Raw genomic sequence first — 72,089 nt, 5'->3', positions numbered from 1 at the left:
GGGTGAAAGCAGAACTAGCCTCAAAATAAGGGGAAGTAGATTTAGGACTGAGTTTAGGAGGAACTTCTTCACCCAAAGGGTTGTGAATCTATGGATTTCCTTGCCCAGTGAAGCAGTCGAGGCTCCTTCATTATATGTTTTTAAGATAAAGATAGATAGTTTTTTGAAGAATAAAGGGATTAAGGGTTATGGTGTTCGGGCCAGAAAGTGGAGCTGAGTCCACAAAAGATCAGCCATGATCTCATTGAATGGCGGAGCAGGCTCGAGGGGCCAGATGGCCTACTGCTGCTCCTAGTTCTTATGTAATGCCCCTCTTGGTGCCCATGAACAACAGGGTTCATCGTAGTTCCAGCAATGTCCCATAGTTCCCACGTGTAGGTGGCCAACCTGGCCTGTGTATAGTTTAATTTAAGGGTCTGTATACCTTGCTTGATGCGGTCGAATGTCCTCTGGGCGATCATGGGCACTGCTGCTCCAGTGTCCAACTCCATCTCAATCGTGTGACCATTGACCCGTACTGTCACCTTAATGAGAGCCACACAGGGAGCTGCCACACAATGCAGTCTTCACGTCTTCGGGAGTTGTCCCCACAGGCTCATCCAAATGTAAGGTAGGTCCCAGTTTCTGTCAGAACGACGGCACCTCTGGAGCCCCCAGGACCGGCGTCAGCGACCACATGTCCGACACTCACATGGCTCCTCATCCATCGGTTCTCGAGAAAACTTCCTTTGGGGAGGAACGTCCGGCGGCTACTGGCATCGATCCGGACACCGCCCCACCCAAGGCAGGGCTTGGGTGCAGGGAGACGTTTTTGGATGGAAGGGGTTGTGCACCAAGGCGTGCAGCTCCATTCCCTGTAGCTCCTGCACTCCCCGTTCTGCACTCTCTTGGGACAATACTATCCGAATGGCCTGGTGAAAAGTCAATATTTGCTCGGCTAACAACTTTCTCTGTTTGGCCGCGTTGTTAATACTGCAAACCAAACGGTTGCGTAACATTTCTGACTAGGTCTCACCATAGTCACAGTACTCCGCAATTCTACGTAGCCTGAATGGAAACTCTGCAAGGGATTCTCCTGGGGTCCTCTCAGCGGTATTAAACGGGTAACGCTGGACTATCGTGGATGGGGTTGGGATAAAATGTTGCCCTAATAAGGTCACAAGTTCATCAAACAGCTTGGTGTCCAGTGCAGCTGCGTACGTAAAGCTAATCACCCCAAATGTATGCGGGCCGCAGGCAGTGAGCAAAATGACGACCTGCCGCTCATTTTCGGTGATGTTGTTTTCCCGGAAATAGTGACGCATCCGTTGTGTGTACTGGTTCCTCCTTCCCAGCGCAGCATCAAAGAGGTCCAAGCGCCCATAAAGAGGCACGATGTAACAGAAAAAAACTTCCAACCTGTATCCAACAAAAATCCAGGGAGGTGGCTTCAGCAGTGTAGACAGCTATTCACTTTACCCCTCGTCGCCAGTTTTGTGAATGCCACGGAGAATCCAGCACAAGTTTGTAGAATAGAAAGAAATAACTTTATTTAGAATTGCACATATATATCTATATCTACCACAGCAGCAGTACTCCCTTGCTGCTCACTCCTCTCTCGCTGGTTCCATACTGGCCAGCTCTATTTATTCAGGGGCTCTGCTAATGATTTCTCCGCCCCCCCCTCATTGGGGAAGCTCATACTCCCTAAGGATTGTGGGATTGCCATTGGTCCCCAGCCAGTGGTAAGCAGGCAGGTTATAACAATCTTGAAGATGCTTTACGCCCATGTTCAAAAATTGAAATAACAGAAATGAAAAGGGACGTGGATTAACAGGATGATTCTTACAGACGAAGCAGGGGTAGCACTAAACATACCTAAAATTGAGATGTCAACTTGGTTAAGCTACAACACAGGACTACTTCCATGTTAAACAGTCATAGCAGTATGCTAAACAGAGTAATCTGATAACCAATGATTTGCAGTCCTGCCACATGCAGGCATTAGTGATGATGGATAATTAAGCAGCTACTCAGAGAAGGAGGCTTAGCAAATAAAGAAGGGGGTTTAGCAGTCCTAACATTCTTTGGCCAAAAGTGCCAAATGGATGATCCATCTTGACCTCTTGTCCCCAGCATCACAGATGTTAGTCTTTAACCAATTCGATTCAATCCACGTGATATCAAGGAACAGTTGAAAACCACTGGATAGACCCTGACAATATCCCAGTTATAGTACGGAAGACTTGTGCTTGAGAATTAGCTGTGCCCCTAACCAAACTGTTACTGCAAAGCTAGAATACTGGCATCTACAATCTTGGGCCAACAAAAAAAAAATGCAGAAAATTACCAGGTATGTCCTGTTCAGGAAAAAGCAGGACAAATCCAAACTAACCAATTACCGCCGCATCATTCTACTCTCAAAAACATCAGTAAAGTGAAGGAACGCATCATCAACAGTGCTACTAAGCAGCACTTACTGAGCAAATGACTCATTAACTGATGCTCAACTCACAAGAGGTCATAGAATCACAGAATTTATAGTGCAGAAGGAGACCATTCAGCCCATTGAGTCTGCACTGGCCCTTGGAAAGAGCACACACCTCCACCCCATAACAGTAACCCCACCAACCTTTTTGGACACTAAGGGCAATTTAGCATGGCCAATCCACCTAACCTGCACATCTTTGGACTGCGGGAGGAAACCGGAGCACCCAGAGGAAACCCACGCACACACGGGGAGGATGTGCAGACTCTGCACAGACAGTGACCCAAGACGGAAATCGAACCTGGGACCCTGGAGCTGTGAAGCAACAGTGCTAATCACTGTGCTCCCGTGCGCCCCCCCCTCCCCCCCCTGTCCCAGGTCCTGTGGTGCAGTGGGTAGTCCCCCTGCATCTGAGCCAGAAGCCTAAAGTCCCACTCTAGGACTCGATGACCACAGAAGGCGTGTTCATAACATGGCCAAATAGATTGATAATCGACTTGTAAAACCTTCCAACATACACCATTGACTGGTAGAAAAAGCAGGAGAGACACCTGGTCAGCCATCTGCAGAAGGTAACAGCAAATCAGTGCCCTACTGCTGCAAACATAACCAAGGACCAACACTGCATGTGGTGCCAACACCCTTTCAGAACATTGTACCTGAAGAGAGAAAAATGCTTAGTTTGGATTCTGCCAAGGCCCATCTGTCTCTTATCTCATTACAACCTTGGGCCAACAAAAAGAATTGAATTGAAGAGGTGAGGTAAGAGTGGCCATTCTTGACATCAAGGCAGCATTTGACTGAGTATGACATCAAGGAGCCCTAGCAAAACTGGAGTCAATGGGAATCAGGGGTGAAAACTCTCCACTGGCTGGAGTCATACCTGGCACAAAGGAAGATGATTGAGGTTGTTGTAGGTCAGTCGTCTCAGCTCCAGGGCATCACTGCAGAAGTTCCTCAGGGTGAGAGTACTATAGTTAGCTATCGCATTTCTATTAGAAATCTAGTGCTAGGAAACAGATAGTTGACAGTAACTTTGAAATTTAAAAAAAAATATTTTTAAAAAAGACTAATTTTAATTTTAATTAATTGATGCAATGTCAGTTAGAGGGGTGCTGTGCTCTGACTGTGAGGTGTGGCAGGTCCGGGAGGCTTCCAGCGTCCCGGATGGCTTCATCTGCAGAAAGTGCACCCAACTGGAGCTCCTCACAGACCGCATGGTTCGGTTGGAGCAGCAATTGGATGCACTTAGGAGCATGCAGGTGGCGGAAAGCGTCATAGATCGCAGTTATGTAAATGTGGTCACACCCAAGGTGCAGGCAGAGAAATGGGTGACCACCAGAAAGGGCAGGCAGTCAGTGCAGGAATCCCCTGTGGTTGTCCCCCTCTCGAACAGATATACCCCTTTGGATACTGTCGGGGGGGATAACCTATCAGGGGAAAACAGCAGCAGCCAGAGCAGTGGCACCACGGCTGGCTCTGATGTTCAGAAGGGAGGGTCAAAGCGCAGAAGAGTAATAGTAATAGGGGACTCTATAGTCAGGGGCACAGATAGGCGCTTCTGTGGACGTGAAAGAGACTCCAGGATGGTATGTTGCCTCCCTGGTGCCAGGGTCCAGGATGTCTCCGAATGGGTAGAGGGCATCCTGAAGGGGGAGGGCAAACAGGCAGAGGTCGTTGTACATATTGGTACAAACGACATAGGCAGGAAGGGGCATGAGGTCCTGCAGCAGGAGTTCAGGGAGTTAGGCAGAAAGTTAAAAGACAGGACCTCGAGGGTTGTAATCTCGGGATTACTCCCTGTGCCACGTGCCAGTGAGGCTAGAAATAGGAAGATAGAGCAGCTAAACACGTGGCTAAACAGCTGGTGTAGGAGGGAGGGTTTCCATTATCTGGACCACTGGGAGCTCTTCCGGGGCAGGTGTGACCTATATAAGAAGGACGGGTTGCATCTAAACCGGAGAGGCATAAATATCCTGGCCGCGAGGTTTGCTAGTGTCACACGGGAGGGTTTAAACTAGTATGGCAGGGGACTGGGCACGGGAGCAATAGGTCAGAAGGTGAGAGCATTGAGGGAGAACTAGGGAATAGGGACAGTGTGGCTCTGAGGCAGAGCAGACAGGGAGAAGTTGCTGAACACAGCGGGTCTGGTGGCCTGAAGTGCATATGTTTTAATGCAAGTAGCATTACGGGTAAGGCAGATGAACTTAGAGCTTGGATTAGTACTTGGAACAATGATGTTGTTGCCATTACAGAGACCTGGTTGAGGGAAGGGCAGGATTGGCAGCTAAACGTTCCAGGATTTAGATGTTTCAGGCGGGATAGAGGGGGATGTAAAAGGGGAGGTGGAGTTGCGCTACTTGTTCGGGAGAATATCACAGCTGTACTGCGAGAGGACACCTCAGAGGGCAGTGAGGCTATATGGGTAGAGATCAGGAATAAGAAGGGTGCAGTCACAATGTTGGGGGTATACTACAGGCCTCCCAACAGCCAGCGGGAGATAGAGGAGCAGATAGGTAGACAGATTTTGGAAAAGAGAAACAACAGGGTTGTGGTGATGGGAGACTTCAACTTCCCCAATATTGACTGGGACTCACTTAGTGCCAGGGGCTTAGACGGGGCAGAGTTTGTAAGGAGCATCCAGGAGGGCTTCTTAAAACAATATGTAGACAGTCCAACTAGGGAAGGGGCGGTACTGGACCTGGTATTGGGGAATGAGCCCGGCCAGGTGGTAGATGTTTCAGTAGGGGAGCATTTCGGTAACAGTGACCACAATTCAGTAAGTTTTAAAGTACTGGTGGACAAGGATAAGAGTGGTCCGAGGAAGAATGTGCTAAATTGGGGGAAGGCTAATTATAACAATATTAGGCGGGAACTGAAGAACATAGATTGGGGGCGGATGTTTGAGGGCAAATCAACATCTGACATGTGGGAGGCGTTCAAGTGGCAGTTGAATGGAATACAGGACCGGCATGTTCCTGTGAGGAAGAAAGATAAATACGGCAATTTTCGGGAACCTTGGATGACGAGTGATATTGTAGGCCTCGTCAAAAAGAAAAAGGAGGCATTTGTCAGGGCTAAAAGGCTGGGAACAGACGAAGCCTGCGTGGAATATAAGGAAAGTAGGAAGGAACTTAAGCAAGGAGTCAGGAGGGCTAGAAGGGGTCACGAAAAGTCATTGGCAAATAGGGTTAAGGAAAATCCCAAGGCTTTTTACACGTACATAAAAAGCAAGAGGGTAGCCAGGGAAAGGGTTGGCCCACTGAAGGATAGGCAAGGGAATCTATGTGTGGAGCCAGAGGAAATGGGCGAGGTACTAAATGAATACTTTGCATCAGTATTCACCAAAGAGAAGGAATTGGTAGATGTTGAGTCTGGAGAAGGGGGTGTAGATAGCCTGGGTCACATTGTGATCCAAAAAGACGAGGTGTTGGGTGTCTTAAAAAATATTAAGGTAGATAAGTCCCCAGGGCCTGATGGGATCTACCCCAGAATACTGAAGGAGGCTGGAGAGGAAATTGCTGAGGCCTTGACAAAATCTTTGGATCCTCGCTGTCTTCAGGGGATATCCCGGAGGACTGGAGAATAGCCAATGTTGTTCCTCTGTTTAAGAAGGGTAGCAAGGATAATCCCGGGAACTACAGGCCGGTGAGCCTTACTTCAGTGGTAGGGAAATTACTGGAGAGAATTCTTCGAGACAGGATCTACTCCCATTTGGAAGCAAATGGACGTATTAGTGAGAGGCAGCACGGTTTTGTGAAGGGGAGGTCGTGTCTCACTAACTTGATAGAGTTTTTCGAGGAGGTCACTAAGATGATTGATGCAGGTAGGGCAGTAGATGTTGTCTATATGGACTTCAGTAAGGCCTTTGACAAGGTCCCTCATGGTAGACTAGTACAAAAGGTGAAGTCACACGGGGTCAGGGGTGAGCTGGCAAGGTGGATACAGAACTGGCTAGGCCATAGAAGGCAGAGAGTAGCAATGGAGGGATGCTTTTCTAATTGGAGGGCTGTGACCAGTGGTGCTCCACAGGGATCAGTGCTGGGACCTTTGCTCTTTGTATATATAAATGATTTGGAGGAAAATGTAACTGGTCTGATTAGTAAGTTTGCAGACGACACAAAGGTTGGTGGAATTGCGGATAGCGATGAGGACTGTCGGAGGATACAGCAGGATTTAGATTGTCTGGAGACTTGGGCGGAGAGATGGCAGATGGAGTTGAATCCGGACAAATGTGAGGTAATGCATTTTGGAAGGTCTAATGCAGGTAGGGAATATACAGTGAATGTTAGAACCCTCAAGAGTATTGAAAGTCAAAGAGATCTAGGAGTGCAGGTCCACAGGTCATTGAAAGGGACAACACAGGTGGAGAAGGTAGTCAAGAAGGCATATGGCATGCTTGCCTTCATTGGCCGGGGCATTGAGTATAAGAATTGGCAAGTCATGTTGCAGCTGTATAGAACCTTAGTTAGGCCACACTTGGAGTATAGTGTTCAATTCTGGTCGCCACACTACCAGAAGGATGTGGAGGCTTTAGAGAGGGTGCAGAAGAGATTTACCAGAATGTTGCCTGGTATGGAGGGCATTAGCTATGAGGAGCGGTTGAATAAACTCGGTTTGTTCTCACTGGAACGAAGGAGGTTGAGGGGAGACCTGATAGAGGTCTACAAAATTATGAGGGGCATAGACAGAGTGGATAGTCAGAGGCTTTTCCCCAGGGTAGAGGGGTCAATTACTAGGGGGCATAGGTTTAAGGTGAGAGGGGCAAGGTTTAGAGTAGATGTACGAGGCAAGTTTTTTACGCAGAGGGTAGTGGGTGCCTGGAACTCGCTACCGGAGGAGGTAGTGGAAGCAGGGACGATAGGGACATTTAAGGGGCATCTTGACAAATATATGAATAGGATGGAAATAGAAGGATACGGACCCAGGAAGTGTAGAAGATTGTAGTTTAGTCGGGCAGCATGGTCGGCACGGGCTTGGAGGGCCGAATGGCCTGTTCCTGTGCTGTACATTTCTTTGTTCTTTGTTCTTTGTGCCCTAAGCCCAGCCATCTTCAACCGCTTCGTCATTAACCTCCCTTCCAACATATGGGAGTTCACTGATGATTGAATAATGGTCAGCAATATTCGCAACTCCTCACTCTGTGCCCGCATGTAGCAAGACATGGACAAGATCCAGGCACAGGCTTTTGAGTGGGCAGTATCACTCAAAGTGATACTTTGCACCAAGTGAGGACTTAAGTGGTTCGGTGCAGACTTGATGGGCCTAATGGCCTCCTTCTGCGCTGTATGTTCTATGTATCTATGTATCACACAAGTGGCAGTCATTAACAATCTCCAATAAGAGAGGATCAAACCATCTACCTTGACGTTCAATGGCGTTACCTTCGCTGAATCCCCCACTATCAACATCCTGGGAATTACCATTGACAAGAAACTGAACTGGGTTAGCTATATTAATACTGTGGCTTCAAGAGCAGGTCAGAGATCAGGAATCCGGTGGCGAGTGACTCATCCCCTGACGCCCCAAAGTCTGTCCAGCATCTGCAAGGCACAAGTCAGGAGTGTGATGGAAGACAGATGAAGCTTTGGAAGAATATCGGGAATGTAGGATCAATCTGAAACGAGGAATCAAGAGGGCTAAAAGGGGTCATAAAATATCTTTAGCAAACAGGAAAATCCCAAAGCCTTTTATTCATATATAAGGAGCAAGAGGGTAACTAGAGAAAGGGTTGGCCCACGCCAAAGGAAGAAAGTTATGCGTGGAGTCAGAGAAAATGGGTGAGATTCTTAATGAGTACTTTGCATCAGTATTCACCGAGGCGAGGGACATGACGGATGTTGAGGTTAGGGATAGATGTTTGATTACTCTTGGTCAAGTCGGTATAAGGAGGGAGGATGTGTTGGGTATTCTAAAAGACATTCAGGTGGACAAGTCCCCAGGTCCGGATGGGATCTATCCCAGGTTTCTGAGGGAAGTGAGAGAGGAAATAGCTGGGGCCTTAACAGATATCTTTGCAGCACCCTTGAACACAGGTGAGGTACCGGGGGACTGGAGAATTGCTAATGTTGTCCCCTTGTTTAAGAAGGGTAGTAGGGATAATCCAGGTATTTATAGACCGGTGAGCCTGACGTCAGTGGTAGGGAAGCTGCTGGAGAAGATACTGAGGGATAGGATCTATTCCCATTTGGAAGAAAATGGGCTTATCAGTGATAGGCAACATGGTTTTGTGCAGAGAAGGTAATGTCTTCCCAACTGAATAGAATTCTTTGAGGAAATGACAAAGTTGATTGATGAGGGAAGGGCTGTAGATGTCATATACATGGACTTCAGTAAGGCATTTGATAAGGTTCCCCATGGTAGGCTGATGGAGAAAGTGAAGTCTCATGGTGTCCAGGGTGTACTAGCTAGATGGATAAAGAACTGGCTGGGCAACAGGAGACAGAGAGTAGTAGTGGAAGGGAGTTTGTCAAAATGGAGAACTGTGACCAGTGGTGTTCCACAGGGATCCGTGCTGGGACCACTGTTGTTTGTGATATACATAAATGATCTGGAGGAAGGTATAGGTGGTCTGATTAGCAAGTTTGCAGATGACACTAAGATTGGTGGAGTAGCAGATAGTGAAGGGGACTGTCAGAGAATACAGCCAAATATAGATAGATTGGAGAGTTGGGCGGAGAAATGGCAGATGAAGGTCAATCCGGGCAAATGCGAGGTGATGCATTTTGGAAGATCCAATTCAAGAGCGAACTATACGGCAAATGAAAAAGCCCTGGGGAAAATTGATGTACAGAGAGACCTGGGTGTTCAGGTCCATTGTACTCTGAAGGTGGCTGCGCAGGTCGATCGAGTGGTCAAGAAGGCATACGGCATGCTTTCCTTCATCGGAAGGGGTATTGAGTACAAGAGTTGGCAGGTCATGTTACAGTTGTCTCAGACTTTGGTTCGGCCACATTTGGAATACTGCGTAGTCCTGGTCGCCACATTACCAAAAGGATGTGGATGCTTTGGAGTGGGTGCAGAGGAGGTTCACCAGGTTGTTGCCTGGTATGGAGGGCGCTAGCTATGAAGAGAGGTTGAGTAGATTAGGATTATTTTCATTAGAAAGATGGAGTTTGAGGGGGTCCTCATTGAGGTCTACAAAATCAGGAGAGATATAGACAGGGTGGATAGCAAGAAGCTTTTTCCCAGAGTGGGGGACTCAATTACTAGGGGTCACGAGTTCAAGGTGAGCGGGGGAAAAAAGTTTAAGGGCGATATGCGTGAAAAGTTCTTTACGCAGAGGGTGGTGGGTGCCTGGAATGCATTGCCGGCGGAGGTGGTAGAGGCGGGCACGATAGCGTCATTTAAGAGGTATCTAGACAGATACATGAATGGGCGGGGAGCAGAGGGATACAGATCCTTAGAAAATAGGCGACAGATAGAGGATCTGGATCGGCACAGGCTTGGAGGGCCGAAGTGCCTGTTCCTGTGCTGTAATTTATCTTTGTTCTAATTTCTATTTGTGTGGATGAGTGCAGCTCCACTAAAACTTGATCACCACCTATCCACCATCTTAAACATGCACTCCCTCCACCACCAGTGCACAGAGGCTGCAGTGTGTACCATCTACAAGATGCACCGCAGCCCAACACCCTCAGCCTCCTTTGATAGCAATCTTCAGAACCAAAACCTGTATCATCTAGAATGACAACAGATGCATGGGAACAACATCCCCTACAAAGTTCCCTTTCATGCCACACACCATCCTAGTAGGTTTGTTTCGATGTCACTAGCTTTCGGAGCGCTGCTCCTTCCTCAGGTGAATGAAGAGGCATGTTCCAGAAACACATAGATAGACAAATTCAAAGATGCCAAACAATGCTTGGAATGCGACCATTAGCAGGTGATTAAATCTTTACAGATCCAGAGATGGGGTGACCCCAGGTTAAAGAGGTGTGAATTGCATCAAGCCAGGACAGTTGGTAGGATTTCGCAGGCCAGATGGTGGGGGATGAACGTAATGCGACATGAATCCCAGGTCCCGGTTGAGGCCGCACTCATGTGTGCGGAACTTGGCTATAAGTTTCTGCTCGGCGATTCTGCGTTGTTGCGCGTCCTGAAGGACGCCTTGGAGAACGCTTACCCGGAGATCAGAGGCTGAATGCCCTTGATTACTGAAGTGTTCCCCGACTGGAAGGGAACATTCCTGCCTGGTGATTGTTGCGCGATGGCCGTTCATTCGTTGTCGCAGCGTCTGCATGGTCTCGCCAATGTACCACGCTTCGGGACATCCTTTCCTGCAGCGTATGAGGTAGACAACGTTGGCCGAGTCGCACGAGTATGTACCGCGTACCTGGTGGGTGGTGTTCTCACGTGTAATAGTCGTATCCATGTCGATGATCTGGCACGTCTTGCAGAGATTGCCATGGCAGGGTTGTGTGGTGTCGTGGTCACTGTTCTGAAGACTGGGTAGTTTGCTGCAAACAATGGTTCGTTTGAGGTTGCTCGGTTGTTTGAAGGCAAGTAGTGGGGGTGTGGGGATGACCTTGGCAAGATGTTCATTGTCATCAATGACGTGTTGAAGGCTGTGAAGAAGATGACGTAGTTTCTCCGCTCCGGGGAAGTACTGGACGACGAAGGGTTCCTTGACCAACCGCAGCATCGTCATCAAACCAGCAGACAAAGGAGGGGCCACTGTCGTACTGAACAGAACGGACTACTGCAAAGAAGTATACCGACAACTGAACAACCAAGAACACTACAGACAGTTACCTGCAGATCCGACCAAGGAACACATCCGCCAACTTAACAGACTGGTCAAGACCTTGGATCCAGATATTCAGAGCACCCTACGTGCTCTCATTCCACGTACTCCCCGCATTGGAGATCTCTACTGCCTCCCGAAAATACATAAGGCTAACACACCAGGCCGCCCTATCGTTTCAGGCAATGGGACCTTGTGTGAGAACCTCTCTGGCTACATCGAGGGCATCTTGAAACCCATCGTACAAGGTACGCCCAGCTTCTGTCACGACACGACGGACTTCCTACAGAAACTCAGCACCCATGGACCAGTTGAACCAGGAACATTCCTCGTCACAATGGACGTCTCGGCACTCTACACCAGCATCCCCCATGACGACGGCATTGCTGCAACAGCCTCAGTACTCAACACCGACAACTGCCAATCTCCAGACGCAATTCTGCAACTCATCCGCTTCATTCTGGATCACAACGTCTTCACCTTCGACAACAAGTTCTTCATCCAGACGCACGGAACAGCCATGGGGACCAAATTCGCACCCCAATACGCCAACATCTTCATGCAGAAGTTTGAACAGGACCTACTCACCGCACAAGACCTTCAACCGACATTATACACCAGATACATCAATGACATTTTTTTCCTTTGGACCCACGGAGAAGAATCACTGAAACGACTACACGATGACATTAATAAGTTCCATCCAACCATCAAACTTACCATGGACTACTCTCCAAAATCAGTTGCATTCTTGGACACACTCGTCTCCATCAAGGACGGTCACCTCAGCACTTCGCTTTACCGCAAACCCACGGATAACCTCATGATGCTCCACTTCTCCAGCTTCCACCCTAAACACATTAAAGAAGCCATCCCCTATGGACAAGCGCTCCGTATACACAGGATCTGCTCAGACGAGGAGGAGCATAACAGCCATCTACAGACATTGAAAGATGCCCTCGTACGAACAGGATATGGCACTCGACTCATCGATCGACAGTTCCAACGCGCCACAGCGAAAAACCGCACCGACCTCCTCAGAAGACAAACATGGGACACAACCGACAGAATACCCTTCGTCGTCCAGTACTTCCCCGGAGCGGAGAAACTACGTCATCTTCTTCACAGCCTTCAACACGTCATTGATGACGATGACGACTCGGCCAACGTTGTCTACCTCATACGCTGCAGGAAAGGATGTCCCGAAGCATGGTACATTGGCGAGACCATGCAGACGCTGCGACAACGAATGAACGGACATCGTGCAACAATCACCAGGCAGGAATGTTCCCTTCCAATCGGGGAACACTTCAGCAGTCAAGGGCATTCAGCCTCTGATCTCCGGGTAAGCGTTCTCCAAGGCGACCTTCAGGACGCGCGACAACGCAGAATCGCCGAGCAGAAACCTATAGCCAAGTTCCGCACACATGAGTGCGGCCTCAACCGGGACCTGGGATTCATGTCGCATTACATTCATCCCCCACCATCTGGCCTGCGAAATCCTACCAACTGTCCTGGCTTGATGCAATTCACACCTCTTTAACCTGGGGTCACCCCATCTCTGGATCTGTAAAGATTTAATCACCTGCTAATGCTCGCATTCCAAGCATTGTCTGGCATCTTTGAATTTGTCTATATATGTGTTTCTGGAACATACCTCTTCATTCACCTGAGGAAGGAGCAGCGCTCCGAAAGCTAGTGACATCGAAACAAACCTGTTGGACTTTAACCTAGTGTTGTAAGACTTCTTATTGTGCTCACCCCAGTCCAACGCCGGCATCTCCACATCATACACACCATCCTGACTTGGACTTTTTCGCCAATTCATCATCACTGGGTCAAAATCCTGAAACTCCCCTCTAACAGCACACTGGGGTGTACCTACACCGCAGGGACTGTAGCAGTTCAGGAATGCAGCTTACCACTACCTTCTCAAGGGCAAATAGAAATGCTGGTCTAGCCAGCGAATTTCAAACCCCCAAATGAATAAAATGATCTCAAAGAAGCACGACGATCTTTGCCCATGAGTTACATTGCCATCCTTCCGGGAACGTCCTGGTGCAGAAGCTTTCAAACACATTTTATGTAAGAAGTCTTACAACACCAGGTTAAAGTCCAGCAGGTTTATTTGGAATCACTAGCTTTCAGGCGAGTGCTCAAATGAAGGAGCTACGCTCCAAAAGCTAGTGATTCCAAATAAACCTGTTGGACTTTAACCTGGTGTCGTAAGACTTCTTACTCTGGCCACCGCAGTCCAACTCCGGCATCTCCACATCATTTTATATGATGATAACCTGCAATTGTCTTGCACCATTAGAACAAAGAAAAATACAGCACAGGAACAGGCCCTTCGGTCCTCCAAGTCTGTACTGGTCATGATACCAACCTTTGCCAAAACCCTCAGCACTTCCTTGTGCCGTATCCCGCTATACACATCCTATCCATGTGTTTGTCAAGATGCCTTTTGAACATTGTTACTGTATCTGCTTCCACAACTACCCTGACAACACGTTCCAGGCACTCACCACCCTTTGCGTAAAAGACCTGCCTCGCACGTCTCCTCTGAACTTTGCGCTATGGACCTTAATCCTATGCCCCCTGGTGACTGACCCCTCCACCCTGGGAAAGAGTGCCAACCCATCTACTCTATCCATGCCCCTCATAATCTTGTAGACCTCCATCAGGTCACCCCTCAACCTCCGTCTTTCTAATGAAAACAGTCCGAGTCTATTCAGCCTCTCCATATAGGTAACACCCTCCAGACCAGGCAGCATCCTGGTAAACCTCCTCTGTAGCCTCCACATCCTTCTGGTAGTGTGGTGACCAGAATTGTGCGCAATATTCCAAGTGCGGCCTTACCAAGGTTCTATACAACTGTAGCATGCCTTGCCAGTTTTTATACTCGATGCCCCATCCAATGAAGGCAAGCATTCGCACGCCTTATTGACTACCTTGTCCACTTAATAATAATAATAACTTATTTTCTCAAGTAGGCTTCAATGAAGTTACTGTGAAAAGCCCCTAGTCGCCACATTCCGGCACATGTTCGGGGAGGCCGGTACAGGAATTGAACCCGCGCTGCTGGCCTTTTTCTGCATTACAAGCTAGCTGTTTAGCCCACTGTGCTAAACCAGCCCCTCCAGTGGCAATTTGTGTTGTCACCTTCAAAGATCTGCGGACCTGCACGCCCAGATCTCTCTGACTTTCTATATTCCTACGAGTTTTAACATTTACGGTATATTTCCCCTCTATTTTAGACCTACCAAAATGCATCATGTCCAGATTAAACTCCATTTGCCATTTCTCTGCCCAAATCTCCAACCTATCCATGTACTGCTGTATCTTCTGACAGTCCTCAACACTATCTGCCACTCCACCAACCTTGGTGTCATCCGCGAACTTACTAATCAGGCCAGCTACATTTTCCTCCAAATCATTTATGTACACCACAAACAACAGAGGCCCAAGCACAGATCCCTGTGGAACACCACGAGGCACAAGCTTCCATTCAGAAAAACACCTTCCTAGACATAGACACAGAAAATACATACAGTGCAGAAGGAGGCCATTCAGCCCATCGAGTCTGCACCGACCCACTTATGCCCTCACTTCCACCGTAACCCAAGAACCCCTCCTAACCTTTTGGACACTAAGGGCAATTTAGCATGACCAACCTACCTAACCTGCACGTCTTTGGACTGTGGGAGGAAACCGGAGCACCCGGAGGAAACCCACGCAGACGCGGGGAGAACGTGCAAACACCGCACAGACCGTGTGACCCAAGCCCGGAATCGAACCTGGGACCCTGGCGCTGTGAAGCCACAATGCTAACCACTGTGCTACCATGCTACCCTTTGCCTTTTGTGACCGAGCCATCTGTATCCATCTTACCACCTCACCTCTGATCCCGTGTGACTTCACCTTTTGTACCAGTCTGCCATGAGGCACCTTATCAAAGGCTTTACTGAAGTTCATGTAAACAACATTCACTGCCCTCCCCTCATCAGTCATCTTTGTCACCTCCTAAAAAAACGCAATCAAGTTAGTAAGGTACAACCTCCCCTTCACAAAACCATGCTGTCTATCGCTTATGAGTCAATTTGTTTCCAAATGGGTATAAATCCTGTCCTTGAGAATTCTCAATAATTTGCCTCCCACCAACGCGAGGCTCACCAGCCTAGTTTCCAGTATTATCCCTGCTACCTTTCTTAAACACGCGGTACCACATTAGCTATTCTCCAGTCCTCTGGGATCTCACCTGTAGCCAATGAGGATACATAGATTTTACATAGAACATACAGTGCAGAAGGAGGCCATTCGGCCCATCGAGTCTGCACCGACCCACATTAATCCCTCACTTCCACCTTATCCCCGCAACCCAATAACCCCTCCCAACCCTTATGGACACTACGGGTAATTTAGCATGGCCAATCCACCTAACCTGCACGTCTTTGGGACAAAGATGTCAGTCAAGGCCCCAGCAATTTCCTCCCTTTCTTCCCAGTATTCTGGGGTAAATCCCATCCGGCCCAGGAAACCTATCCACCTTAATATCTTTTAAAAGATCCAAGACCTCCTCCTTTTCGATGTTAACATGATCCAGACTGTCCACACACCCTACCCAAGAATCAACTTCCACTAAGTCCCTTTCTTTAAACAACACTGATGCAAAGTATTCATTTAGTACCTCGCCCATTTCCTCTAGCTCAACACATAGATTCCCTCCACTGTTCTTAAGTGGTCCAATCCTTTCCCTGGCCACCCTCTTGCTTTTTACATATGAATAAAAAGCTTTGGGATTCACCTTAATCCTATTTGCCAAGGACTTTTCATGACCCCTCCTAATTTCCCACTTCAGTACCTTCCTACTTTCTTTATACTCAAGGGTTTTGACTGTTCCCACCCTTCTAGACCGTAAAAAGTCTCCTTTTTACTGCTGAAGTCATCCCCGTGCATGCGCGCGGGGGGGGGGTGTTTCACCTACGCGCCGGCCATGGTGGTGGCTGCCATGGCCGGCGTGGAGGGAAAGAGTGCCCCCAGCGGGACCGGCATAAACCAGCGGGACTTCGGCCCGTCGCGGGCCGGAGAATCGCGGCGGGGGGGCCCCCCCCGGCGATTCTCCGACCCGGTGTGGGGTCAGAGAATCCCGCCCCATAAGTCTGGGCCTCTGGATTACGTGTCTAGTGACATTACGGTGATGTCACCTTCACCCCTTAAATCTGTCGCCTTTGGTTATCAACCCGAGAATAATGTCATTGGAAACAGTTTCTCTTCGTTTATTCTGTTACATCCCTTCTGATTCTGAACATCTCTATTAAATCTGCACTTAGTCGGGATGATTTAAACTAGTATGATGTGGAGATGCCAGCGTTGGACTGGGGTGAGCACAGTACGAAGTCTTACAACACCAGGTTAAAGTCCAACAGGTTTGTTTCGATGTCACTAGCTTTCGGAGCGCTGCTCCTTCCTCAGGTGAATGAAGAGGTCTGTTCCAGATACACATATATAGACAGATTCAAAGATGCCAAACAATGCTTGGAATGCGAGCATTAGCAGGTGATTAAATCTCTACAGATCCAGAGATGGGGTAACCCCAGGTTAAAGAGGTGTGAATTGTATCAAGCCAGGACAGTTGGTAGGATTTCGCAGGCCAGATGGTGGGGGATGAATGTAATGCGACATGAATCCCAGGTTCCGGTTGAGGCCGCACTCATGTGTGCGGAACTTGGCTATAAGCTTCTGCTCGGCGATTCTGCGTTGTCGCGCGTCCTGAAGGCCGCCTTGGAGAACGCTTACCCGGAGATCAGAGGCTGAATGCTGAAGTGTTCCCCGAATGGAAGGGAACATTCCTGCCTGGTGATTGTTGCGCGATGGCCGTTCATTCGTTGTCGCAGCGTCTGCATGGTCTCGCCAATGTACCACGCTTCGGGACATCCTTTCCTGCAGCGTATGAGGTAGACAACATTGGCCGAGTCGCACGAGTATGTACCGCGTACCTGGTGGGTTGTGTTCTCACGTGTAATAGTGGTATCCATGTCGATGATCTGGCACGTCTTGCAGAGATTGCCATGGCAGGGTTGTGTGGTGTCGTGGTCACTGTTCTGAAGACTGGGTAGTTTGCTGCAAACAATGGTTCGTTTGAGGTTGCGCGGTTGTTTGAAGGCAAGTAGTGGGGGTGTGGGGATGACCTTGGCAAGATGTTCATCGTCATCAATGACGTGTTGAAGGCTGTGAAGAAGATGACGTAGTTTCTCCGCTCCGGGGAAGTACTGGACGACGAAGGGTATTCTGTCGGTTGTGTCCCATGTTTGTCTTCTGAGGAGGTCGGTGCGGTTTTTCACTGTGGCGTGTTGGAACTGTCGCTCGATGAGTCGAGTGCCATATCCCGTTCGTACGAGGGCATCTTTCAACGTCTGTAGATGTCTGTTACGCTCCTCCTCGTCTGAGCAGATCCTGTGTATACGGAGCGCTTGTCCATAGGGGATGGCTTCTTTAATGTGTTTAGGGTGGAAGCTGGAGAAGCTTTACCGCAAACCCACGGATAACCTCATGATGTTCCACTTCTCCAGCTTCCACCCTAAACACATTAAAGAAGCCATCCCCTATGGACAAGCGCTCCGTATACACAGGATCTGCTCAGACGAGGAGGAGCGTAACAGCCATCTACAGACATTGAAAGATGCCCTCGTACGAACAGGATATGGCACTCGACTCATCGATCGACAGTTCCAACGCGCCACAGCGAAAAACCGCACCGACCTCCTCAGAAGACAAACATGGGACACAACCGACAGAATACCCTTCGTCGTCCAGTATTTCCCCGGAGCGGAGAAACTACGTCATCTTCTTCACAGCCTTCAACACGTCATTGATGACGATGACGACTCGGCCAACTTTGTCTACCTCATACGCTGCAGGAAAGGATGTCCCGAAGCGTGGTACATTGGCGAGACCATGCAGACGCTGCGACAACGAATGAACGGCCATCGCGCAACAATCACCAGGCAGGAATGTTCCCTTCCAGTCGGAGAACACTTCAGTAATCAAGGGCATTCAGCCTCTGATCTCCGGGTAAGCGTTCTCCAAGGCGGCCTTCAGGACGCGCGACAACGCAGAATCGCCGAGCAGAAACTTATAGCCAAGTTCCGCACACATGAGTGCGGCCTCAACCGGGACCTGGGATTCATGTCGCATTACATTCATCCCCCACCATCTGGCCTGCGAAATCCTACCAACTGTCCTGGCTTGATGTAATTCACACCTCTTTAACCTGGGGTTACCCCATCTCTGGATCTGTAGAGATTTAATCACCTGCTAATGCTCGTATTCCAAGCATTGTTTGGCATCTTTGAATCTGTCTATATATGTTTCTGGAACAGACCTCTTCATTCACCTGAGGAAGGAGCAGCGCTCCGAAAGCTAGTGACATCGAAACAAACCTGTTGGACTTTAACCTGGTGTTGTAAGACTTCATACTGTGCTCACCCCAGTCCAACGCCGGCATCTCCACATCATACTAGTTTAAATCATCCCGACTAAGTGCAGATTTAATAGAGATGTTCAGAATCAGAAGGGATGTAACAGAATAAACGAAGAGAAACTGTTTCCAATGACATTATTCTCGGGTTGATAACCAAAGGCGACAGATTTAAGGGGTGAAGGTGACATCACCGTAATGTCACTAGACACGTAATCCAGAGGCCCAGACTTATGGGGCGGGATTCTCTGACCCCACACTGGGTCGGAGAATCGCCGGGGGGGGCCCCCCCGCCGCGATTCTCCGGCCCGCGACGGGCCGAAGTCCCGCTGGTTTATGCCGGCCCCGCTGGGGGCACTCTTTCCCTCCACGCCGGCCATGGCAGCCACCACCATGGCCGGCGCGTAGGTGAAACCCCCCCCCGCGCGCATGCACGGGGATGACTTCAGCAGCTGCTGACGCTCCCGCTCATGCGTGGACCCGCGCTGGACAGCCGAGTCTCTTCGGCCCCGGCTGGCATGGCGCCAAAGGCCTTCCACGCCTGCCGGCAGGGCGCCAACCACTCCGGGGCGGGCCTAGCCCCTAAAGGTGCGGAGGATTCCGCACCTTTGGGGCAGCCCGACGCCGGAGTGGTTCACGCCACTCTGCCCCGCCGGGACCCCCCGCCCCGCTGGGTATGGGAGAATACCACCCATGATCTGGGACAAGGGTTCAAATCCCACAACTTCAGCTGGGTGAATTTAAATTCAGTTAATAAATCTGGAATATAAAGCTGGTCTCAGTAATGATGCCCATGAAACTATTGTTGTCATAAAAACCCATCTGGTTTACTAATGTCATATTCGGTAAGGAAATCTGCCGTCCTTATGTGACTCCAGACCCACAGCAATGGGGTTGACTCCTAAATGCCATCTGAAATGGCCGAGCAAGTCATTTGGTTCAATGGCAATTCGGAATGGGCAATAAATGCTGGCCCAGCCACCAACCCCCACATCCCAGAAAAGAATAAAAGGGAATTGGCAAAAGAACCAAATGTGATGAGTTTTATAGACAGTTTTTCTATCTGGGATGCACTGTGTGAAAGGATGGGTGAACAGATTCAGTACAACTTTCAAAAGTGAATTAAAGGTGTAAGCTGGAGGGCTATGGGGGAAAGGGAGGGGAGTGGAACTATTTAGAAACTCTATGACACACGCCTGGTGAATAGCCTGCTCTTCAACCACAACTCAGAGCCCCAGCCAATGGTATTTGACATTTTGGTGTACATGCGCTTCAGCCAAGAAACAGACAGAAAAGCATGAAGTGATAGTTATTTTTCATTTTATTCATGAAATGTATACTGACATTCCAATACAAAAATCCCCATGTCTTGAGAGTTCACATCAATAATTTCAAACAACTGCAAACCATACAGAATGCTGCAGCAATCTCAGGATATGGTGCCCTAAGGCAAACCCTAGAGTTTACATTTAAATACTTATATAAGTTACTCAATAATAATGCAGTTTGTCATCTTTGGCATGAAGGTCAATGGCACTAGAATGCAGCCGGTGTCAGGTAAATATATTCATACAAAATATATTAACATTTTTTTATTTTTTTTTGCTTCACAATATTTTTTGTAAACGGTGTGAATGCTGTCATGAAGTAAAGGCAATGGCCAGCAATTGCACATTATTATCTGAGAAAATCTAAAAAGCTTAGCAATTCCAACTAGTGAATTGCAAAGTGAATTTCCCCCTGCTGCTCATTTCCGATAGGCTTGGACCCTCACCATGTATGGTGAAAATTGATACCCCATCACACACATGTCCCTTGGATAAAGATCCAGCAAATTACCTTTCAGCCCAGATGTTTTGGCAGCTGGCTATCTGACCATGTGGAGCATCACAGTCCCATCCTCAACTTACAGCTGCAGCCACACGCTTCCCGGAATGTGCTATTGGGCAGTCACCAGGGTTTGGCTGCAGCCTGGCCCAATAGCTGACAAAGGGATAAGCAGATGGTCAAATGGAGCCTTTAGTTCCACTTGGTCCACACACCAGGCTTCCAGGTTTTGTAAATGACCAGTACTTGTCATTGTGGCAGAAGCCAGCTGCCACAACCCTGTGCCTTGCACTAGTACTCTGCATCCTCCTGAACTGGGATTGATGAAGTCTGCTGTATCACCCGGGTACCGAGAACATGGAATAAACACCGGGATAATTCAGAACACATGGCCACGGAACACTGCAAATTGAGATATGCTCTTGTCAAACCCAATGATAAACTGGAGGCATACGGACAGGCAAAACTATAAAAGTTAAGGGGGGGAAAGGATCCCCACCCCTGAAAATTCACATTTCCAGTCACTTATACATGAAATAGTGACCAGTCACATTATCAATTATGTTGTCACCTCCTGAATCAGCTGCCACTGTCATCAATTCCAACCAGAGCGAGGGAGTCAGAATCACAAGGCCTGAGGAACACACAAGTAGAACGCCACCCACAATCTGAAAACTGCAGGTTGAGAGTCACCACTGTACCAAACAGTGTTTCTCTAAAACGATGACAGCAGACAAACAGGAACCCACCTCCACAGCGCGGATCAGTATTGGTATGTGAATGTTGGAGAAACAGATGGTCAAATACTCAGCAGCATTGTGGTTTTTGACTAGAAAGAGCATGGGGCAGTCTGCACACTGACATATCCCATTATAATGCGCTGAAATAACTGCTTAAATATTATTACAGAGGTGTGATGGAAGTTGAAGGTGAGATGTAAATATGTCTCTATCCTGCTCACTAAACTGGAATCTATAACTGGCAAATGGTTCCATGTTGTTGGGAGCATGCATTGCTGTTAAGGTGCAGCTTGCAGTTACTGTGGAGACTCTTGCAGACGGCATCAGTTGGCAACACCCATTTCATTTTCCTCTTTTAGAAAGGATTGTCTTATTGAGGACGGTGCAGATTGTAACACTGACTGATGCCATGCCACACACACAGGTCGCCACTGGCAGAATGTTATCCCAAGAAGGGCTCAGTCGCGACAGTGCCCCCTTTGAGGAAGGTGGTCCAATGAAGCCTGATTGTGACAGTCGTGGCAGCAATTGGGGCTCAGACAGTATATGCAGCCTGAAAAAGCTGCTTTGATTCACGTCCAGTAAAAACCGAATGCAAGAATCTGCCAGTCACAAATAGAAATCTTGGGAAACGTTCAAATCAAAATGGAATTTATGTATTCCAAATATAAATGTTGAGCATTAGTTCCATGGAATAGGACAACTGAAGAAAATAGAAAACAGACATCTAAGCAAAGGAGGAGTGAACGTGTCTGCTACCAGCAGAAAATTGAAGTTAGCTTTTAAAAGATGTCTTTAGCAACAGCAGAGTCTAAAGCTGAAACAAAAAAGGTGCTAAAAAGGTCAGATTTACAGCAGTATATGCAGTATATATTATGCATAGCACCGTCTAGTGCTATGTATTTTATTTATATATATTTATGTTGCTGTGAAGCTTTTATGCTTGGCAGTTACGTGTAAAAATACTGACTCCTCCTACGAGACCTTGCTTTCCGTCACAGAATTCAGCTTCACAGCAATTTGAATCATTTGAGTTAGTTCATGAGGGGTACACACTTGGCACAAAGAATAGCTCAGCTCTTCCCATGTGTACAACAGTCATTATAGCAGCTTATGGATATGGTGATTTAGGCTACATCTCCCCCGCTTTTCCCCAAATACAAAGTTTAGTCTCAAAGTCTTTCACGTGCAGAACTCTCATTTTCTTGTTGTTCTGACATCTGGGTTGAGGGGAGAATAAGGCTTTCTAAAGAAGGAGATATTTATGTTTCACAGAAATCCTTCGTTTCCTGCCACAACAGTCCTTGTCAGATAAGAATTTCAACCATTTCGCTGTCTGACGAATCCTGGTTTCTGGAACTGCTGTGAACTATCTGAGCCGCTGGCTGCAAAGTATCTGTGAGGATGAAAAGCAAAGAAACATTCCTCGTCAAACTTTCTTCTCTTCAACTAACACAAAGAACCTTCTCCCGGCCTCACCCTCATGCTGCCCCTCCCCTTCCCTCTCAAGGGTTTCAGGATCACCTGCATCCCATCTAAACTGCATAGCTGGAATTCCTGAAGATTAATCCAATCTGCAGGGGTCTAATGTGAAGAGGCCAGAAATGGGAATCAACACAGCATCCAAGTTTGCAATCTATGGCGAGGTTACTGGGCAGTGAATCACAAGCCATGTGTGCCCATAGCAAAGCACTCAATCCCTCCTTCTGTCTGACCTCCTCTAACTCAGTGTCACTGGCAACCACACGGGCACTCACTTGGTGAAGTCACTGGAGGTTTGATGATCCGCAGGCTGACTGCACCCTCACTATCCTGCGAGTTTCCCTGGGCTGAGACTGCAGATTCGGTCTCCCCCACTTTCTCAGTCTGTGTGCTGCCGTCTCTGCTCCCATGTTTGGAATGGGATGTCACAGGATGGGAGGTCAAACTGGCTGCCTGATCCTCTGCGAGGTCTGGAAAGATGAAGAGATTTTCAGCATTTTATAGTGCTGTAAAAACACAATTTAAACCTCGTCTTCAGCAAACTAATGTTCCCTTTTCTTTACTGATAATATCTTTGCTGGCTGTTTCAATATAGATTTTTGCAGATCACATGAAACAAACTCATTAACAAGGTCCAAACAGATGTACAAAGTTGCAGGTCAATGGATTACTTTCATAGGTGCTAATCCTTAAATCATAAAAACTGGCACAAAGTACCAGGCAACCGCCCCAGATCCCTTGGCACTGGTCAATGGGTGGCTTATTTTTACTGGCGATAGTTCTTTTGAAGCTGATACATTTTCTGTCGTCTCCGAACATAGGAAATAAGACAGGGGGCCATTCAGCCTATCGAGCCTGCTTTGAAAATGGCTTGTCATTTTCCTCTTACACCATTTTCCCCACTATCTCTCTAACCCTTCATATGACTATCCAGAAATTTATCGAGTTCAGTTTTCAACATACTCATACTCAATGATTGAGCCCTCATAGCATTCCAGGATAGCGAATTCCAAATATTCACCACCCTCTGAGTGAAAGAATTCCTCCTCATCTCAGTCGTAAATGGCCTGTCCTTTATTCTGTGAGATTGTGTCCCTGGGTTCTAGGCCAGGGGTAAATATCTATATTTACCTCACCATACAATGTAAGAATTTTTGTATGCTTCAATGAGATTACCTGACATTCGTCAAATCTCTAGTGTATACGGACCCAGTTTCCTCAATCTCCTCATAAGACTATCCCACCGTCCCAGGAGTTAGTCTGGTGAACCTCTGTTACACTCCCTGTAGGGTAAGTATATCCTACCTTAGATAAGGAGACCAAAGCTGTCTGCAATTACATTTGTTCAACCCCAGGCTTCGGCCGAACCTTTCCTCTGGGACAGACAGGATTTTAACAAAGGCCTATCACCGTAATTGCACCTAAGCTGCACATCTTTGGACTGCAGGAGGAAACCGGACCAGCCGGAGGAAATCCACGCAGACACGGGGAGAAAATGCAAACTCCACACAGACAGCCACCCAAGTTGTAATTGAATCCGGGTCCCTGGCGATGTGAAGCAGCAGTGCTAACCACATAATGCAAGATTAATGATCGACATGTGAATAATTAGTTTGAAAGAAGACAGGGAGAAACTGTTTCAATGGAAAGTGAGTTAATAGAACAATTGCTCAAAATACTGGCAGAGTGCTGAGGAGAACATTTTTTTTTACACAGTAAGTTATTCTGGTCCAGAATGTACTGCCTGACCAGGGTGGTGAAAATACCTTCAATATAGGGGAAAAGGGGAGAGATATGCAGAGTCATGGGGGTACAGTAGGAAAACGAATATGGTCTCACCAGGGTCATGTACAGTTGCAGCATAACCCTGGGGTTCATGTCCACAGATCTCTGAAGGTTGCCACTCAAGTGGATAGAGCCGTGAAGAAGGCCTATCATGTGTTAGCGTTTATTAACAGGGGGCTTGAGTTTAAGAGCCGTGGGGTTATGCTGCAACTATACATGACCCTGGTGAGACCACATTTGGAGTGTTGTGTGCAGTTCTGGTCACCTCACTATAGGAAGGATGTGGAAGCATTGGAAAGGGTGCAAAGGAGATTTACCAGGATGCTTGCCTGGTTTGCAGGATAGGTCTTATAAGGAAAGGTTGAGGGAGCTAGGGCTTTTCTCTTTGGAGCGGAGGAGGATGAGAGGCGACTTAATAGAGATTTATAAGATGACGAGGGGGATAGAGTGGACGTTCAGAGATTATTTCCTTGGGTGGATGTAGCTGTTACAAGGGGGCATAACTATAAGGTTCAGGGTGGGAGATATAGGAGGGATTGTCCGATGTAGGTTCTTTACTCAGAGAGTGGTTAGGGTGTGGAATGGGCTGCCTGCTGTGATAGTGGAGTCGGACACTTTAGGAACTTTCAAGCGGTTATTGGATAGGCACATGGAGCACACCAGAATGACAGGGAGTGGGATAGCTTGATATTGGTTCGGACAATGCTCAGCACAACATGGAGGGCCGAAGGGCCTGTTCTGTGCTGTACTGTTCTATGTTCTATGAAACTACTTGGATATCTGGCATGGAGAGAGGACTGGCTAATTAACACGAAATAAGAGAGTCAGGATAAATGGATCATTTTCAGGTTGGCAAACTAATGAGTGGGGAGCCACCGGGATCAGTGCTGGGGCCTTAACTATTTACAAGCTAAGTTAATGACTTGGCCTTGTGGCTCAGTGGGTAGCGTCCCTGCCTCTAAGCAAGAAGCTCCAGGTTTGAGTCCCACTCCAGGACTTAACGGCCAAGGAAGGTGCGTTTATAACGCGGTCAAACAGATTGAATACCAACTTGCAAAATGCTTCCAATTTTCCAATGGCTGGCGGTGAGAGCAGGAGAGACTCCTGATCAGCCACGCCTGATGTGGAGTGGCACCCCTCAAGGTATAAGCCCCTGATGACAGATTAGCGACCTGTTCCAGAAATAACAAGCTATGGAAACAGACAAAAATCTGCCTTAGTGCACCATTAAGTGCAGGAAGAGCATTGGAACATTAATGACTTGGATGACGGGACAGACTGCATTGTAGTCAAATTTGCGGATGATATAGAGATATGTAGGTAAGCAAATTGTGAAGAGGATACAAAGAGTTTGCAAAGAGATATAGGTAGGTCAGGTAAGTGGGCAAAAATTTGGCAGGTGGCATATACTGTAGTAAATTGTGAGATTGCCCACTTTGATAGGAAGAATAGAAAATCAGTTAAATCTCAGGCTACAGAGATTGTGGTAAAAAGGGATCTGGGTGTCCTTGTACATGAATCACAAAACATTAACATGCAGGTGCAACAAGTAATTAGGAAGATAAATGGAATGTCGGCCTTTGTTATGAGGGGGATCGGGTAGGGAAGTCTTTTTACAACTATACAGGGCATTGATCAGATCACCCTTAAGACTACTACATCCTTGTTCAGCTTACTTAAGAAGCGACATACTTGCATTAGAATCTGTTCAGAGGAGGTTCACTTGGTTGGCTTCTGGGATGAGTGGTTTGTCACTTTAGGAACGTTTGAGCAGTTTAGGCCTATGCTCATTGGCATTTCAAAGAATGAGGTGATCTTCATAAAGTCATAGAATCCCTACAGTGCAGAAGGAGGCCATTAGGCCCAACAAGTCTGCACTGACCCTCCAAAAGATCACCTTACCAAGGCCTATTCCTCCACACTATCCCTGTAACCCCACCTAATCAGCACATCCCTGGACACTAAGGGGCAATTTATCATGGCCAGTCCGCCTAACCTGCACACCTTTGGACTGTGGGAGGAAACCGGAGCACCTGAAGGAAATCCACACAGACACGGGGAGAACGTGCAAACTCCATACAGACAGTGTCCCAAGACTGGAATCAAACCCGGGTCCCTGGCAATGTGAGGCAGCAGTATTGGCAAGTCATGTTGCAGCATGTTGCAGCTGTATAGAACCCTAGTTAGGCCACACTTGGAGTATAGTGTTCAATTCTGGTCGCCACACCACCAGAAGGATGTGGAGGCTTTAGAGAGGGTGCAGAAGAGATTTACCAGAATGTTGCCTGGTATGGAGGGCATAAGCTATGAGGAGCGATTGAATAAACTCGGTTTGTTCTCACTGGAACGAAGGAGGTTGAGGGGCGACCTGATAGAGGTATACAAAATTATGAGGGGCATAGACAGAGTGGATAGTCAGAGGCTTTTCCCCAGGGTAGAGGGGTCAATTACTAGGGGGCATAGGTTTAAGGTGAGAGGGGCAAGGTTTAGAGTAGATGTACGAGGCAAGTTTTTTACGCAGAGGGTAGTGGGTGCCTGGAACTCACTACCGGAGGAGGTAGTGGAAGCAGGGACGATAGGGACATTTAAGGGGCATCTTGACAAATATATGAATAGGATGGGAATAGAAGGATACGGACCCAGGAAGTGTAGAAGATTGTAGTTTCGTCGGGCCGTATGGTCGGCACGGGCTTGGAGGGCCGAAGGGCCTGTTCCTGTGCTGTACCTTTCTTTGTTCTTTGTTTGTTCTATTAACAACTGTGCCACAATGCCACCTTTACTGAAATATTTAAGACTCTGAAAGGGTTGGACAAGGTAGATGCAGGAATAATGTATTCCCTCAAGAGGGAGCTAGAACTAGAGGGGCACAGTTTCAGATTTAAGATGAAGATGAGGAGGAATTTCTTCTCAGAGGGTCACTAGTCTTTGGAATTCCTTTCCCACAGTGGGAGGCTGGATCATTAAATATATTCAAGATCAAGTTAGACAGGTTTTTGATACACAAGTGACTCAAAGGTCACGAGGGACAGGCAGAAAAGTAATTTACAGCCACAATCAGGTCAACAATGATCTTACTGAATAGGGGAACAGGCTCGGTGAGCTGACTGGCCTACTCCTGCTCTTATTTATTACGATCTTATGGAATGGGAAGACTTTTATGTTAAAGCAACTAAAAGCATTTATTTACCTGATATGCCTCTTGCTGCTTTGCCCAGGAACTTCTCACCACTCAGTTGGTTGATGGAGCTGGCATGGCTCACTCCTGTGGCCATTGTGATGGATGGGACTGATCTTGCAGGCCGGAGAGCAGGCTGCTCGGCCTTTACCTGGTCCCTTCTCGAGCGCTGCTGGAGGACCTTGATGATGGCATCCTTCTCCAAGATTTGTGCATGCAAGGCTTTAATCCTAAAAGAGAACACACACCTTTACTTACAGCCAACATTGCTTCTGATGTTTTTCTCAAGTACACAGGCAATCCCTTTAAGTGCACAGACACTTTGGGCAGGATTCTCCAATCCGCCAGCTGTGTTTTCCTGGACGGCGAGCCTTCTCCGGCAGCGGGATACTTCGTTCCCGCCACCTGCCAATGGGATTTCCCATTGTGATCACCACACTCTGCTGGGAAACACGGGGGTGCGCTACCAGCACAATGGAGAATCCCGCCATTAGAGAGTCCAACCCCTTTTTTTTTGTGTGGCCATGCACCCAAAGTGACTTAAAGGGACAGAATTGTGTGTGTACTTTCAGGTTGCTGCCTGGGGCGTGCACTCTGCCTGGGGCGCGCACTCTGCCTGGGGCGCGCACTCTGCCTGGGGCGCGCACTCTGCCTGGGGCGCGCACTCTGCCTGGGGCGCGCACTCTGCTTTTAGTGTCTGTTACCCAGGGTCAGTCCTAACCTGGCTGACAACAGCTCAGCTAGCACTAACCAGAAATGGAACTCACTAACTAGTGACTGTTCGGAAGTAACTACTTAAAGTGTGTATTTATCAGTTGGTGGAGAGATGGATACTCAGTACTGAAGAAATTAATGAATATATAACTTCAATACATTTCAATTTAGGTTCCAAAATAAAAGGCTCTACCTGCTCTCCATCTCTTGATGATGATGACTGCTCACAATGACCTCTCCACACTCGTAGTAAACATGCTTCCCAAAGGAGCCATCGTTAAAGCTGCTGTTAGGGGAATGACGAGGTGAGTGATTGATGATTGTGGTGTCTCTGCAGAAATAAAAAAAACTATTCATTTCTCTGGATCAGGCTGAGGGGTGACATGAATGGGGTCTTTAATATTCTGAAAGGGTCTGTTTGGGTAGACGGAGGGACGATGTTGCCTCTTTAGGGGGAATCATAATCCAATGTTCAGCAATAAAATATAGTCACTGATGAACCCAAAAGGGAATTATAGAGTCATAAAGGTCTCCCTCACAGAAAAGGCCTTTCAACCCATCGCATCTGCACTGGTCAAAACAACAAACTTCTTTACTCAGAGGGTGGAGAGAATATGGAACTCCAAGCAGAATTTTGTTGAGATCAGAGGCTAACAACTCTTGGGCTGGAGGTGGCCTCATGGTATGGGGGTGATAGTTGGGTGGAGGGAGGGTTAGCAGCAAAGATAGGGTTGCTCCCAATGCCTCTCCCTTCCCAATGTCGAGTCCCTTGATTAGGCACTGAGTGCCTTTGATTGAGGGATTGCACCATCCACTTCCCCATCTCTCCCCAATGGAGGAGACAAGCTAGCCGCATGGTTTTAGCTGTCGTGTGCACCACGTGACAACAGACCCTCCTGTTGCTGGGCTAATACCAGCGGTGGTGGGATGAGGCTGTCAAGTGGTCACTAACTGGCGATTTAAGGATCTCAACTGGAGAAGGGTCAAGAATGTCAACCATGGGCCTGCTTGCCCAGAACTTAATTCCGGCGGAGGACGGAATGTGATGGAATCCCAGTACTTCACCATCTCACCTAGTTACCTACCTTTCTCAGCTCACCAACAGTGAGAGAGAAGATTCTGCCCTCACTAAAGCAGGGAGTAGCTAAGGTGAATAGCTAAGGTGATTAGTTTTGGTATTAAGACAGGGAAAGGAATAGAAGAATATGGTGATGGGGAAATGAAGTAGGATTGATGGAGGCTCATGTGGAGCTGGCATGGAACTGATGGGATGAATGTCCTGTTTCTGTGCTGTAAAAGGTTTATGCACTTCCATGTAAAATAATTCCCAGTTTTAGCAGTTACACTTCCTACAAAAAGGAGAGAAAGACTGTTTTGAAAACTGGGATAATAAAAAATAAATGGAAAAGTCAAAAAGTGGGGTTTAAATTCTCAGGCTGTCCAACTCCCAGTACAAAATATCCCCAAGTATTTGACTAATTGAGATGGAAGGACGGAGAATTTATTCAGAGACTCAGTAATGGGGAGGATTAAAGAGAAGTTGTCCAAACATGGCACCTACCGCTGGGTAGCCGCAGTGGCAGCTGCGTCCATTGCAAACTGACGCATGGTGCTCTCTTCCAGATATTTCTGCTCCCATTTGGTCATGTCAGCTTCGAGAGCTAGGATCCGCTCTTCCTTCTCACGGAGCAGCTCCATTAGTGCCGGAGCGCTGTATTCCGAGGTCCCAGGATTCTGGGTCATTGCCTGACGCTGCCGGCGGAAAAAGTGTGAACTCATTTTACACATAAACAAACAAATCAATTGCTATGATAGGCTGCCATGCCAGTGGGGTACTGAGGGAGTGCTACACTGCCAGCTTTCAGATGAGATGCCCACTCAGATGCTTGTAAAAGATCACGTGGCACTACTTTGAAGAACAACAAGGGGAATTTTCTCTAGTCTTGGCCACATTCATCGGATTACTATCACATGGCTGTTTGTGGGAGCTTAATGTGTATAAACTGGCTGCTGCATTTGCTTGATTACAACCACAGAATTCCTACAGTGCAGAAAGAGGCCTTTTGGCCCATCGAGTCTTCACCGACACTCTGAAACAGCACCTTACCTAGGCCCATTCCCCTGCTCCAGCCCAGTAAACCAGCCCAATCTGTACATCACTGGACACTAAGGGGCAATTGATCATGGTCAATCCACCTAACCTGCACATCTTTGGACTGTGGGAGGAAACTGGAGCAGTTGGAGCAAACCCACACAGACATGGGGAGAAAGTGCAAATTCCACACAGTGACCCAAGGCTGGAATTGAACCCGGGTCCCTGGTGCTGTGAGGCAGCAGTGCTAACCACTGTGCACCAATGACTACACTTCAAAAGCCCCTCTGCAAAGTACTTTTGGATATCCTGAGTATGTAGATAGCAATATATAAATGCAAGTTGTTCACAATCCATACAACAAAGACATGAGTTAGACAAATTTTCATCTAAATCTCTTCAAACCTCAATTTAACTTTGGGGTGATTCCATGACCTGATGATTCAAGACTTCTTTTACCCATTACATCAAGTCATGAACCTGTAGGGTGAGATTTTCTAGTCCCACCAAAGACAAACCCCTCGCGGTGGGTTCCCTGGTTGTCGGACAGGTGAGCCATACAAAACACCGTAGACTTCGGCAGGACCGGAATATCCTGCCGGCAGCCAATGGTGAGCCGCCCTGGAAAACACGCCTGAGGGCCGGAAAATCGGACTCATAATGTCCCCAGGGAGCACCGCTGGACGGCAGAATTCATCTCTTGTTGATCAGTGACAATCTAGTTTTCATCAGTAAATCCACCCACTTACACACCGAATCACTGAGGAGGAATTTAAAAATGTAAAGACAATCTGAAAGGCACAATAGGCTCGGTGCAATAGCCTGAAAGATTCAGGCTCTTCAATTACCTGTTGTGTTCGCAGATTCTTCAGTTCCTGCTCCAATCTATTCCTCAGTCGCAGTTCCAACTGTTCTCGTTTCTCACATGCTGCCTGTAGCTGAGATAATGCATGCTGCAGTTTCTCCACCTTTTCGACATATGCCCTTTTCTTCCTCAGCTGATAGATAAAAGAAACACACCCGGGTTTAAGTGGCCCCACTTTTTCGCAGTGGTCTTTAATTCAGGAATTTGGATAGAATTTGTGCTAATTACCTCATCTTCCAGCCGTACTGCTTTGAACTGTGTGCTGCTCAGTGCCTGGTCAAGAAGCTCCAGACGTTTGTGCTGTTCTTCACTCCTGCTGCGCGAAAGGGTTAATTCCCTCTGGAGCTGCTCCTTTTCATGCTGTTGTTCTCGATCTGTCGGCACACAAACAGCAAAACAATCATTCCCACTTCCTTTCCCAATTTGGAAGATTTTAAAACAAATGTTGCCTGGGAATTTATGTGTAATTTTTTTTAAAAATCGACACAGATAGCAAGTCAAATTAGACATCCCCTTGAAGACAAGTTAATGGACTACAGCAAGTGTTGGACATAGCTGCATAAGTAAAAAACTCCCACAACCCAAACAATTTCTGAATGTTAAGTGGGTGAACTGCCCAGTGCCATGAAAGGAAGGACTGGAGTTATGGCGACAGTGCTCTGCTGGACTGGGGAGAGCAAGAGGAAGGATTCATCCCTTTGTTGTTCCAGTGGATGTCAGACCACAGCCTAACATCAAGTACAGATCCTGGCTAACTGCAAGGTGCAGGGCTGGGGTGCTCCATTGAGCCCAGGTTGAGCTATGAGGATGAAACCCACCAATGAGACAAGGTCCTTTGATGGTCCTGTGGCACCACTAGGAGATACAGTTTCTGTGCTGACGGCACTGATCACAGATCTGGCTCACTGTGAATGCAGCATCCATGGGCAAGGAGTTAAAAGCTCCAGATTACAGTGCCAATATATATTGATATCTTATTCCAGTGTTATGTAATCAATCAATTGCTGCAGTTTACTCATCTGGCCACCTGGTGCAGCTGTGGGGGAATATTTCACTTTTAACCCTGGCTCACTGAAATTGTGTCTAATTGTCTAGCAGTGCACTGTTTGAGCAATGTTCCTCACTGACTGTTCACAGAACACAGTTCGACATGAAACAAATGTTGGGAACCTTATTGAAGGACAAAATGTATTCCTGCATTCGATAATTAAGGGAACAGCATCGAGTCCAAGGACACTAATCGCTGCACAGACTGTGGATACTAAAGACACGACTCAACAACATGAAACAGTTTCCAAAAGAAAGTGAAGGCTCTACTTTACATTCAAGTTCACAATCATTCTTTAGCAAGTTTGCAAATAATTGTGCTAAAGCATCACAAATCCTGACATTCTTTCTTGTTTAACTTAATTCTTCCAGTAAAAGCTCCAAGTATTAATATCAACAAAAACCCACATTCCACATTCCTCTCCCCTCCCCTACCCTCAAGGGAATGACGGAAAGGCCTGGGTAGGCTCCTAACTTCCTGCTATAAAGTTTAAGCATTTAACAAAGAATGTGCTTCAGGGCGGGAAGGCAGGAGGGAAGCTCGGCTGTTGGTGCAAGTCATGGGACACATCCCTCCTGACCTAGATACTTAACAATCACACACATTCCAACAGCAATACCTCGCAGAGCAAATCCAAATTAACACTTTCCTGGCCATGGGAGGGTGTGATTACACCCTCAAATAAATCCAAATGACATAGGCTGAGGCCTCAAGAGGATTAGAAATGCAGTGAGCAACCCAGATTTTGGCGTTTTAAGAAATCCTACACCTTTCCTGATCTCAAACTGGCTCGAGGTGAAGTGAAGAGGCTATGAACATATCACAGTCTGTGTTACAGCAGCTCGATATGCAGTCAAGCATTTCTGTGGAGTGATCTTTTCAATGTTCATTTGTTTTACTCTGCAGTCTGATTTACACCTCAATTTTTAATATTTTAGTTTACTGTGATTTGAACAGATCCAGTGAGATATACAGCTGACCATGTTTGGGATTAGTGGAACTGTGCAGTTATAGCCCACTCCTCTTTGTTCCTATATCCAGCATCTCAGCATTTTCCCCGAGATTGTGTTAACCAGACACCCTCAATATAACCGACCCCATTGCCTTTTCCTCAGACATATATTCTGCCGATCCCCTGCCCAAATATATCACCACACACTCACTCACACGCTCACTCACTCACTTACTCGCTCCCTCGCACACTCACTCATGCATTCATTCACACACTCACTCGGTTAAAGACACACAAACATACATTCATACTCGCACTCACACATAGTCACACTCACACACACAATGGATTATAGCATTGACTGGCTGTTCAGTGGTCAGAAGAAAGATGAAAGTGTTCAGTAGGGCAGAGAAGGAATGCAGTTAGATCAGGGTTAATGGTGCACATTCCCTTCGTGCTATGCTCTGCTCACTGGGCATGGCAATTGTTCAACTGTGACTAACAGAATCGCACTCTGTGTCGGTACAACCAACATTGCACAACAGAGTCTGTATCTGAAAACCCAAACACAGCTGGACAGACTCCCAAAGGCCAGGGTGGGGAGGGGGGGTGGGGGGTGGTGGGGGGGCAGGAACTCAGTTTGCGGTTAAGGACAATGTTGGATGGGGATGGAGGGAAAAGTAAGATCTAAGCTCCCATTCCTGGGGTCTTGCAGTGGTGTGAAAAAGTCAGTAAGGGTCATGTACATAAAGCAGTGCAGGTGTTCTAACAACCCCATGGCAGAGGAGCAATAACTGCACGGATTGCGGTATTTATTAGCACACTGTGCCATCAGCTGCATCCATTCGGTGAGAATGCCGAGATAACCTTGCTACAATTCCAACCTATCTGGTTGCATTGCTATCTTGAAACAGGACGTGTCTCACACACTCAGCTGCCTGTAATGATTCACCTACCCAGAAAAGTATTTTTGCACACATCGTTCTAGGGTAAGGCTGCTTGCTCAATTTCCTGCTTTTTATCTTCGTCTGCAGGGTATGGGTCTCACTGACAAGGCTGACTTTTATTATCCAATCCTGACAATTGACTTTCTCAGCACTTTCAAGGGCAGATGGATGTGAGTCTGGAGCCACATAGTGCAGATTGGGTAAGAGTGGCAGGTTTTCTTCCCTGAAGGAATAGTGAAACATTGGAGGGCTCTTCCGGATGTACCTGGCTCGCAATGCCTCTGGATTTCGCGAGATGTCGCGATCTGTTTCCTGCCCCTCGCAATGCCTCAGTATTTCGCAAATCTACATAATAGAGTGAGTAGCTAGTCTCACCCTAATATACAGCTCGCCTGATCTACCCGAAACATCGAGATCTAATCCCTTTGCCATGGAGACCTTAGGCGAGCGCCATTCAGTGTTGGTCAACACAAACTGTGACCAGGCAAATGGCACTTTGCGGGGGAGGGGGGGTCCTGGGTTGGAGGACCTCGGGTGGTTGCCCTCTGGGCAGGGTGGTACCCTGGCACTACTGGTGCAAACTGGGCACCTTGGCAATGCCATCCTGGCACGCTTGAGTGCCCGAGTTCCCCCTGATAGGTGAGTTAAGACTTCGGGATTTCCGGGGGTCACATTGCGCCGGACATGAGATAAAGACCAAAGAAATGTACAGCACAGGAACAGGCCCTTCTGCCCTCCAAGTCTGCGCCATCCATGCTGCCCGTCTAAACTAAAATCTTCTACACTTCCTGGGTCCGTATCCCTCTATTCCCATCCTATTCATATATTTGTCACGCTGCCCCTTAAACGTCACTATCGTCCCTGCTTCCATCACCTCCTCCGGCAGTGAGTTCCAGGCACCCACTGCCCTCTGTGTAAAAAACGTACCTCGTACATCTCCTCTAAACCTTGCCCCTCGCACCTTAAACCTATGCCCCCTAGTAATTGACCCCTCTATCCTGGGAAAAAGTCTCTGTCTATGCCCCTCATACTTTTGTAGACCTCTAACAGGTCGCCCCTCAGCCTCCTTCGTTCCAGTGAGAAAAAAACAAGTTTATTCAACCATATTGGGGCGCTAATTAAAAATGGCATCCCAATCAGCCCTTAGTTCTGGGTGGGGTCACTGGGTTATGGGGATAGGGTGGAGGTGTGGACTTCGGTGGGGTGCTCTTTCCAAGAGCCGGTGCAGACTCGATGGGCCGAATGGCCTCCTTCTGCACTGTAAATTCTATGTAATCTCCTCCTGCACTGATGTGGAATAATATGTGGAAAATGGCGGTGATGGAGAAGATCACCCATGATCTTGTTGAATGGTAGAGCAGGCTCGACAGGCTGAATGGCCTCATCTTGCCCCTATTTCCTATGGGCCTAGGTTGTATTTTTGCAACAATCCGACAGCTTGGTAGCCACTTTACTGGTCCAAGCTTTTAATTTCCAGATATATTAAACTGAATTCAAATTTCCAAACTTCCGTGATGGAGTTGGAGCTCAGGCTCTCTCTGCATTGTTAATCCTTGAGGAACAATGTTGGCACAGACAAATACTGGCATTAGCTGTGCTGTTGCAGTACACACTCCGAAAAGCAAACAAAGCTTCAAAATTAACCTTTACTGACTTTAAATGTACAATTCAAATAGTAATAATAATAGCACCTCCCAATAAATCTGAAACAGGTCTCGCTCTTCTAAAATTTCTGCTTTCTATTCCTGATACAGGGTGGCTTACACATCCAGATTGTGAATGTCAGCAAACAAGAACAAAGAAATGTACAGCACAGGAACAGGCCCTTCGGCCCTCCAAGCCCGTGCCGACCATGCTGCCCGAGTAAACTACAATCTTCTACACTTCCTGGGTCCGTATCCCTCTATTCCCATCCTATTCATATATTTGTCAAGATGCCCCTTAAATGTCACTATCGTCCCTGCTTCCACCACCTCCTCCGGTAGCGAGTTCCAGGCACCCACTACCCTCTGCGTAAAAAACTTGCCTCGTACATCTACTCTAAACCTTGCCCCTCTCACTTTAAACCTATGCCCCCTAGTAATTGACACCTCTACCCCGGGGAAAAGCCTCTGACTATCCACTCTGTCTATGCCCCTCATAATTTTGTATACCTCTATCAGGTCGCCCCTCAACCTCCTTCGTTCCAGTGAGAACAAACAGAGTTTATTCAACCGCTCCTCATAGCTAATGCCCTCCATACTAGGCAACATTCTGGTAAATCTCTTCTGCACCCTCTCTAAAGCCTCCACATCCTTCTGGTAGTGTGGCGACCAGAATTGAACATTATACTCCAAGTGTGGCCTAATTAAGGTTCTAGACAGCTGCAACATGACTTGCCAATTCTTATACTCAATGCCCCGGCCAATGAAGGCAAGCATGCCTTATGCCTTCTTGACTACCTTCTCCACCTGTGTTGCCCCTTTCAGCAGGAGCGCATTGTAGTGAGAAGTGTGCAAGGAGTGAAGGAGGGTGAGTAAGGAGTGAGCATTGAAGGAAGACTGAGTGAAGGTGAGCGAGCAGTGGGCAAGAAATTCATCACAATGAGGAATGGTCACAAGTAGGGCATGAATTCCCCCCACAACCCTATCCCAGGATACACACATTCCAACACCACTGACTGCACAGCGATGAGGTCCGGGGTCTTCTGTCGCCCAGAGGTACTGATACTGACTGTACAAGTCCTACTGGTACCCTGCCTGGGATCGGTTAACACTGCACTCGGCAGTGTATTAGTGACCTGTGCCATCGGGAAAAGACATCGTGGGGCTGTTACATTCAAACATCTGACATCCGTGTAATGTGCAAGTGACTGACACAGGAATCTTTTCAGAAAAAAAACCCTCACCTCCAGTCTGTATTTATTTCAGTGAAAAGAGTTTGCACGCATTCAGAGAGTAACATTTTACGGTCAAAGTGCCATTCATATCTGTTTATCATAACTATCTGGTAACCAATCAGCTCCACACTCACTAGTAATCTGTGTGCTAAACCAACCAACAAAAGATGCAATAGATTCCTAGTAATTTATTTTAATAATCAGCCTTTTGAGCAGAATGGGTTCTCTGTTTCAGATTTTGCATTATATCTGCCTCGCTATTTGTTTTGGAAAGTGCAGCAGCCACAGGCTCAACACAGCTCTCGGGAGAATGGAAGCTTTCGAAAGATTCCAATCAGCCAGTGAATAGCGCTTGCTCTCTGCCTCCCTCCTGACCTTACCACAAGGACACATTAGCAAGGGCAAGAGCAAACATGTCTGCATGTGATACAGTACATGTGAGTGGTGTGTTCATAATGCTGCACAAAACTTAACCTGTCCCTTAATTCTGTCCCTGTTACTTAAGATCAATTTACTGGTGTTTGAGGATTGGCGGAGGGAGGTGCACAACAGCCAGAATCACCTGAGGTATGCAAGGAATTTAAACTGCCTTTATTATCACAGGGTATAAGTGTTACAGTGCCAAGAGCAATTTGTTTAGTCCTCGGGTTTCTGTCTCCTTAAGCTTTTGTATAACTGAACTAAACCCTGAAGAATTTACCAAGTTTGAGTATATTTGAAGTGCCATCTCTTCAGAGTCGAGTAGAGTAGTAGGGAATGACAGGAAGGGGTGGCAAGGCTACTGTTTGATAGCGTTATACTTACAAGCTATGAGGGTGTTTTTCATGATATTTTCATCTTGCTCACTGGTTGCTGGGGGAAACCACACAATGCTCCCACTATTGCTGACACCTGGGGCCCTCTGACCTCCAACAGCCTAGCTGCTGACACCCATCAGTGATGCAGCGGTCAACATTTACCCCAGATCAAGCTGGAGGCAAGGTACAGAACCCACCTTCAGCCCGCAATGTGACGTCAAAGGCCACACAGCACCACATTGCACTGACGCTGGGTAAAACCACTGGCATAAACCTAGATCCTTTACTCCACCAACTCAATCTCGTGACTGGCTGAGCTGCTCAAACCAGGACGATCTGAGGATCAATCTAGTGTTGTGATAAGTGGTCTGAGCTCAGGAAGAGGGACTAACATTAGCCTCAGCATTTGAGGAATACAGTGGAAAAACTGTCCGGGATTCCCTTTCATGGCAGCTAAAACGTGCTCGAAACGTTTGGACCAGGGCTTTTGCTTGAATGTGAATGAAGGCTGCGAACAGTAAGGTACAGAGTTCATGGAATATTCCCCACTGAAGGAATCTGAAGGAGGGGCAAGGTTAGGGGTAAGATTGGTTGAGGAAAACGATGGGAGCAGGGCGTGCTGAAATAATTCTAACCTTCCCTCAATATATGGACTGCAAATAAAACTACTTCATTGGATAAGTCATCGTAAACCTGTCTAAAAACTCAAAGAACAGTTTAAGAAAAATTAATTGATGTTATTTTTTAACCAAGCCTTCACCAAGCCAGAAGAACCTTACTTGTTTTTCTGGATTGTAGTTACATAATTTTAATGGATGATTAACTTACTTTGAGTAATCAGCTTGCTGACAATGCTTTGTCCGTCTTCTGAGATCTCACATTCTTTATTGGTCAGCAGTTTATTGGCAGAGTTGAGCTTTTCTGCAAAACAATTATTGGGCAGAAAGTAACATTATGAATTGAACAGAATTGTAAGCTCAAAGAATCATAGAACAATAGAATTCCTACAGTGCAGACGAGTCTACACCACCCCTCTGAAAGAGGACCCTACATCAGTCCACTCCCGTGCTAGCTCCAATTATAACAGTCAAAGGCGATCATTCAATTAACCTGCCAATTATGTTATCTATACAGCTCCTTTCACATCCTCATCTCCTTCTTACAGTATTTTAATTTAATTATTCCTACAAAGTTCATTTGAAAGAGCAGTCAGATTCCTCCATTACAGTCACTTGTTTCCAGTCTGACAAATTTAATCGTGCTCTCAATGTAATTTCTTCTTCCATTGATTCTTTCAATTTGGTCGACTTCAACCATTTGGACTCCACAAATGGAGATGGAAAGGTGTGAAGTTCCAATGGATGGTGCAAACATTTCTTTAGAAATATAGGAACGTTTATATGTCAAACAATGCTCAACCAGAATGAACTCCATTAACCCTTTAAAGATGCAGTTCCCTGGCAATTTCAGTTTAGTTTAAATGTGAGCAATTCTCATATTTGCTTGTATTAAATCTTTTGATTGTTTACATTGGTGAAATGGGAAACATGGAAGATGTCCGCCACCAATTTCCTGGTTACAGTTGGGGATTGATTTGTAAGCATACCTTTCAGATCACAGTTGAAATCGTGAAGCCTCTTGATCTCGCCTTCCATTTTGTTTCTCATTGTTTTTTCCAGTGCCTCCCGTTTTGAAGACGCCTTCATGAGGTTATCATAGGCTTGGGAAATCCGCTGGATCTCTCTCTCCAACTGCAGGGCAAACACAGGGGTAAATTGGGATAATGAAGCATAATAAAATGGGATATAGCAGCATGTGTAACACTAAATTCAATCAATGACAGTATGATCAGTAAGATGCTGTTATCTGAGAAGAGATATTTGGTTGAAATCGATGCAAAGGTGCTCAGAAGTCCCATCATATTTTATTTAAGTTTTCATAGAGTGATCTTCTGCATTGTAGGGTTTCTATTCTATGACACATCACAGAAGGAGGCCATTGGGCCCATCGACTCTGCACCGACCTTCCAAAAGAGCACCCTACCTAGGTCCACCCTCCCACCCCATCCCTGTAACCCTGTGCATTTATCATGGTCAATCCACCTAATCTGTACATCTTTGGACAATGAATTCCTTAAAACAGCCTTTCAATCATAAGCTAATTTAAAAACATCATCTGTTTTAGAACACACATAAAATATGGGATTTGACAGGATTAGCTTTGGGAAAATATCAGTTCCCCCGCGCACTCTAAATCAGCTGGTTAAGGTTCATGGAAATAGCTGGCAAAAAATAATGAGAATCAGGGGCGAGATTAATCGCCGGGGGCTGGCGAGAATCCCGCTCCCGCCGGTTGCCGAATTCTCCGGCACCGGATATTCGGCGGGGGCGGGAATCGCGCCGGCTGGCGGCCCCCCCCCCCGTGCGATTTTCCGGCCCGGATGGGCCGAAGTCCTGCTGCTAGGATGCCTGTCCCGCCGGCGTAGATTAAACCACCTACCTTACCGGCGGGACAAGGTGACGCGGGCGGGCTCCGGGGTCCTGGGGAGGGGGCGCGGGGTGATCTGGCCTGGCCCGCGATCGGGACCCACCGATCCGCGGGCGGGCCTGTGCCGTGGGGGCACTCTTTTCCTTCTGCCTTCGCCACGGTCTCCACCATGGCGGAGGCGGAAGAGACTCCCTCCACAGCGCATGCGCGGGGATGCCGTGAGCGGCCGCTAACGCTCCCGCGCATGCGCCGCCCGGAGATGTCATTTCCGCACCAGCTGGCGGGGCACCAAAGGCCTTTTCCGCCAGCTGGCGGGGCGGAAATCAGTCCGGCGTGGGCCTAGTCCCTGAAGGTTGGGGCTCGGCCCCCCAAGATGCGGAGGATTCCGCACCTTTGGGGCGGCGCGATGCCCGACTGATTTGCGCCGTTTTGGGCGCCGGTCAGCGGACTTCGTGCCGATACTGGAGAATTCCGCCCCAGGATCCAGACACACAATCTGCAATGCAAATCCTGAAGCCCCCCAGTCATGATTTTAACAAAATAATGGGCAAAGCTGCAATGGTACATTTCTTTAATAAAAGTGATGTGTGAGCACTGTGCCCAAGCAGAATTCAGCAGCTGAAGGGTGAATACAGATATGTAAGAAGAAACCACAGTCAAAGGGGCAATAGGTCAGAGACAGGCTCACAACGCTGATTCCGTGGGCTACATTCTCTCTGGGATAAGGGGGAATTTTCCTTCAACTTATCTGACATGAAACACTTTCACAAACATTCCTCATTAATTCCACTGACTCTGACATCCCTCTATTGCTGTGGTAAGGCTTATGTGAGTTAACACTTCTGTAGTTTTACCCAGGTAGCAACCCTTAGTTAAATGATGTGAGTGCCTCAGAGTTCAAATTTCCTCTGAGTTTATCTGACATCCTCACATACAACTATCCAGCAGAGCTTGGTGGGTAGCGATCAGAGGGGCGGAACCCAAAATGGTTTTCCAGTCCCCTTACCTCATTGGCACTGGGGTCAACAGCAGACATCCTGGCACTACCTCCCACCCATACCTGCCCTCACCGCTCCAGGCTCTGGCTAACATCAGCTAACCCAACACAAACAAGCAATCAACGTTGGGACTTTCCCAGTTCAGTTACTCACTGGGCTTTCTGCCTGAGCCTGTTGAATACTGGTAATCCCCCCGTCTACACACAATCCTGAACATTCTTAAACCAGGGGCAAAGCCTGGATATGCTTACATTTGGAGCCCTACCTCCACAAAAGGCTTCTATTTTTAACTCAACAAGAGTTACATAGATGAACTTGTCTCCATGCACCTGACTGAGAAGCAAATGAAAGAGGGTCTTTCATTTGAAAAAAAACAACTGTTGCCTCCCTCTTCAAGTCTCAGCTAATTTCATTCCTTAACCATTACAGCTGAGGTCAGATGGGGAAATGGCACAAGTTTAAATTCATTGTACCTCTGCCAACGTTATGGTCACGGCAATTACACTCATATAATAGACACCAGATAGCCCCATAGTTAAAATGATTTTAAAAACATTTTTTATAAATTTAGAGTACCCAATTCTTTATTTCCCAATTAAGGGGCAATTTAACATGACCAATCTACCTACTCTGCACATCTTTGGGTTTGTGGGGGCGAGACCCCACGCAGACACGGGAGGAATGTGCAAGCTCCACATGGACAGTGCCCCATGGGCAAATTCAAATGATTTTTTTTACCTCGGTTGTTATCATTTACTGTTTGTCAGGAATTTAGTGCCTCCAAGTTGTGGGTGGGATTGGAAACCTTCCAGGGAGTTATTAAAGTAAAGTAATGAACTGATTCAGCTTTAAGGAGGAGATTCAGCAATAAAATCTCTCAAGTGTTATGGCGAGCATTGTCAGTCACTGACTTTGGTTGCTTGATCCTTACTTGATGTACTGACTTCTCAGTAAAATCTTCTGTACCTAAACTACAGGTTGGCCCATAGCAGGAGCAGTCGCTCCCTTCTGATCACACACATTCCAATCTGATTCCACAGTAAACACTAGAATGAGGTCTTGTCGCCTCTTCCTCAGAGTTTTCAGTTTAAGGTACGCCCAAACGCAGGCAGTTATATTTTCAGAAACTAAAATTCTGTTGAGAGATAAAGTATTTGAACTGCTCGTCAACTACCCAAGAAAAGACTCAATTTTTTGTTTTAATAAACATGGTTTAGTAGAGTGTGAGTCATGTGCTGATTATAAGATGGTGGAATTCAGTTCCTTAAAAGTGCAGGAACGTATTGCACAAATCTGGCCTGTTAAAACCTTGCAGAACATTCCTACTGTGGGTGACAATTTGTCACTGAAAATTGATGAACGTATGAGATATAACCAACCTAACAATGCAACAGCTATCATAGTTTCAGCAGTGGAAAATGACACATGGTCAACAAAGATAAGAAACCATTCAAAGAATGCAGAAAAATAACAGATTAAGGCGCACCTGATTGGAGAATGGGACCAGAGGTTCTTGGGAAGCTACAGAAGAGCATGCAGTTAACCAAGTTCAGCAGGCAGCAGTGTTCTAGAGTTTTTGAACCTCCTGTTGAGTACATCTGAAACTATTCAAAACTATCTAATCCAAGGACAGCAAAGTTATAGCAGGAAATGGACATCAGCTATTTCCAAATGACAGAATATTTGCAGTAATCAGCTTCCACTGCCTCACCATTCATCACTTCTGACTTTTCTACAATTCTACAACTTGTATTGCATTTGGTTTTAACGGCAAATACTTCCAAGCTGTATCCATTGGCATTGAGCTATACTGTCAGACACTTGTTTATATACCCAGTGCTAAGTCAAAAAGATGCAGTTTACAAATATATTCCTTCGTACCTTTTGGATTTTAGCCGATTTTTCAGTGTGGCCATCGAGTTCTTTCCTCAGATTCTCATTCTCCTTCAACAGCATCTCAACCATTTGCTGGGCACGGTTTATGAGTGCCACATGATCAACCGTCACCATCTGGCTGCTGCTATGAGGCTCCTCAGTAATCATCACTGCTTCCATTTGTGTAGAGGTTGGAGAGGACAGGAGGCTGTGTCTCTGCTGCTGGGCAGGATGCAGAGCTTGAGCTTGAGTCATCCTGAACAAAACATTGACACAAATGGACCAGACGTCATGACAGGTTCCATTGTCTGGAATGTAACCTTGCTGCACCAACAGCTTACTGTTTGCTTCAGTATTTAACTGCAACTTCAGGTTTCTTATGTCACCACTGGCTCAGGGTCAGACAAAAGCCTTGTTTTAAAAGGAAGGTTTAATTGAACAAGAAGTATTGTTTAAATATCCCTGTTCATAAAACCCAGGAAAAAACCTGAATAGGAATGATTAAACTCTATCCAAGTTCAATTAATCAAATCAAGTAACATTGATACAACCACTGGAGAAAATAGATCAAAAATTTCAATATTACAACAAACATTCCTTGGATTGCTTCTAGGTAAATCAGAGACTCTTACATCACTCACAGCAATGACTTAGCAAAGATTGTTAATCTGTTTGCAAATGTAAATGTAAAGAAATATACTGTACTAACAAGTGGAATATGTTCTACCGGCTCTTTCAAAGTTGTAAAGCAGTATTCTCAATTACAAGACATGCACAGTCGGATATTTTGTCAAATGATAGGATCGCACTGTCTCAGACCTTTCAAATCTCTCAAACTGTGACTGCTGCTCAATAAAAGTCAAATCTACAGAAAACTTTTAATACTATGCAACATTAAGACTATCAGCTAGGAGTACAGAAATAATCGGCGGCATGGTGGCATAGTGGTTGGCACTGCTGCCTCACAGCTCCCGGGACCTGGATTCAATTCCGGCCTCGGGTGACTGTGTGGAGTTTTGCAGTTTCGTCCCACAGTCCAAAGATGTGCAGGTTAGGTGGATTGGCCATGCTAAATTGCCCTTAGTGTCCAAAAGGTTAGATGGGGATAGGGTGGAAGTGAGGGTTTTAGTGGGTTGGTGCAGACTCGATGGGCCGAATGGCCTCATTCTGCACTGTATGTTCTAAAAAAAAAGTAACGTGCTCTTTCCAAGGGCCGGTGCAGACTCGATAGGCTGAATGGTCTCCTTCTGCACTGTAAGTTCTATAATCAGATCACCATCAATGAGCCACAACTCTCTTTATTTATCTTACGTAATTTGTCAATGAGAATTTTTGTCTCTTGCACAAATTTGGGCAGCACGGTAGCACAAGTGGCTTCACAGCGCCAGGGTCCCAGGTTCGATTTCCCACTGGGTTACTGTCTGTGCAGAGGCTGCACGGTCTCCCAGTGTCTGCGTGGATTTCCTCCGGGTGCTCCAGTTTCCTCCCACAGTCCAAAGACGTGCAGGTTAGGTGGATTGGCCATGATAAATTGCCCTTAGTGTCCAAAAAGGTTAGGAGGGGTTATTGGGTTGTGGGAATAGGGTGGAAGTGAGGGTTTAAGTGGGTCGGTGCAGACTCGAAGGGCCTCCTTCTGCCCTGTATGTTCTATGTTCTTTGTTTGTTCTATTCTACTGAGGCTAACCTCTCTTGTTTCCTAAATAATACGCTGAAACCAGTTCTCACTTTGCTCTGAGGAAAAGAGGAATAAGATTCAGAACTCTGTCTTAACACAGTTGTTATTCTGTTCAAGTCTGTGGACATTGTAAGTCTGTTCACAATAATAAGTCTCCCTTGGGATGTGATCTTCCCAGTTGACATTTCCAACAGCCTATAGCTGCTATCTTTGAACAACGATGATGAGCATGATCAGAGTTTTACAGACTCAGTATGAAGGCAGAAGATGGGCCCACAGAAGAGATTTTCTAGCACACAAAATAAAACCACTACTCGTGTAGAAATAGCTTTACAACCTCTCAATCTTGCTGATCATAAATGTCACTCGTAACAATGTCACAAATTCCTGTTGGTGAACAAGAGTGAATTACACACCTTCCTGGAATGTGACAGGACGCGCCTTCACATTGCTGCTTGTTTCCACTATACCAATACTTTCAAATACCTTTCAAACCTCACCAACATACTTAAAACCCAAGAAAGAAACAATTGACAGCCTATCTGGTAATCTAATATATTTATTTAACTTATAAAACCAACAGAGTAGGAAAGCAAGCAGAAAGATATGTTTTAATTTTAATTAGAATAGTTTATGTGTTTCAGTAGGTTAGATTTTTGTAAATGGATGTGATATGGTCATGACATGTTTACCATTGGTCCAATATCAATACCTCATACACCAGGCATTCTCAGTCTATAGAAAACAAGTCAAATGATTTCTTCTTCCTGGGTTTGGTTTTGTTACTAAAGATATTTACAATAACTAATTGACTATAATAGAGGTCACAAAGGAAGTCTGAACTCCTCAAACAAAGGATTACAACTTCTGACAAAGCCTGTGGAATGCACAATGTAGGTCATTAAAGTTGCCAATTTATTCCACACAGGAAGACCAGATTTCCCTTCTGAGGTTATCTCACTTGGGCACTGGGTGCAGGGGACTTGCTCTACCCCATTTCACCTCTCAATGTGTTCACCCAAACAAGTGATTAATGACCTTGGCGAGGAAGGGCATGGCAGGAAGGGGATTAGTGAAAGGAAAATCACAAGCTGATAGTCATTTTTGTGTCAAGGTTGTTCTTCATGATTAGTTAAATAAATGGGTCATTGAATGGTTCGGCTGCAAATGTGTCAGTGTAAAAGAACATAGAACAGTACAGCACAGAACAGGCCCTTCAGCCCTCGATGTTGTGCCGAGCATTGTCTGAACCAAGATCAAGCTATCCCATTCCCTGTCATTCTGGTGTGCTCCATGTGCCTATCCAATAACCGCTTGAAACTTCCTAAAGTGTCCGACTCCACTATCACAGCAGGCAGTCCATTCCACACGCTAACCATTCTCGGAGTAAAAAACCTACCTCGGAAATCCCTCCTATATCTCCCACGCCCCCTTGTAACAGCTACATCCACCCGAGGAAATAATCTCTGAACGTCCACTCTTATCTATCCCCCTCGTCATCTTATAAATCTCTATTAAGTCGCCTCTCATCCTACTCCGCTCCAAAGAGAAAAGCCCTAGCTCCCTCAACCTTTCCTCATAAGACCTATCGTGCAAACCAGGAAGCATCCTGGTAAATCTCCTTTGCACCCTTTCCAATGCTTCCACATCCTTCCTATAGTGAGGTGACCAGAACTGCACACAATACTCCAATAACACACTATAGGCCTTCTTCACGGCTCTATCCACTTGAGTGGCAACCTTCAGAGATCTGTGGACATGAACCCCAAGATCTCTCTGTTCCTCCACATTCCGCAGAACACTACCATTGACCCTGTAATCCGCATTCAAGTTTTTTCTACCAAAATGAATCACTCGCACTTATCAGGGTTGAACTCCATCTGCCATTTTTCGGCGCAGCTCCGCATCCTATCAATGTCTCTTTGCAGCCTACAACAGCCAGTTACTTATCCAATTGGCCAAATTTCCCTCGATCCCACACCTCCTTACTTTCTTCATAAGCCGACCATGGGAAACCTTATCAAACGCCTTACTAAAATCCATGTATACGACATCAACTGCTCTACCTTCATCTACACACTTAGTTACCTCCTCAAAGAATTCAATCAAATTTGTGAGGCAAGACTTACCCTTCACAAATCCGTGTTGACTATCCCGGATTAAGCTGCATCTTTCCTGATGGTCATAAATCCTATCCTTCAGGACCTTTTCCATTAACTTACCGACCACCGAAGTAAGACTAACCGGCCTATAATTACCAGGGTCATTCCTATTCCCTTTCTTGAACAGAGGAACAACATTCACCACTCTCCAGTCCTTTGGCACTATCCCCGTGGATGTGATGACCCAAAGATCAAAGCCAAAGGCTCTGCAATCTCATCCCTTGCCTCCCAAAGAATCCTTGGATATATCCCATCTGGCCCAGGGGACTTGTCGACCCTAAGGTTTTTCAAAATTGCTAATACATCCTTCCTCAGAACATCTATCTCTTCCAGCCTACCTGCCTGTATCACACTCTCATCCTCAAAAACATGTCCCCTCTCCTTGGTGAACACTGAAGAAAAGTATTCATTCAATGCCTCTCCTATCTCTTCTGACTCCATGCACAAGTTCCCACTACTGTCCTTGACCGGCCCTAACCTCACCCTGGTCATTCTTTTATTTCTCACATATGATCCCTGCCCTTCAAATCCTTCTGTGTGAGACAATGAAGTCCGCTCCTGAACACAAATAATGCTGTGTATTCCTTCTGCTCTCTGTACAAATGCTCTTGCAAGTTGGTTGAGACGGGGCATGACATATTAGTAAATGATCATTATTAGTAATTAATTTCTAGAGTATTAGTCCTGAAATTCACTATGCCAAATATTCCTAAATTGATTGTTCATGGATTAGGGACTTATAATTTGTAATTATTCTAACTGTGGGATCTCCCTACTCCACACCCTCTGCCTGTGGCTGAAATTGTTCTCATTTGATTTTACCTTCCCTGTTCAAGCTCATAGTTAAAGAGAGAATGCTGATTGTGAAATCAAACCCAGCAAGCAATTTGAAGAGATTCAGCGTTTTCACTAAACCTAGACTCTCCCATACAACGGCTAACAATTGTGTCTCACCCTGTAGTTCTCTGTTGCTGGAGCTAATGATTGGATTGCAATGTAGCTCCCTAAATACTGATAACAGAGCATCTCCCGTGGGCATTCTTCAGGTGAGAGTCTTTACTGGTGGTCCTAAGCTATTTCACTGAGAGGCTGTCACAGTTGAGACATTTATGGGAGCGAGAATAGGCCATTCAGTCCCTTGATCCTGCTCCGCCATTTAATAAGATCAGGACTGAGCCTAGTGTGTTCTCATCCATTGCCCATTAATATGCACACACTTCATCACATATATCTGGACAGTGACGGGGAAAGGACTGCAGGTGGATTCCTTAGTATCATATCCCCCATCCATGGACAGCACTGCATCAGGGATCATCAAGGCTTTGTACCCTCCTGATCTCCATAGCTCAGTGATGCTCTGCAGTCCAATTACCAACTGACCCACCACAGGTACTCTGTGGTAGAGGGAGTTGAAGAGTTTAAGATGGTTTGACGTGTGAGATTGTATGGAACATATATACCTGTCTGCTTGTATTTGGTTGCAGTAACCATAGCCACCAGGCGCATTCTGCTGACAGTTGAAGTATGGCGCAGCAGACTCATTATAAAAGTGACCATGTTGTTGGGAACGGCTGAACATTGGAGCTGCTGACTTCATACGGAAAGGGTATTCTGGGGGAGGACCACGGGGCTCTGTGGAATGATAGGACATCTGATATCCTGCAGGAACTGGCTGCTTCTGATGTTTGGATAGCTGAGGGAAACTCTGCGAGGAGCTCATCATCATCTGGCCTTTGGCTCCATTCCTCTCCAGAGAAAGCTGCATGAGTCTCTCACTGAGAGACCGCACATGCCCATGTTTCAACTCTTTGAGGATATCATCTTGAAGGCTCTGGTCAGGACACGCACCGTGCATCACAAACTTCTCTTCAGTGGAAGCATTCTGGATTGTGCCAGCAACCATGTAAGACCCCATGCCCCCAGCCTGCTGGTTCCTCTGCACTGCCAGGAGCTGAGACTGGGCTTTGGCTTCTTCATAGGAAGGAAGTTCTTCTCCATTGAACTGAAGTTGCTGTAAGCGATGCAGCAGGTTTTCTGAATGCGTATGGTCACCCTGATGCTCTTGGCCCTGTGGTTCCTGTCGTGTGGAATGCTGTACGATTTGACACTCCTCCTGAGTAAGACTCTCCAAAGAGGAGCGAGGGCTGCCCATCCCTCCCCTCATTGCCTGTTGTTGGATAGCCAACAGTGTGCGGGTATCCGTAAGATTCCCATAACGTAGCTGCTCCTGGATCAGTCTGTGGAGGACAGTACCAGACGAATCTTCTGCTGTTCTCATTGTCTTTCAGTGAATGGATAGATCCTAAAAGACAAAAACAGGGCAATGAGTTTCAGACATTCACACGCTCACACAAATACAATCTCACACACACTGATACACACACACACTCATATACTGAAACACACTCACAAACACTACACACTAGCACACACTGACACTAATGCACTCACACCAACACACGCGCATAGACATACAAAGACACAGACACACACAAATATACTGACACACAGACACAATCACAGACACACAAATTCATTCAGACACACTCAAACACACAAAAAAATGCTGACACACAAATGCACACACACACTCATACACATACTGACATACACCCACACACGGGCATACAGATACACACATGCAAACACAGACACACGCACGCACTCAAGACAGGTATAGGCATAAACAGTAAAATCATTCAGTTGAATAGTTATATATTTCATAGAATCTTCCAAAAGAGAATAAGGCAGCTATTTGGTCCAGTGAATCTATGCTGTCTCATAGAATTTACAGTACAGAAGGAGGCCATTCAGCCCATCGAGTCTGCACCGGCTCTTGGAAAGAGCACCCTACCCAAAGTCAACACCTCCACCCTATCCCCATAACCCAGTAACCCCACCCAACACTAACGGCAATTTTGGACACCAAGGGCAATTTATCATGGCCAATCCACCTAACCTGCACATCTTTGGACTGTGGGAGGAAACCGGAGCACCCTGAGGAAACCCACGCACACACGGGGAGGATGTGTAGATTCCGCACAGACAGTGACCCAAGCCGGAATCGAACCTGGGACCCTGGAGCTGTGAAGCAATTGTGCTATCCACAATGCTACCGTGCTGTCTCTTTGAACAAGCTTTAGTCTTGCTCCCCCTCCTCTTTCCTCATTTCCCCGATTTATTTTTCCATTTCAACCATTTATCCAATTCCCTTTTGAAAATCTTTTTGGGCAGACAATAACAATTCACTACACTCCAGTATTCTCCAGCATGCTAGTTGTGTCCTCTGGTTATCGACCCTCCACCCAACACTGAAAACTCCAGATCTACTTCAACAAAACCCTGCAGGAGTTTGGACAGGTATCACATCTCCCGCCCCCCCCCCCCAACTCCCCTGCCCCCTGAATCATGGGCAGCATGGTGGAACTGTGCTCAGCACTGCTGCCTCCCAGTGCCAGGGACCCGGGTTCGATTCCGGCCATGGGTAACTGTGTGGAGGTTCTCCCCATGTCTGCGTGGGTTTCCTCCGGGTGCTCCGATTTCCTCCCACAGTCCAAAGATGTGCAGGTTAGGTAGATTGGCCATGCTAAATTGCTCCTCAGGTGGGGTTACTGGGATAGGGTGGGGGTGTGGGCCTGGGTAGGGTGCTCTTTCCAAGGGTTGGGACAGACTTGATGGGCCAAATGGCCTCCTTCTGCCATCCCTCCACTGAAGGGATTCTATGATTCAATCTTTTACAGAGAAGAATCGCAGGTTCCGCAATCTCTCTGCATAACTGAAGTCTTTCACCCCTGTTGCAATATTCCAGTCAAGCTCTCTATATCCTTTCCATGGCCTTTATATCCGTAATCAACACATTCAAATTAGTTTTTGAAACCTAGAGAAAGCATTGCCAAAGTTGCAAAATTAAGCGTGATCATTGCGAGAGGGCAAAGCTGGACTATACACAACCTCCCTCCTTCTCGCTGCAAATCCTCACCCTGCTTCCAAGAAAATGACAGAGGATGCAATTTAGCAGCACTCGCCCTGTCACACACTGTTCCTGAGTCTCCCCTAGCCCAATAACTGCCCTGGGAACCGTCTCCTTAGTGATAACACGTCAGCCTAGCAAAAACAGCCAGCCAGACTCGCGGTAGGTGTTTTACCAATCACAAGATATTGGCGGGAATTTGAGGAATGTGAGGCATTAAAGTGTAAGTATGAAATGAAGGAGGGTCAAGACTGGTTTGTTGGGAAGCTGAGCAAACATCAGCCTGAATATTTACAGTTTCCACAATCAACCGTGAAAACTAAAGATAGTGCAATTAAAACCATCCGTATTTAATCATTGATGGCAAATCGTTAACTATATAGAACATAGAACATACAGGCAGAAGGAGGCCATTCGGCCCATTGAGTCTGCACCGACCCACTTAAGCCCTCACTTTCACCCTATCCCCGTAACCCTTGCGCCATCTAACCTTTTTGGACACAAAGGGCAATTTAGCATGGTCAATCCACCTAACTTGCACATCTTTGGACTGTGAGGGGGGACTGGAGCACCCGGAGGAAACCCACGCAGACACGGGGAGAACGTGCAGACTCCGCACAGACAGTGACTCAGCGGGTAATCGAACCTGGGACCCTGGAGCTGTGAAGCCACAGTGCTAGCCACTTGTGCTACCATGCTGCCCAATATAGAACAACTCTTAATAAAGTTGGTGACAGACTGTAAGTAGGTGGAAAACTGATTGCGCATTTTTAAATCAGAATCCTCGGGAAGTATACATTTAAACAATCTTTTTTTTTTAAATTTTGAGAGGACGATTCCAAAACCACACACATGTTGCAATCCCCCAGGACTGCAGGCACTATAAGGGAACGCTGGTACAAATAATAGGACAACCAAGTCTAAATCATTCAGAGAGGAAAATCAGAAAATTGTGTTGGGGGGGGGGGGGGGCGCAGCACGGTAGCATGGTGGTTAGCACAATTGCTTCACAGCTCCAGGGTCCCAGGTTCGATTCCCAGCTTGGTTCACTGTGTGCAGAGTCTGCATGTTCTCCCCGTGTGTGCGTGGGTTTCCTCTGGGTGCTCAGGTTTCCTCCCACAGTCCAAAGATATGCAGGTTAGGTGGATTGGTCATGCTAAAATTGCCCTTAGTGTCCAAAATTGCCCTTAGTGTTGGGTCGGGTTACTGGGTTATGGGGATAGCGTGTGGGATTGGGTAGGGTGCTCTTTCAAAGAGCCGGTGCAGACTCGATGGGCCGAATGGTTCTGCACTGTAAATTCTATGAATCTGTAAATCCCAACTTTATTCCTGACAAATCCTTTAATGTTTGTGTGCTTCCAATATTACTGCGGTTTGGACAACACAACACTTAACTCCCATGATGTTTAAAATGGCAAGTGAATGACCATTTCCCTCACCATCCGAATACACATTCAAATGTAACAGGATTGTTCCCAAAATTCACTTGCAGAATGGAAGAGGCTGATCTGCAGCAAATAACAATAGATTGTAAATAAAAAAAACATGTTCTTTGATATTGGGGGAGCATTTCTTCTCGGTGGTGTCTGATTATCCCTTGAATGGGGCCACTGGGAAAACACATCAGCCTCACAAATGGAACCGCATTCCTAAAGGGTTCCAAAAACAATAGCCCATTCAACTACCTGTAACATCCTCGGGCACAGCACACATTCCGAAGTGAAATGTGAAAACATCTCCCCTTGCACTACTCAATTTGAGAACCTGCCAGTTTAACTCTCCAGATTTAATCCATCTCTTCGGATTTAAATAGTGCGAATGTTTTATAATCTGGCATTTTTACCAGCAGAGTGAATATTACATTCTGAAATTTTTACAAACACGGGGGGATTATCACAATTTGTCATCTTTCCTCACACGGGGGGAATATTTCATCTCTGTTCTTTACACATAGGGGGGATATTACAATCTGTAATCTTTCCTAACACGGGCAATATTACAATCTGTAATCTTTATTAACTAGGGGGAATATGACAATCTGTAATCTCTACCAACACATAGTGAATATTACAATCTGTACTCTTTACTAACATGGGTGTATATTACAATCTGCAATGTCTACTTGCACAGGGGGAAATATCACAATCTGTAATCTTTACTAACACATGGTGAATATTACAATCTGTACTCATTATTAACACGGGGGGATATTAAAATCTAATGTTTACTTACACAGTGGAAGATTACAATCTGTAAACTTTACTCACATAGTATGATTATTACATTCTGTATTCTTTACTCACGGGGAGAATATTACAATCTGTAATCTTTGTGAACACGTCGTGAATATTTCATTCTGTAGGCTTCACTAACACCAGGGGAATATTACACCCTGTAATCATTAATTGCACAGGGTGAATAATCTTTACTAACACTGAGGGAGTATTGCAATCTGTAATCTTTACTAACAGAGGGGGAATATTACACTCTGTAATCTTTACAAACACATGTTAAATATTACAGCATGTAATCTTTATTAACACGAGGGAATATTACAATTTGCAATCTTTATTAACAGGGGGAACATAATACTCTAATCTTTATGAAGACCAAGGGGAATGTTACAATCTGTAACATTTACAAACACAGTTTGAACATTACACTCTGTAATAATTACTAACACAGGGGAAATCATACAATCGGTCATCTTTACTACCACAAGTGGGATATTACAATGTATAATCTTTACAAACACAGTTTGAATATTACACTCTTTAATTTTTGCTAACACAGATTGAATATGACACTGTAATCTTTACTAACACAGGGAATATTACAATCTGCAATTTTTACCAACACAAGGGGAATATTACACTCTTTAATCTTTACTAAGGGGGGTAGGATTACACGCTGTAATCTTTACAGACACAGGAAAATAACTTTGTGAACCCCCAGGGGAATATTGCAATCTGTAATCTTTACAAACACAGGTTGAATATTACACTCTATAATCTTTACCAACACGGAGGAATATTACAATCTGTAATCTTTACAAACACAGGTTGAATATTACAATCTGTAATCTTTACTAACACGGGGCAATATTTCCTTCACTGGCTCCTTTTTGTTAACACATTCTCGCTGAGTGACATCATTCTCCAGTGGGCAGTTTGATGGGATGATGTGGGGAGCCGGGGAAAGAGGAATTGACCAAGGAAGACCTATACTGTCAAGCTAAAATCTCTGAAATGCAGCTATCTCCATCTGCGCTGAGTGTAAATCTTTAATGTTACCTTCAGAAAATGGACGCGAGAAGCCTGATGGGATATTCATAACAGTTCGAAGTTTCACAAGTGCAATGAGAATTATTTGAAGTAATTCGGCATTGGGACAATAAAGTTAATGAACACAGGGTGAGATCCGTGCGTGGGGCTGAGTCGGACACAGAGAAATATGAAACTGACCTGAAATTACAATTTCCTATCATGAAGCGAGTCGCGGATTGGAGTGAATACACCGAGTAATCCTCAGGGTCCGGATTCCGTGCCCGATGTCCCCCCAGTAGGCAGAATGTGGAGCTAGGAGCTGTGATCCTGAGCTGCCTGTGTGCCTGTCTGCCTGCTGTGGAATGGCTGGATCCCAGCAACAGCAATCGATGCAGCAGCGACAGGAATTTGAGGAATGCGTGTTCCTCGGTTTATCAAAGGCAGCCAGCCAACCAGCAACCAGGATCCCTGCTCACTGAGGCACAGCAAGACTCAACCTGCAGAGGGCAGGCAGGCAGTCAACAGCCTCCCAAAACCCCAGCACACATCCACATACACCTAACCTGGACATCCTCCGAAACCAGTCAAATCCAGCCAAGGACCCTGGAACAAGGATCAACCATTCAGGGTTCAATAGCATTTCCCCCCACAAAGTTCAGTGGAAATCTGAAACTCTCTCAAAAGACTGGAGTCAATTACATATTTCAGCCCCCCCCCCCCCCCCCCCCGCCGAGATCCGTAGATTTTTGTAGCTGATGGTATCACTGAATAAATGGCGGGTAAATGGAGATATAATCCCTTTCGCCATCCTGATGGCGGACAGGATTTGAAGGGCTGAATTGACCCGCCCCAATTGTTTGGTGAAATATTCAGTGTGATTTCATGCATAGCAAATTTGTTTTGCATTTCATATTGTCTGCCATTTGCCACTGCGAACTCTCCCGTCAGAACTGTGCAAACTTTGCTGCCTTTATGGGCACATTCTGCATTTCAGTCTAAGTTTAAATCCCCTCTTCCTTTAAAACTAAATCCCAAACTGCGTGTACCAGGAATCCTGATCCAAGATTAACCCGCAAAACACCAAGAAATGCTCTCAGCAAACCTAATAAATTCCAACGTTTAAACGTCAACAGTTCATGAATGTAGAAAAATAGGAGCAGGAGGCCATTCGGCCATTGAAGCCCGCTCCGCCATTCATTATGATCATGACTTAATAGCCTAATCTCGCTTTCCCTCATACCATTTGATCCCCTTCGCCCCACCTGCTATATCTAACTGCCTCTTGAAACTATACAATGTTTTGGACTCAACTACTTCCTGTAGTAAGGAATTCCACAGGCTCACCACTCTCTGGGTGAAGAAAGTGCTCCTCATCTCTGTCCTAAATGGTCCACCCTGTATTCTCAGACTATGACCCCTTGTTCTGGACACATCCACCATCGGGAACATACTTCTTGCATCTACCCTGTTTAGTCCTGTTTGAATTTTATAGGTTTCTATGCTATCTCCCCTCATTCTTCTGAACTCCAGTGAATACAATCCTAACTGATTCAATCTCTCTTCGTACATCAGTACTGCCATCCCTGGAATCAGTCTGGTAAACCTTCGCTGCACTCCCTCTATAGCTAGAACATCCTTACAAACCATAAGGAGACCAAAACTGCATACAATATTCCAGGTGTGGCCTCACCAAGGCCCTGTATAATTGCAGCAAGACATCCCTGCTTCTGTACTCTAATCCTCTTGCAATGAAGGCCAGCATACCATTTGCCTTCTTTACCACTTGCTGTACTTGCATGCTTACCTTCAACGACTGGTGTACGAGGAATCCCAGGTCTCATTGCATGCTCCCCCTCTCCTAATTTATGGCCATTCAGAATTGTGAACTTCAGGGGAAGGATTGTGTTTTTTAAATTTTTTGATGTGATGTGGGTGTGGCTGGCTTGGCCATTTCAGAGGACATTTAAGGGTCAAGCACATAGCTGTGGATCTGGAGTCACAGGTAGGCCAGACCAGGCAAGGTTGGCAGATTGCCTTCCCAAAAGGAAATTAGTACCTGATGGGTGTTTGCAACAATCAATGATAGTTTCATGATCAGCATTACCAGGACCAGCTTTCAATTCCAGGTTTTCTGTCTTACTTGCCAAGGGGATAGTAGTTGTAGTGTGATTAAAATTAAGGTTCTCATGCCAGGGTGATTAATTTGGATGAAGTATTGTCACCCAACCCTGAACACCAGAATGCAGCTTTAGTCGATCAGCCGTTGGAAGGGGCAGAGCTAGAGTCAGAGGATGAGGGTGGGGGGATTTGCTTTGCAAGGATTTTGACCAGATTTGGATAACTAGTCAATACTGACATGTAAACAGGAACAAGTGACTCTGAGATCACAGATTCAAACTATGTCATATCATAGGCGCAATGGCAGACTCCAATGTGGTTTGTATCACTCTTAGTAACTTGCATCTGTATCACACATTTAATATTTCTCAGATATATTGTTGAACACAATTTCACATGATCCATATAAGGCGATTGCATATCAGATGACCAAAGGTTTAGTCAAAGTGGAGCAACTTATATGAAGTTGCGGAACGTAGGGCCGAGATTACCAATGGTGGAAACATTGGGCCTTGATCCTGTGGAGTGGCAACAGAGCTGCATCAGAGCCACCCCTTTCTCAGGCTGGGTGAGAACAATGCAGCACCTTCCTGAGGTCAGGTGTCAGTAGGGGAGTGGGGTTGGGTGGGTAGCAGTGTGGTCGGGTGGGTGGTCAGTTTGGGGGGGGTCAGGTGGTCAGGCGGTGATGTGAGGAGTCCAATGGGGAGGGGGGGAGTTGGGGTCATTGCAGGGGCTGGGGAGGAGGGGGGGTGGCGGGTAGGTGGATTGAGGTCTGTATGTCAGGGTTGGTGAGTGAGTCAGAGGTGGTTTTAATTCTCTTAATTTTTCCTGGGTAACTCTCACTGTTGAATAGTCAGGACCATCCAAAGTTTGTGATTTATATTGTACTTTCAGATGGTTCCCAGTGCAGGGCAAGTGCCCAATGGAAGTTTGAACTTCCCAAGCTATTTCTGTGCAATCCTTACCTGGGCACTTCCCAGCTCATATTTGAGGGACCCCAGTTACAATGTACCATAGATCAGAGTTTATGGGCCATTAATGGCCCATAGTGATACTCAAAAGAGCAGCATTGGAACAATACGTATAAAATGGAAGATTGTGGAGCTGGAGGAGATAACAGAGAAAGGGAGGGGTGAGGTAGGGAGAGATTTGAATAAAAAATTGAGAGTTTGCTAATTGAGGCATTGCTCAACCGGTCAACAAGTACAGGGAATAGGAATTATGTGTCGTGTTACCAAAATAATAATCACTCACAGGGAATCGGGTAAACATATTGTGGGTTCATTTATTAAGACTAGGAACGGTTATGTATGGGTAGAAAGTATCAGAAATGGGCAAAAGTGCTCTGCTCAAAGCACAAGTGAAACAAAGAATCCATCACATGGGACCTTTCATAATGATACCTCTTAAAACAGTGTTTTTCAAACATTTTTTCACAAGACCCAACCAGCTGACTATATTCGAAAAAAAATAATAATTGGGTAATCTAAATTTTTTAAAATTAAAAATAAACTTTTTAGAGTACCCAATTTTTTTTTTCCCAATGAAGGAGCAATTTAGCGTGGCCAATCCACCTAACCTGCACATCTTTCTCACCACCCCCACCCCCCCCACCCCCTGCGACGAACAGCTCCTCAAACACGGTCACAAACATCCCCCACCTTTTCCCAAACCCTCCTGCTGAGCCCCTTAACTCATACTTTACCTTCTCTAATCGCAGGAAGTCCACACAGGTCACCCAACCAAGCCGCCACCCCTGGTGGCGATGCCGACCGCCACTCTAGCAAAATTAGCCACGGTGTATTCAGAGAGGTGAAGGCCACAACATCGACCTTCCTCCTCTCCATGAGCTCCGGCTTCTCTGAATCCCAAAATATCACCACCAAAGGGTTTGGGTCCACCTCCTCCTCCACCATCCAGACCGCGAACACTCCCACGCAGAATCTTCCCAATTTTTCGCAACCCCAAAACATGTGTTCGTGATTCACTGGCCCCCGCCCACACCTCTCACACTCAGCACGGTAGCATTGTGGATAGCACAATTGCTTCACAACTCCAGGGTCCCAGGTTCAATTCCGGCTTGAGTCACTGTCTGTGCGGAGTCTGCACGTCCTCCCCGTGTGTGCGTGGGTTTCCTCCGGGTGCTCCGGTTTCCTCCCGCAGTCCAAAGATGTGCCATGGTTAGGTGGGCCATGATAAATTGCCCTTAGTGTCCAAAATTGCCGTTAGTGTTCGGTGGGGTTACTGGGTTATGGGGTAGGGTGTAGGTGTTGACCTTGGGTAGGGTGCTCTTTCCAAGAGCCAGTGCAGTCTCGATGGGCCGAATGGCCTCCTTCTGCACTGTAAATTCTATGATCATCTGCTACCCTGTGAAAGAGCCCACTCATTCTCGCCCAAGTCATATGCACCCTGTGCACCACCTTAAACTGTATCAGGCTCATCCTTGCACAAGAGGAAGTCCCGTTTACCCTACGCAGTGCCTCACTCGATACTCCCCAATTGATCTCCTCTCCCAACTCTGCTCCCCATTTCTTCTTGATCTTCACCACCCGCTCGCCTCCTGCTGCCCCCCCCCCTCCCCCACTTGTATATATCCCCAAATATTCCCTCCCCTTCCACATCCGGAAGCAGCAGTCGCTCCAGCAGGGTGTATCCCGATAACCTAGGGAACCCGCTCCAGACCTTTTACGCAAAGTCCCTAACCTACAGATACCTGAACTCACCCCCCCCTCAACAGTTCTACCCTCTCTAAATTGTACTCAAATGTCAATGAGTAAGTTCCATGCAAATAAAGGTACTCAAAAAAACGAAGGCTCTTTATCTGAATGTGTGGTGTATTTGCAAGAAGATAGATGAACCAGTGGCATAAATAGAGGTGAATAGTTTAGATCTAACCGCTATTCAATACCGAGGCCAGGGTTAACACAGAAATGGTGACTCCACACATTCACAGAATCACAGAATAATACAGCACAGAGGCCCTTTGGCCCTTTGAGTCTGTACTGATACATAGAACATACAGTGCAGAAGGAGGCCATTCGGCCCATCAAGTAAGTCTGCACCAACCCACTTAAGCCCTCACTTCCACCCTATCCCCGTAACCCAATAACTCCTCGTAAACTTTTTTTTAGTCACTAAGGGCAAGTTATCATGGCCAATCCACCTAACCTGTACGTCTTTGGACTGTGGGAGGAAACCGGAGCACCCGGAAGAAACCCACGCAGACATGGGGAGAACGTGCAGACTCTGCACACACAGTGACCCAGCGGGGAATCGAACATGGGACCCTGGCACTGTGAAGCCACAGTGCTATCCACATGTGCTACCGTGCTGCCCATGATTAGAAAGTTGCTGGAAGCCTGTCTCCACTGGCCCATGAAGCTCCAACTCTATTTTTTTTTCTTTACATGAGACTGTGGTTTTCATTGCCCTGAGGCTGGATGTGCTGCTGCCAAGAGGTGCCGGCCACTCCAAGTGTCAATGTTCTTCATTCCCAGCAGTGCCAGCGGGAGTAGTGGCCTCTGCTGGGAATGTAGCAGGCCAGGGACAAAAGCAGGCCTGAAAGGGAAGTCATGAGGCAGGATGCCCAGGGTCAGTTAGTTAGGCCCTGACGAGTGGTAGGTGGGAGTCGGTGTGAGGTATCGAAGGCAAAGACAGAGTGAGATCTTCCAGTGGAGGATGCCCTTGCTGTAGCTAGAATTCTCCCAGGGGCACAGGGTGCTCAAATAAGAGCAATCCACTCCCCAAGCTCACAGGCAGACAGGCCATCAATGTTTACCTGACTGCTGCACCACATTGTATGGGCCCTCCCACATCTCGTAAAGTACCAATGGTGGCAGGAGGAGTTCCGTCAATTCTGCAGAAGAGTCGTATGCAACTCAAAATGGTAATTTTGTTTCTCTCTCCACAGAGGCTGCCAGATTTTCCAGCAACTTCTGTTTTTACGAATGAATTAAAAAGGAGTAGGAGTTGCCCTGATAATAAATGATGACATAAGGAAATTAACGAGGCAAGATCTCGGTTCAAAAGATCAGGAAGTAGAATCAGTATGGGTGGAGATTCGAAATAACAAACGTGAGAATACTGTTGGGACTGGTATATAGATCCCTAACATAGCTATCCCATTGATCAGAACAAGAAACTATTGGAGTTTGCAACAAAGGCAATGTGGTAATTGTGGGGACTTTAATCTTCATATCGAGTGGACCAACCAAACTGGCAAAAGGTGGTCTGGAAGATATGTTTGTAGAATGCTTTTGTGATACTTTCCTGGACTTAGAGACAAGCACATGAGAAATTACCATGGGGAATGAGGAAATCGCAGAGAAAATGTATTGGAGAAACCTAGGGACTAAAACTTGACAAATCCGCAGGAACTGGTGATCTAGATCCTCGGATTATAAAATAGAGAACTGACAGGGTAGACACGGAGAGGTCATTTTCTGGGGAAATTCTGGGGAATGTAGAAAAAGAGGGCACTGTTTCAGGATAAGGGTTAAAAATGTAGGACTGAACTGAGCTGAGAAGAAATTTCTTCACTCAAAGGGATGTGATATTTGGAATTATCTACCCCAGAAAGTTGTGGATATTGCATGGATGAATATATTTAAGGCTGGGATTGATAATGTTTGGATTCCCGGGAACTAAGGGATTTGGGGAGGAGGCAAGAAAGTGGAGTTGAGGTTGAAAATCAGCCAGAATCGTATTGAATAGTGGAGAGGTTATGGTCTACTCCTGTTCCTATGTCTTATGTTCTTGAGTATTGCTGAAAAAGACAAATGGTTTCAAAGCTTTGTATATTAAATACATTGCAGCTTAAGATTCTTATTTGGGATTGACCTCACATTGACCTCCGTTTCTCACTTAGCCTCGATACTCCTTTGTAACTACCTGCTCAATTTAACAAACATCAAAGAACAAAGAAAAGTACAGCACAGGAACAGGCCCTTCGGCCCTCCAAGCCTGTGCTGACCATGCTGCCCGACTAAACTACAATCTTCTACACTTCCTGGGTCCGTATCCTTCTATTCCCATTCTATTCATGTATTTTTCAAGATGCCCCTTAAATGTCACTATCGTCCCTGCTTCCACCACCTCCTCCGGCAGCAAGTTCCAGGCACCCACTACCCTCTGTGTAAAAAACTTGCCTCGTACACCTTCACTAAACCTTGCCCCTCGCACCTTAAACCTATGGCCCCTAGTAATTGACCCCTTTACCCTGGGAAAAAGCCTCTGACTATCCACTCTGTCTATGCCCCTCATAATTTTGTGGACCTCTATCAGGTCACCCCTCAACCGCCGTCGTTCCAGTGAGAACAAACCGAGTTTATTCAACCTCTCCTCATAGCTAATGCCCTCCATACCAGGCAACATTCTGGTAAATTGCTTCTGCACCCTCTCTAAAGCCTCCACATCCTTCTGGTAGTGTGGCGACCAGAATTGAACACTGTACTCCAAGTGTGGCCTAACTAAGGTTCTATACAGCTGCAACATGACTTGCCAATTTTTATACTCAATGCCCTAACCTAGTCTATTCAGCCTTGATGAGGCTTAGAGATTGGGAGAGTCTTGTTTAAGATTAGCATTGGAGTTGAGAAAGGTGCTCTGGTGAAAGGCCATTGACATTGTTTATTTCTCCCAGATGCTGCCAGACCTGCTGAATATTTACGGCTCTTTTCGTTTTTATTTGACACTTCCAGCATCCGCAGTATTTGTACCAGGGAAAAGAGTGTCTTGTTTGGGATAGGATTTGGAAGAGGTGCTTTGTTTGAAGTTGTGTTAGAAAGAGAAGACCCTTGGTTCAGAATAAGGATGTGGAGAGTGTTAAAGGTTGTTTTTTGGTTTAGGATTGAGCTGTAGGTTAAGGAAAGGATGGCAATGCATAACAGCAAAGCATCTTGTTCTAGCCATTCATATCACATAGATAGAAAATTAGCACTAGTCTTTATCCCAGTAAATGTTTTTAACATTTTTCCAATTAAGGGGCAATTTAGCGTGGCCAATCCACCTACCCTGCACATCTTTGGGTTGTGGGGGTGAGATCCATGTAGACACGGGACCACGTGCGAAGTCCACACGGACAGTGACCCGGGGCCGGGATCGAACCCGAGTCCTCGGCACCGCGAGGCAGCAGTGTTAATCTCAGTAAACATGATACCCTTTCTAACATCATCCATACTATCAAAAGACTTTTTGTGATGTTTAAAAAAAATGTTCTGTTGACCCGGACAAAGCAGCAACTGCAGTTCAGCTGTACGATTCACTTGACGACACTTGCAAAAGGCAAGTTAGAAAAAACAGTGGTGGAGATTTAAGGGACCATTTGGTCGCATTTAACTTTCAAATATTTGAGTAATTGAAGTGTGCTGATTGCCGGGAGTGTGTTTGGGAGTTGGAGGAGCAGTCTGCCAGCTGGCCAGACACAACCCTTGCATGCAGCAGGCCCATTACCCAGAGAAGAGCTACCATTGTACTGTCAAAACAAAGAGCGGGACATCTGTTCACTCCAGATCTGCTCCAGCACAAAGACAGGAATGTTAGAACTATATAACACAAGGAGGGAAAATAAAACTCCAGCCAGACTTACCTTCATTTAAATACACGTGTTGCAGCCTGGGTAGCACGGGGAGAAAAAGAAGAATGCTATTCAACTATTTTATTTATTTAGCCACTTTGCTTGCTAATTAAAGCGGTTCTCAGGGGGTGCTTTACTGTTTTCCCCTTTTATTTTAACCTGCGCTGAAGCTGAAGAAACTATTTTAGCTGTCGTTAATCTTTCTGTAAAATAGAGGCTTGGATTTTGAACGGTTGACTGCTGGTTGAAATTTAATTCCTTTTTCTCTGGAGTTGGTTCTTAAAATCACTTCCATTAACCCCCTCATTCCAACCTCCCAAATTCATCAGTCAACTTCTGCTGCTCATGATCTTTCTTCCAATGTCTATATACCAGTACTGTGCTTGGCTGTTACTGTTTGTAGGAATCGGCTGCATCTCAGCAGGTAGCATTCTCACCTGAGTCTAAAGCAAGCGGTTTCAAGCCCCATTCCAGACAGGGTGCCACCTTCCAGATAAGATGTTAAACCGAGATCTTATCTACTCTCTTATGTGGACTAAAGGAACCCACAGCACAATGCTAAAAAAGAGAAGGCACATTCTCCCTGGCTAATATTTATCCATCAGTCAACATTTTCTCCGATCTTTATTATGTCACTGTTTGTGACGTAATTGTGCTGGTACATGCACCAGTGTTCTCTTATGGTTCACACACCAGCGTTCTGTTATGGTATATGCACCAGCGTTCTGTTATGGTATGCACACCAGTGTTATGTTATGGTACACACACCAGTGTTCTGCTATGGTACACACACCAGTGTTCTGTTATGGTACACACACAAGCGTTCTGTTATGGTGCACACACAAGCGTTCTGTTATGGTACACACACAAGCGTTCTGTTATGGTGCACACACAAGCGTTCTGTTATGGTACACAAACCAACGTTCTGTGATGGTACAGGCACCAGTGTTCTGGCATGGTACATGCACCAGCATTCTGGTGTGGTACGCTCATTCGCATTCTGTTATTCTACACACACCAGCAAGTTGTGATGGTGCACACACCAATGTTCTGCTACGGTACATGTACCAGAATTGTGTTATGGTACATCACCAGCGATCTGATATGGTACATGCACCAGCGTTCTGGTAATGTACACCCGTGAGCATTCTGGTATGGTACACTCACCAGCATTCGAATAAGGTACACCCATCAGCATTCTGGTATAGTACACACCTGCTTCTGGGCAGCACAGTAGCACAGTGGTTAGCACAGTTGCTTCACAGCTCCAGGGTCCCAGGTTCGATTCCCAGCTTGGGTCACTATCTGTGTGGCGTCTGCACGTTCTCCCCGTGACTGCGTGGGTTTCCTCCGGGTGCTCCGGTTTCCTCCCACAGTCCAAAGATGTGCAGGTCAGATGGATTGCCATGATAAATTGCCCTTAGCATCCAAAAAGGTTGGGTGGAGTTACTGGGTTACGGGGATAGGTTGGAGGTGTTGGCTTGGGTAGAGTGCTCTTTCCAAAGGCTGGTGCAGACTCGATGGGCTGAATAGCCTCCTTCTGTACTGTAAATTCTATGATACTATGATATTGGTATGGTACTCACACCAGCGTGCTGGTATGGTACACCCACCAGTATTCCTGTAAGATACACGCACCAGCATTCTGGTACGGTAAACATATCAGCGTTCTGATATAGTAAACGTGCCAATGTACACACACCAGAACTAGATGCTTGGACATGTAGAACCAGTTGAATTTTCTCACACTATCAAAAATGTGTATATAGATTTGTGTAAAGAGGAAAGAATTTGCAATTATGTAGAATCTTCCACACACCCTTTTCAACCAATGATGTCATTGTTGTTATATTGGCATTGTTGCAATGTCAGTAACACCACAACTAATATATGCAAAGTAAACTCCCACAAACAGTAACGTAATAAAGATCGGAGAAAACGTTTTTGTGATGTTGACTGATGGATATATATTAGCCAGGATGCCAGGGAGAATGTGCCTTCTCTTTTTTAGCATTGTGCTGTGGGTTCCTTTAGTCCACATAAGAGAGTAGATAAGATCTCGGTTTAACATCTTATCTGGAAGGTGGCACCCTGTCTGGAATGGGGGTTGAAACCGCTTGCTTTAGACTCAGGTGAGAATGCTACCTGCTGAGATGCAGCCGATTCCTACAAACAGTAACAGCCAAGCACAGTACTGGTATATAGACACTGGAAGAAAGATCATGAGCAGCAGAAGTTGACTGATGAATTTGGGAGGTTAGAATGAGGGGGTTAATGGAAGTCATTTTAAGAACCAACTCCAGAGAAAAAGGAATTAAATTTCAACCAGCAGTCAACCGTTCAAAATTGCTGGTATGTGTATCTTAACAGAATGCTGGCATGTGTACCATACCAACGCTGGTGCGTGTACCATAATGAAACATTGGTGAGTGTACCATAACAGAACACTTTTGTGTACCACAAGGGACCACTGGTGCATATACCATAACAGAACGTTGGTGTGTGCAAAATAAGGGAGCATTGGTGCGTATACCATAACGGAACGTTGTTTTGTGTTCCATCACAGAACGGTAGTGTGTGTACCATAACAGAACGCTGGTGCGTGTATCATCACAGAACGCTGGTGTGTGTGTACCATAGCAAAATGGTGGCATGAGTACCTTAACACTGGTGCATGTACAGTAACAGAACATTGGTGCGTGTACCAGAACCGAACGCTCGTGTGTGTATCATAACAGAACACTGGAGTGTGTACCATAACAGAACGCTGGTGTGAGTACCATAACAGAACACTGGAGTGTGTACCATCATAGAAAACCCTCTGATTCAGTGGAGAATCTGATTTACTTGAGCACTCTTTTTTTTCCTACACATCCATTGCTGCTGCTCTTAGTTAACCCATGTTTCATATTCTCCAAATTAATATTGACAAGTGTTACAAAACCTTGGGTAAGTGTGCATTGAATTCCAGTCCCACGTGCCCCAGAGTCACAACACAAGTGAATTTGTCAATAATTCTTATAAAAATACCAAAATCGCAGTCACCCAGTTTGTTCATTTAGATATTCTGTGGTTCAAACATGCAATACTTACAGCTTTTCCATGCGAGTCCCCTTGGTTCATATCAAACTCTGTAGTCTCAGGAATTCAGGCTCCACAGGCTTTCAGGAGAAAGACTCAGCCTCACAGTAGCCTTCTGGAGAGAGTTAGCTGGATTTCTCAGGAGAGAGTTAGCTGGATCTCTCTGGAGAGAGTTAGCTGGATCTCTCCGGGGCGAGTTAGCTGGATCTTTCTGGAGAGAGTTGGCAGGATCTCTCTGGAGAGAGTTAGCTGGATCATTCTGGAGAGAGTTAGCTGGATCTCTCTGGGGAGAGTTAGCTGGATCTCGCTGGAGAGAGTTAGCTGGATCTCTCTGGAGAGAGTTAGCTGGATCTTTCTGGAGAGAGTTGACAGGATCGCTCCGGGGCGAGTCAGCTGGATCTTTCTGGAGAGAGTTAGCTGGATCTCTCTGGAGAGAGTTAGCTGGATCTCAGTGGAGAGAGTTAGCTGGATCTCATTGGAGAGAGTTAGCTGGATCATTCTGGACAGAGTTAGCTGGATCTCGCTGGAGAGAGTTGGCAGGATCTCTCTGGAGAGAGTTGGCAGGATCTCAGTGGAGAGAGTTAGCTGGATCTCACTTGGGAGAGTTAGCTGGATCTTTCTGGAGAGAGTTAGCTGGATCTCGCTGGAGAGAGATAGCTGGATCTCAGTGGGGAGAGTTAGCTGGATCTCGCTGGAGAGAGTTAGCTGGATCTCAGTGGGGAGAGTTAGCTGGATCTCTCTGGAGAGAGTTAGCTGGATCTTTCTGGACAGAGTTAGCTGGATCTCTCTGGAGAGAGTTGGCAGGATCTCTTTGCAGAGAGTTGGCAGGATCTCAGTGGAGAGAGTTAGCTGGATCTCGCTGGAGAGAGTTAGCTCGATCTCTCTGGGGAGAGATAGCTGGACCTCTCTGGAGAGAGTTTGCAGGATCTCAGTGGAGAGAGTTAGCTGGATCTCGCTGGAGAGAGTTAGCTGGATCTCAGTGGAGAGAGTTAGCTGGATCTCGCTGGAGAGAGTTAGCTGGATCTTTCTGGACAGAGTTAGCTGGATCTCAGTGGAGAGAGTTAGCTGGATCTCTCTGGAGAGAGTAACTGGATCTTTCTGGACAGAGTTAGCTGGATCTCTCTGTAGAGAGTTGGCAGGATCTCAGTGGAGAGAGTTGGCAGGATCTCAGTGGAGAGAGTTAGCTGGATCTCTCTGGAGAGAGTTAGCTGGATCCCTCTGGAGAGGGATAGCTGGATCTCAGTGGAGAGAGTTGGCTGGATCTTTGTGGAGAGAGTTAGCTGGATCTCTCTGGAGAGAGTTGGCAGGATCTCACGGGTGAGAGTTAGCTGGATCTTTCTGAACAGAGTTAGCTGGATCTCAGTGGAGAGAGTTAGCTGGATCTCTCTGGAGAGAGTTAGCTGGATCCCTCTGGAGAGGGTTAGCTGGATCTCAGTGGAGAGAGTTGGCTGGATCTTTGTGGAGAGAGTTAGCTGGATCTCTCTGGAGAGAGCTGGCAGGATCTCAGTGGTGAGAGTTAGCTGGATCTCGCTGGAGAGAGTTAGCTGGATCTCAGTGGAGAGAGTTAGCTGGATCTCGCTGGAGAGAATTAGCTGGATCTCAGTGGAGTGAGTTAGCTGGATCTCAGTGGAGAGAGCTAGCTGGATCTCTCTGGGGAGAGTTAGTTGGATCTCAGTGGAGAGAGTTAGCTGGATCTCTCTGGAGAGAGTTAGCTGGATCTCTCTGGGGAGAGTTAGCTGGATCTCAGTGGAGAGAGTTAGCTGGATCTCTCTGGGGAGAGTTAGATGGATCTCACTGGAGAGAGTTAGCTGGATCTCTCTGGGGAGAGTTAGCTGGATCTCTCTGGAGAAATTTAGCTGGATCTCTCTGGAGACAGTTAGCTGGATCTCTCTGGAGAAAGTTAGCTGGATCTTTGTGGAGAGAGTTAGCTGGATCTCTCTGGAGAATGTTAGCTGTGTCTCTCTGGAGAGAGTTAGCTGGATCTTTGTGGAGAGAGTTAGCTGGATCTTTCTGGAGAGAGTTGGCAGGATCTCTCCGGGGCGAGTTAGCTGGATCTTTCTGGAGAGAGTTAGCTGGATCTCTCTGGAGAGAGTTAGCTGGATCTCTCTGGAGAGATTTAGCTGTATCTTTCTGGAGAGAGTTAGCTGGATCTCTCCGGGGCGAGTTAGCTGGATCTTTCTGGAGAGAGTTAGCTGGATCTCTCTGGAGAGAGTTAACTGGATCACTCTGGAGAGATTTAGCTGTTTCTTTCTGGAGAGAGTTAGCTGGATCTCTCCGGGGCGAGTTAGCTGGATCTTTCTGGAGAGAGTTAGCTGGATCTTTCTGGAGAGAGTTAGCTGGATCTCTCTGGAGAGAGTTAGCTGGATCTCTCTGGAGAGAGTTAGCTGGATCTTTCTGGAGAGAGTTGGCAGGATCTCTCTGGAGAGAGTTAGCTGGATCTTTCTGGAGAGAGCTGGATCTCTCTGGAGAGAGTTGGCTGGATCTCCCTGGAGAGAGTTAGCTGGATCTCTCTGGAGAGAGTTAGCTGGATCTCTCTCTCGAGAGAGAGCTGGATCTTTCTGGAGAGAGTTGGCAGGATCTCTCTGGAGAGAGTTAGCTGGATCTTTCTGGAGAGAGTTAGCTGGATCTCTCTGGGGAGAGTTAGCTGGATCTCTCTGGAGAGAGTTAGCTGGATCTCTCTGGAGAGAGTTAGCTGGATCTCTCTGGAGAGAGTTAGCTGGATCTCTCTGGAGAGAGTTAGCTGGATCTCTCTGGAGAGAGTTAGCTGGATCAATCTGGAGAGAGTTGGCAGGATCTCTCTGGAGAGAGTTAGCTGGATCTTTCTGGAGAGAGTTAGCTGGATCTCTCTGGAGAGAGTTGGCTGGATCTCTCTGGAGACAGTTAGCTGAATCTCTCTGGAGAGAGTTAGCTGGATCTTTCTGGAGAGAGTTAGCTGTATCTTTCTGGGGAGAGTTAGTTGGATCTCTCTGGGGAGAGTTAGCTGAATCTCTCTGGAGAGAGTTAGCTGGATCTTTCTGGAGAGAGTTAGCTGTATCTTTCTGGGGAGAGTTAGTTGGATCTCTCTGGGGAGAGTTAGCTGAATCTCTCTGGAGAGAGTTAGCTGTATCTTTCTGGAGAGAGTTAGCTGGATCTCTCTGGAGAGAGTTAGCTGGATCATTCTGGAGAGAGTTAGCTGCATCTTTCTGGAGAGAGTTAGCTGGATCTCTCTGGAGAGAGTTAGCTGGATCTCTCTGGAGAGAGTTAGCTGTATCTGTCTGGAGAGAGTTAGCTGTATCTGTCTGGAGAGAGTTAGCTGGATCTCTCTGGAGAGAGTTAGCTGGATCTTTCTGGACAGAGTTAGCTGGATCTCTCTGGAGAGGGTTAGCTGGATATTTCTGGACAGAGTTAGCTGGATCTCTCTGGAGAGAGTTAGCTGGATCATTCTGGAGAGAGCTGACAGGATCTCTCTGGGGAGAGATAGCTGGATCTTTCTGGAGAGAGTTAGCTGGATCTCTCTGGAGAGAGTTAGCTGGATCTCTCTGGAGAGAGTTAGCTGGATCATTCTAGAGAGAGTTAGATGGATCTCTCTGGAGAGAGTTAGCTGGATCTCTCTGGAGAGAGTTGGCAGGATCTCAGTGGAGAGAGTTAGCTGGATCTCGCTGGAGAGAGTTAGCTGGATCTCAGTGGAGAGAGTTAGCTGGATCTCGCTGGAGAGAGTTAGCTGGATCTCAGTGGAGAGAGTTAGCTGGATCTCGCTGGAGAGAGTTAGCTGGATCTCAGTGGGGAGAGTTAGCTGTATCTCTCTGGAGAGAGTTAGCTGGATCTTTCTGGACAGAGTTAGCTGGATCTCTCTGGAGAGAGTTGGCAGGATCTCTCTGGGGAGAGTTAGCTCGATCTCTCTGGAGAGAGTTGGCAGGATCTCAGTGGTGAGAGTTAGCTGGATCACGCTGGAGAGAGGTAGCTGGATTTCAGTGGAGAGAGTTTGCTGGATCTCGCTGGAGAGAGTTAGCTGGATCACAGTGGAGAGAGTTAGCTGGATCTCAGTGGAGAGAGCTAGCTGGATCTCTCTGGGGAGAGTTAGTTGGATCTCAGTGGAGAGAGTTAGCTGGATCTCTCTGGAGAGAGTTAGCTGGATCTCTCTGGGGAGAGTTAGCTGGATCTTTCTGGAGAGAGTTGGCAGGATCTCTCCGGGGCGAGTTAGCTGGATCTTTCTGGAGAGAGTTAGCTGGATCTCTCTGGAGAGAGTTAGCTGGATCTCTCTGGAGAGATTTAGCTGTATCTTTCTGGAGAGAGTTAGCTGGATCTCTCCGGGGCGAGTTAGCTGGATCTTTCTGGAGAGAGTTAGCTGGATCTCTCTGGAGAGAGTTAACTGGATCACTCTGGAGAGATTTAGCTGTTTCTTTCTGGAGAGAGTTAGCTGGATCTCTCCGGGGCGAGTTAGCTGGATCTTTCTGGAGAGAGTTAGCTGGATCTTTCTGGAGAGAGTTAGCTGGATCTCTCTGGAGAGAGTTAGCTGGATCTCTCTGGAGAGAGTTAGCTGGATCTTTCTGGAGAGAGTTGGCAGGATCTCTCTGGAGAGAGTTAGCTGGATCTTTCTGGAGAGAGCTGGATCTCTCTGGAGAGAGTTGGCTGGATCTCCCTGGAGAGAGTTAGCTGGATCTCTCTGGAGAGAGTTAGCTGGATCTCTCTCTCGAGAGAGAGCTGGATCTTTCTGGAGAGAGTTGGCAGGATCTCTCTGGAGAGAGTTAGCTGGATCTTTCTGGAGAGAGTTAGCTGGATCTCTCTGGGGAGAGTTAGCTGGATCTCTCTGGAGAGAGTTAGCTGGATCTCTCTGGAGAGAGTTAGCTGGATCTCTCTGGAGAGAGTTAGCTGGATCTCTCTGGAGAGAGTTAGCTGGATCTCTCTGGAGAGAGTTAGCTGGATCAATCTGGAGAGAGTTGGCAGGATCTCTCTGGAGAGAGTTAGCTGGATCTTTCTGGAGAGAGTTAGCTGGATCTCTCTGGAGAGAGTTGGCTGGATCTCTCTGGAGACAGTTAGCTGAATCTCTCTGGAGAGAGTTAGCTGGATCTTTCTGGAGAGAGTTAGCTGTATCTTTCTGGGGAGAGTTAGTTGGATCTCTCTGGGGAGAGTTAGCTGAATCTCTCTGGAGAGAGTTAGCTGGATCTTTCTGGAGAGAGTTAGCTGTATCTTTCTGGGGAGAGTTAGTTGGATCTCTCTGGGGAGAGTTAGCTGAATCTCTCTGGAGAGAGTTAGCTGGATCTTTCTGGAGAGAGTTAGCTGGATCTCTCTGGAGAGAGTTAGCTGGATCATTCTGGAGAGAGTTAGCTGCATCTTTCTGGAGAGAGTTAGCTGGATCTCTCTGGAGAGAGTTAGCTGGATCTCTCTGGAGAGAGTTAGCTGTATCTGTCTGGAGAGAGTTAGCTGTATCTGTCTGGAGAGAGTTAGCTGGATCTCTCTGGAGAGAGTTAGCTGGATCTTTCTGGACAGAGTTAGCTGGATCTCTCTGGAGAGGGTTAGCTGGATATTTCTGGACAGAGTTAGCTGGATCTCTCTGGAGAGAGTTAGCTGGATCATTCTGGAGAGAGCTGACAGGATCTCTCTGGGGAGAGATAGCTGGATCTTTCTGGAGAGAGTTAGCTGGATCTCTCTGGAGAGAGTTAGCTGGATCTCTCTGGAGAGAGTTAGCTGGATCATTCTAGAGAGAGTTAGATGGATCTCTCTGGAGAGAGTTAGCTGGATCTCTCTGGAGAGAGTTGGCAGGATCTCAGTGGAGAGAGTTAGCTGGATCTCGCTGGAGAGAGTTAGCTGGATCTCAGTGGAGAGAGTTAGCTGGATCTCGCTGGAGAGAGTTAGCTGGATCTCAGTGGAGAGAGTTAGCTGGATCTCGCTGGAGAGAGTTAGCTGGATCTCAG

At 46.6% G+C, this 72,089-nt stretch overlaps 1 protein-coding gene across 3 annotated transcripts; it reads right to left on the bottom strand.

The window, feature by feature from the left end:
• Positions 1-19,993: 19,993 nt before the first annotated feature.
• On the bottom strand, positions 19,994-54,810 carry LOC140390082 (angiomotin-like 2a). 3 transcript variants are annotated; one of them, XM_072474974.1, is made up of 13 exons: positions 54,624-54,809; positions 53,427-53,551; positions 48,650-49,491; positions 43,359-43,608; positions 39,599-39,743; positions 38,821-38,913; positions 31,599-31,744; positions 31,354-31,503; positions 29,975-30,165; positions 28,607-28,744; positions 27,712-27,929; positions 23,015-23,209; positions 19,994-22,653 (listed from the first exon to the last, which is right to left on the bottom strand). In XM_072474974.1, exons 3-13 carry the CDS (start codon positions 49,465-49,467, stop codon positions 22,565-22,567), a joined length of 2,433 nt encoding a protein of 810 aa, XP_072331075.1. In that variant the 5' UTR covers positions 49,468-49,491; positions 53,427-53,551; positions 54,624-54,809; the 3' UTR covers positions 19,994-22,564. The 3 variants fall into 3 exon arrangements, with proteins under 3 accessions (XP_072331075.1, XP_072331074.1, XP_072331076.1); XM_072474973.1 differs by lacking the exon at positions 53,427-53,551; XM_072474975.1 differs by lacking the exons at positions 23,015-23,209; positions 53,427-53,551 and having other exon boundaries at positions 54,624-54,810.
• Between the last annotated feature and the right edge of the window lie 17,279 nt (positions 54,811-72,089).

Source organism: Scyliorhinus torazame, chromosome 14 (assembly GCF_047496885.1).
Source record: "Scyliorhinus torazame isolate Kashiwa2021f chromosome 14, sScyTor2.1, whole genome shotgun sequence".
NCBI classification, from domain to species: Eukaryota; Metazoa; Chordata; class Chondrichthyes; order Carcharhiniformes; family Scyliorhinidae; genus Scyliorhinus; species Scyliorhinus torazame.
Note: the sequence above shows the minus strand (reverse complement) of the source record. Positions and strands in the feature narration are given on the sequence as shown.

Coding starts and splice junctions, on each gene's coding strand:
- LOC140390082 (XM_072474974.1), bottom strand. CDS start 49,467: ATGAGAACAGCAGAAGATTCGTCTGGTACTGTCCTCCACAGACTGATC. Junction 27,930..28,606: donor CATCAAGAGATGGAGAGCAG/GTAGAGCCTTTT, acceptor GTTCTCTTTTAG/GATTAAAGCCTTGCATGCAC. Junction 23,210..27,711: donor AGCAGCAAGAGGCATATCAG/GTAAATAAATGC, acceptor TCATCTTTCCAG/ACCTCGCAGAGGATCAGGCA.